The sequence below is a fragment of the Pristiophorus japonicus genome, chromosome 25 (genome assembly GCF_044704955.1).
Source record: "Pristiophorus japonicus isolate sPriJap1 chromosome 25, sPriJap1.hap1, whole genome shotgun sequence".
Lineage (NCBI taxonomy): Eukaryota > Metazoa > Chordata > Chondrichthyes > Pristiophoridae > Pristiophorus > Pristiophorus japonicus.
The window spans coordinates 5,798,364-5,870,452 of record NC_092001.1 but is presented as its reverse complement, the minus strand read 5'-3'; the positions used below and the strand labels follow the sequence as shown (position 1 = coordinate 5,870,452).

General features: G+C 44.3%; 2 non-coding genes across 2 annotated transcripts; both read right to left on the bottom strand.

Annotated features, from left to right (window-relative positions):
* Positions 1 to 31,979: 31,979 nt before the first annotated feature.
* Positions 31,980 to 32,061, bottom strand: trnas-gcu (transfer RNA serine (anticodon GCU)). The gene has a single exon. It is a non-coding gene; the product is annotated as a tRNA-Ser (tRNA).
* A 25,354-nt stretch (positions 32,062 to 57,415) lies between these two features.
* Positions 57,416 to 57,497, bottom strand: trnas-gcu (transfer RNA serine (anticodon GCU)). The gene has a single exon. It is a non-coding gene; the product is annotated as a tRNA-Ser (tRNA).
* Between the last annotated feature and the right edge of the window lie 14,592 nt (positions 57,498 to 72,089).

The window sequence follows — 72,089 nt, the reverse complement described above, 5'->3', positions numbered from 1 at the left end:
ATATACATTCCCTAGTTGCTAACATTCACAATAAATATGCTTTTTCTGTTCTGCCTGCACTGGGCTCTATTACATTTGACCTCTTTCACAGCACAAGCAGCTGCTGTCAGATCCAGTAGAAAGGCACTCGCGACTTTAAAAATCGCATTTGTTGCCCACATCTTCCCTCGTGGCTTGTCTTCCACCATGTGCTTACTGTGTTTGGGTTTTTACTGACTGCACCCACTGATTTCAAGTGGAATTCATCCAGTCACACAGCCTCCGTTCAATCAAAAATATATAGATTATGAAACAATTATTTACATATTTAAATCAAATCAAATTAAATTTTTTGAAATAAAATTGTAAATTTATTTATTTTCTTATTATGATAAATAGATATATATTTCAAATTGGCTTTTTGTCTGGGTTGGTTTTACTTCCCTCCCTCCTTTCTGCCTGTGGCTTCAACAACCGTCCCAGCCCCGCGTGGTCCTGAGCCCCACGGTCACTCACGCACAGCACAGTTGCTTTCAGGAATTATAGAAATCCCACTTTATTCTTTTGAAACGGAACTGCTTTCAATCATGGGTCATTCTACATCTGAAAGAGGGATGTTCTTGCAGTCCCGGATCATTCAGTGTCTGTTAAAACGGGGTGTTTGTCAGTTCCGGTTTATGTGTTGCCCTTTTAAGACGTATTTGCTCAGAATGACGGATCATCCTGTATAGATTAAAATGGAGTGTGATTTCAGCTGCGATGACCGAATTGTTCAACTTTTGTGTTTCAAACTACATTGACGTTGCCTGTGCCCGTGCGCATCCATATCGCAGCGCATCTATTCATTACTCGAAATATGCTCATGTTTTCCCACATCCATTCCTGTCCCAAATTTGCTCTCAAGGTAAAAAAATAACAAATTTTACGCCGGTGGCAGCGGCCGCGTGGCCTAATGCATAAGGCATCTGACTTCGATTGCAATCACGATGTTATCAGAAGGTTGCAGGATCGAGTTCTGCCGCGGTCAACTAACTCGCCGCGTGAAATTTTAATTCTCTGCTTTGATTTTGCCTCAAAACCAACCATCTCGGACAGTCACTCACCTTAAATAAAGGAAGGCTGTTTGCTTTAAGAAGGTAATGGCACATTTTCATCACAGTCGATCTGGTTCCACGGGCAGAACAGGCGGTGAAGTAGACTTTTTGCACGTTATTTCTGTTTGGTGGCAAACGGGATGGATGTCTGACGTTGCTGTAAATATGAGACGAGGTGTCCGAGAGTTTCTGGCGATCGACTGCTAATCCAGTGTGCTTCCACCCTCGTCGTTATTGTGTTAAACCTTTGACCCCTCTGGATTTTTTTGTCAATCACATTTAACCTCATTGCCAAATTCACTTTTTACTGACAAGGACGCAACTCTTTGGGAATGTAATGTCTCAAATTAATAATATATTCATCAGAGGGAAACCATTAGCAGGACAATGGAGAGGGGGACTCATTGGACAGGTCTCTGAGAGTCAGCACAGGCACGATGGGCCGAATAGTAAACTGCCGTCAAAATCTGATAGCTACGCTTTTCGTTGTCGGCGGCTCGTTCGTTTTGGGGTATGATTCTCGCTTTGGGATTTTAATAACTGGAAATGCGAGAGGTCTCGGGTTCAAATGCCGGAAGAGCCCTGCCAACATTTAGTCAAAGAACCGCTTCTGAGCCGGTCGACATGTGAGAAAAAAGATATATTACAAATTAAAACGTGTGATTTCGCTCCGTTGTTCCCACATCGTCCAAATCTTTAGATTCCCAGGAGCAAAGTGAATCTCACCTAACTGAGTAAAGTTAAATATCTCAGATGTACTCGGCTCTGTGTCTCATTGGAGAACCTAAACCCGGGTTTGGTTCCGGCCAATACTTGATCAGCATATCTTCATTTCTACATGCATGAGCTCACCTCCATTGGGATAAGCATACATTCGGCGTCAATCTCCACTTCAACGTGAAACAGGCTCTGCCCTGAATATGAGTGCGTCCTGTTTCTCTCGCGCCGAAAAGATATGAGAAGCTGACTTTTGAATTAGTCCCTTGGCTGCCCAATTCAAACCGTACAGGAAATCAATCCGGGGTGGCCAAGCTACCTGCTCTGATTAAAAGGCGTTCACACCCTAAATTGCAGGCATGTTATAGTCTTCTGGCATCAACATTAGGTTCAGCATTTCGGATCATATCCACCGATCCCATTGTCTGGTAATGGTTCTGCTGTTCCCACTAACATCTCCTCTGGAACATTCTTTGTTACTTTATTGCCCGCTTACCACCCACTTTGCTTTTTCGCATTGTGCCATTTATTATTCAATCACTTCTACGCTCCACTGTATCACAGACATTCTCTTTTGTCCTTCCTCTCTGCCTGTATTTTCCAGGCGCTATTTTTGTTGAACAAATCTGTAAACTTTACATTTTTCCTAAAATATCGGAATGATCACCTGACTGAACGTGAACCCGGTATCTTCATCCACAGAATCTGCACGACCTGCTGAGTTTTACAGAATTCTTTGTTTTTGTTCATTCTGTTTCAGTATCCCTTTTCAGGTAACATGTTATCTGTCCGGGGACATTCTCTGTCTCTCTAAAATGTTGTGCTATCATTCCCGGTTCGTTCTGTGTCTGTTTAAAAGGGATGTGCTGTCTACCCGGATTTGAAATTTAAAATTTCAAAAACTGCCTTTGGAGGGTACAGGAATTTTAGTTTGTTTGTGTGTCTGTGTAAGCGAGAGAGTGCGTGCAAACGTGCTGCGCGATCTTACTGTGCATTTCATGTCATTTGAGAAAAAAGGCATTACATGTAACTTGAAGCCACACTGATTTGATTGAACACGCATTCGAGGACTGCCTGACAGGAGAAGAATCTGCTGTGGGATTTTGATATTCCACATCTGAAATAAGGCAAATGACATATGTTGGAAACATAGCGATTTTAGCGAGAGCTAGCGTATGGGCTGTTTGGAATGCTGACCTCCTTCCCCCTTATTTTCAAATACAAATCAAATCAAGACAAGACATGATTGACTGACTGAATTTGTTTAGATATATATATATATATATATATATGTATATTTACATACATTCCCTACTTGCTAACATTCACAATAAATGTGCTTTTTCTGTTCTACCTGCAATGGGCTCTATTACATTTGACCTCTTTCACAGAACAAGCAGCTGCTGTCAGAACCAGCAGAAAGGCGCTCGCGAATTTAAAAGATCGCATTTGATGACCACATCTTCCCTCGTGGCTTGTCTTCTACCATGGGCTTACTGAGTATGTGTATTTACTAACTGCACCACCTGATTTCCATTGGAATTCATCCAGTCACTCGGCCTTCGTTTAATCAAAATTATATAGATTATGAAACAATTGTTTATTTATTTATTTAAATAAAATAAAATTCAATTTTTTGAAATAAAATTGTAAATGTATTTATTTTCTTATTATGATAAATATATATATATTTCAAATTGGCTTTTTGTCTGGGTTGGTTTGACTTCCCTCCCTCCTTTCTGCCTGTCGATCACCTGTGGCTTCAATAACCGTCCCAGCCCCGCGTGGTCCTGTGCCCCACGCTCACTCACGCACAGCACAGTTGCCTTCAGGAATGATAGAAATCCCACTTTATTCTTTAGAAACGTAAATGCTGTCAATCATGGGTCATTCTGCATTTGTAAGATGGATGCACTTGCAGTCCCGGATCATTCAGTGTCTGTTTAAACGGGGTGGTTATCAGTTCCGGTTTATGTTTTGCCCTTTTAAGACGTATTTGCTCAGACTGCCGGATCATCCTGTATAGTTTTAAATGGAGTGTGATTTCAGCTGAGATGTCCGAATTGTAAAATTGTTGTGTTTCAAGGTACATTGACGTTGCCTGTGCCCGTGCGCATCCATATCGCAGCGCATCTATTTATTATTTGAAATATGCTCATGTTTTCCCACATCCATTCATTGAAATAAACCCCTGTCCCAAATTTGCTCTCATAATAAGAAAACAGCATTTTTTGTGCCGATGGCAGCGGCCGCGCGGTCGAATGCATAAGGCGTCTGCCTTCGATTGTAACCACGATGTTATCAGAAGATTGCAGGACGAGTTCTGCCGCAGTCAACTAACTGCCACGTGAAATTTTAATTCTTTGCTTTCATTTTGCCTCAACACCAACCATCTCGGACAGTCACTCACATGAAATATAGGAAGACTGTTTGCTCTAAGAAGGTAATGGCACATTTTCATCACTGTCGATCTGGTTCCACGGGCAGAACAAGCGGTGAAGTAGAATTTTTTGCACGTTATTTCTGTTTGGTTGCAAAGGGAATGGATGTCTGACGTTGCTGTAAATATGAGACACGGTGTCCGAGAGTTTCAGGCGACTCTCAGAGAGGGACTCATCAGATAGGTCTCTGAGAGTCAGCACAGGCACGATGTGCCGAATAGTAAAGTATCGTCAGAATCTGAGAGCTGCGCTCTTCGCTGTTGGCGGCTCGTTGGTCTAGGGATATGATTCTCGCTTTGGGATTTTCATAATTGGAAGTGCTAGAAGTCTTGGGTTCAAATCCCTGACGAGCCCTGCCAACTTTTACTCAAAGAACGGCTTCTGAGCCGGTCGACATATGAGAAAAAAGAAATATGACAAATTGAAACGTGTGATTTCGCTCCGTTGTTCCCACATCGTCCAAATCTTTTAGATTCCCAGGAGCAAAATGAAACTCACCTAATTGAGCAAAGTTAAAGTATCTCAGATGCACTCAGCTCTGTGTCTCATTGGACAACCTAAACCCGTGTTTGGTTCCGGCCAATACTTGATCAGCATATCTTCATTTCTCCATGCATAAGCTCACCTCCATTGGGATATGCATACATTCGGCGTCAATCTCCACTTCAACGTGAAACATACTCTGCCCTGAATTTGAGTGCGTCCTGTTTCTCTCGCGTCGAAAAGATGTGAGAAGCTGGCTTTTGAATTAGTCCCTTGGCTGCTGAATTCAAACCATACAGGAAATCAATCCGGGGTGGCCAAGCTGCCTGGTCTGATTAAAAGGCATTCACACCTTATACTCCAGGCATGTTATTGTCTTCTGGCCTCAAGATTAGGTTCAGCGTATCGGATCATAAGCACCGATCCCATTAGCATGTAATGGTTCTGCTTTTCCCACTAACACCTCATCGATACCATTCTTTGTTACTTTATTTCCAGCTTACCACCCACTTTTCCTTTTCGCATTGTGCCATTTATTATTAAATCACTCCTAAGCTCCACTGTATCACTGATATTCCCTTTTGTCCTTCCTCGCTGTCTATTTTATTCCAGGCGCTATTTATGTTGAAAAAATCTGTAAACTTTACGTTTTTCCTAAAATATCGGAATGATCATCTGACTGAATGTGAACCCGGGATCTTCATCCACAGAATCTGCACGATCTGCTGAGTTTTACAGAATTCTCTGTTTTTGTATATTCTGTTTCTGTATCCCTTTTAAGGTGATGTGCTGCCTGTCCGGGGTCATTCTCTCTCTCTTGAAAATGGTGTGCTATCAGTATCGGATCATTCTGTGTCTCTTTAAAAGGGATGTGCTTTCTGTCCCGGATTTCAAATTTAAAGTTTCAAAAACTGCCTTTGGAAGGTGCAGGAATTTTAGTTTGTTTGTGTTTGTGTCAGCGAGAGAGAGTGCGTGCAAACGTGCTGCGCGATCTTACTGTGCATTTCATAACATATGAGAAAAAAAGGCATTGTTTGCAACTTGAAACCACACTGATTGGTTGAACACGCATTCGAGGACTACCTGAGAGGAGAAGAATCTGCTGTGGGATTTTGCTATTCCACATCTGAAAGAAAGCAAATGACATAAGTGAGAAACATAGCGATTTTAGCGAGAGCTTGTGTATGGGCTGTGTGACATGATGACCTCCTTACCCCTTATTTTCAAATACAAATCAAATCAAGACAAGACAAGACATGACTGACTTACTGATTTTGTTTATATATTTCTATATATGTATATATATATATAAATATTTCTATATATGTATATTTTTATACATTCCCTACTTTTTAACTTTCACAATAAATGTGCTTTTTCTGTTCTGCCTGCACTGGGCTCTGTTACATTTGACCTCTTTCACAGCACACACAGCTGCTGTCAGATCCTGCAGAAAGGCACTCGCGACTTTAAAAGATCGCCTTTGTTGCCCACATCTTCCATCGTGGCTTGTCTTCCCCCATGGGCTTACAGTGTGTGGGTATTTACTAACTGCACCACCTGATTTCCAGTGGAATTCATTCAGTCACACAGCCTTCGTTTAATCAAAAAAATATAGATTATGAAACAATTATTCATTTATTTAAATCAAATCAAATTCAATTTTTTGAAATAATATTGTAAATGTATTTATTTTCCTTTTATGATAAATATATATATATTTCAAATTGGCTTTTTGTCTGGGTTGGTTTTACTTCCCTCCCTCCTTCCTGCCTGTCTATGACCTGTAGCTTCAACAACCGTCCCAGCCCCGCGTGGTCCTGAGCCCCACCCTCACTCACGCACAGCACAATTGCCTTCAGGAAAGGTAGAAATCTCACATTATTCTTTTCAAAGCGAACTGCTGTCAGTCAAGGGTCATCTACATCTGTGTAATAGAGATCTGCTTCCTGTTCAGGATAATTCGGTATCTGCATAAACGGTGTCTGCTTAAACTCCGTAATATAACCCTTGTTCCACATATACTCTCAATATAAAAAACAACAAATGTTGCGTCAACGGCAGCGGCCCCTTTCCCTCATGGATCAGGGGTCATACTTCGATTATAAACCGCAATGTTATCAGAAGATTGCAGGTACGAGTCTTGCCGTGGTCAACTAACTCGCCCCGTGAAATTTTATATTTTTTATTTTGATTCTGCCTCAAAACCAACCATCTCGTGCAGTCCCTCAGCTGAAGTAAAGGAAGGCTGCTTGCTGTAAGAAGCAAATGGCACATTTTCATCACTGCCGATCTGGTTGCACGGGCAGAACAGGCGGTGAAGTCGACTTTTTGGCACGTTATTTTTGTTGGATGCAAAGGGGATGGATGTCTCACGTTGCTGTGAATAGGAGACGAGGTGGCCCAGCGTTTCAGGCGCTGGACTGCTAATCCAATGTGCTCCCACCCTCTTCGTTATTGTGTTAAACATTTTACTCCTCTGTTTTTTTTGTCAATCGCATTTAACCTCATTGCCAATTTCACCATTTACTGACAAGGATGCAGCTCTTTGGTAATGTAATGTCACAAATTAATAATATATTCATCAAAGGGAAAACATGAGCAGGATTATGGAGAGGGGGATTCAAGAGATCGGTCTCTGAGAGTCAGCACAGGCACTGGGCGTAATCTGAGAGCTTCGCTCCTCGTTATCGGTGGCTCGTTGGTCTAGGGATATGATTCTCAGTTAAAGATCTTCATAATTGAAATGCGAGAGACCGCGGGTTCAAATCCTGGACGAGCCCTGCCAAGTTTTAGTGAAAGAACCGCATCTGATCCGGTCGACATGTGAGAAAACAGAAATATTTCAAATTATAACGTGTGATTTCGCTCTGTTGTTCCCACATCGTCCAAATCCTGAAGTTTCCCAGGAGCAAAGTGAAACTCACCGAACTGAGTAAAATTAAAGTATCTCAGATGTACTCGGCTCTGTGTCTCGTTGGACAACCGAAACCCGTGTTTGGTTCCGGCCAATACTTGATCAGTAGATCTTCATTTCTCCATGTATGAGCTCACCTCCATTGGGATATGCAAACTTTCGGCGTCAATCTCCACTTCAACGTGAAATATACTCTGCCCTGAATATGAGTGCGTCCTGTTTCTTTCGCGCCGAAAAGATGTGAGAAGCTGGCTTTTGAATTAGTTCCTTGGCTGCCGAATTCAAACCATACAGGAAATCAATCTGGGGTGGCCAAGCTGCCTGGTCTGAATAAAAGGCGTTCACACCCTATATTGCAGGCATGTTATAGGCTTCTGTCCTCAACATTAGGTTCAGAGTATCGGATCATAAGCACCACTCCCATTGTCTGGTAATGTTTCTGCTGTTCTCATTAACTCCTCCTCTGGACCATCATTTGTTACTTTATTGCCCGATTAACACCCAGTTTGCCTTTTCGCATTGTGCCATTTATTATTCAATCACTCCTACGCTCCACTGTATCACAGACATTCCCTTTTGTCCTTCCTCGATGACTATTTTATTCCAAGCGCTATTTTTGTTGAAAAAATCTGTAAATTTTACATTTTTCCTAAAATATCCGAATGATCATCTCACTGAACGTGAACCCGGGATCTTCATCCACAGAATCTGCAGGACCTGCTGAGTTTAACAGAATTCTCTGTTTTTGTTCATTCTGTTTCCGTATACCTTTTAAGGTGATGTGCTGATTGCCGGGGTCATTCTCTGTCTCTCTAAAATCTTGTGCTATCAGTCCCAGATCATTATGTGTCTGTTTAAAAGGGAAGTTCTGTCTGTCCCGGATTTCAATTTCAAATTTCAAAAACTGCCTTTGGAGAGTGCAGGAATTTTAGTTTGTTGGTGTGTTTGTGTAAGCGAGAGAGTGCGTGCAAACATTTGGCACGATCTTGCTGTGCATTTCATGTCATGGGAGAAAAAATGCATTACATGCAACTTGAAGTCACACTGATTTGATTCAACGCACATTCGAGGACTGCCTGACAGGAGAAGAATCTGCTCTGGGATTTTGCTATTCCACACTTGAAAGTAGGCACATTATATAAGTTAGAAACATAGCACTTTTAGCGCGAGCTTGTGGATGGGCTGTGTGACATGATGAACTCCTTCCCCCTTATTTTCAAATACAAATCAAATCAAGACAAGACAATACATGACTGACTGACTGACTTTGTTTATATATATCTATATATATATACATATATATATATAGATATTTATATATATGTATATTTTTATACATTCCCTACTTTTTAACTTTCAAAATAAATGTGCTTTTTCTGTTCTGCCTGCACTGGGCTCTATTACATCTGACCTCTTTCGCAGCAGACGCAGCTGCTGTCTGATCCAGCAGAAAGGCAGTCGCGACTTTAAAAGATGGCCTTTGTTGCCCACATCTTCCATCGTGGCTTGTCTTCCTCAATGGGCTCACTGTGTTTGGGTATTTACTGACTGCACCCCCTGATTTCCAGTGAAATTCATCCAGTCACACAGCCTTCGTTCAACCAAAAATGTATAGATTATGGAACAATTATTTATTTATTTAAATCAAATCAATTTCAATTTTTTGCAATTTATTTTCTTATCATGATAAATATATTTAGAAATTTTAAATTGTCTTTTTGTCTGAGTTGCTTTTACTTCCCTCCCTCCTTCCTGCCTGCCTCTCACCTGTGGCTTCAACAACAGTACCAGCCCCGACTGGTCCTGAGCCCCACGCTCACTCACGCACAGCACCATTGCCTACAAGAAAGATAGAAATCCCAATTTATTTTTTCGAAAGGGACTGCTGGATTTCAAGGGCCATTCTACAGCTGTGTAATAGGGATGTGCTTGCTGTTCAGGTTCATTTGGCGTCTGCTTCAATGGGATGGTTCTCAGTTCCGGTTCATAATTTGCCCCTTTTTGAAGTATTTTCTCATAATCCGGATCATTCTGTATAGTTTTAAAAGGAGTGTGATTTCAGCTGCGATGACCGAATTGTGAAACTGTTGTGTTTCAAGCTACATTGACGTTGCCTGTGCCCGTGCGCATCCATATCGCAGCGCATCTATTCATTACTCGAAATATGGTCATGTTTTCCGACATCCATTCCTTGAATTAACCTTTGTCCCAAATTTGCTCTCAAGGTAAAAAAACAACAAATTTTCTGCCAATGGCAGCAGCAGCATGGCCTAATGGATAAGGTGTCAGACTTCGATTGTAATCACGAAGTTATCAGAAGATTGCAGGTTCGAGTCTCCCCTTGGTCAACTAACGTGCCATGTGAAATTTTATATTTTTTGTTTTGATTCTGCCTCAAAACCAACCATCTCGGACAGCCACTCCCCTGATGTAAAGGAATGCTGTTTGCTTTAAGAAGCTAATGGCACATTTTCATCTCTGCCAATTTGGTTCCACGGGCAGAAGAGGCGGAGAAGTTGACTTTTTTGCACGTGATTTCAGTTTTGATGCAAGGGGGATGGATGTCTGATGTTGCTGTAAATAGGGGACGAGGTGGCCGAGAGGTTCAGGCGATGGATTGCTAACCCAGTGTGCTCCCACCCTCGTCGTTATTGTGTTAAACATTTGACCCCTCAGGTTTTTTTGTCAATCACATTTAACCTCATTGCCAAATTCACTTTTTACTGACAAGGATGCAGCTCTTTGATAATGTAATGTCTTAAATTAATAATATATTCATCAAAGGGAAAACATTAGCAGGACTATGGAGGGGGGACTCATTGGATAGGTCTCTGCGAGTCAGCACAGGCACGATGGGCCGAATGGTAAACTACCGTCAGTATCTGAGAGCTACGCACCTCATTGTCGGTGGCTCGTTTGTCTAGGGGTATGATTCTCGCCAAGGGATTTTCATAATTGAAATGCGAGAGATCCCTGACGAGCTCTGCCAACTTTTAGTCAAAGAACCGCTCCTGAGCCAGTCGACATGTGAGAAAATGGATATATTTCAAATTAAAACGTGTGATTTCGCTCCGTTGTTCCCACATCGTCCAAATCCTGGAGTTTCCCAGGAGCAAAGTGAAAATCACCTAACTGAGTAAAGTTAAAGTATCTCAGATGTACTAGGCTCTGTGTCTCATTGGACAACCTAAACCCGTGTTTGGTTCCGGCCAATACTTGATCAGTAGATCTTCATTTCTGCATGCATGAGCTCTCCTCCATTGGTATCAGCGTATATTCAGCGTTCGTCTCCACTTCAACGTCAAACATACTATGCCCTGAATATGTGTGCGTCCTGTTTCTCTCGTGCCAAAAATAACTAAGAAGCTGGCTTTTGAATTAGTCCCTTGGCTGCCGAATTCAAACCGTACAGGAAATCATTCCGTGGTGGCCAAGCTGCCTGGTCTGATTAAAAGGCGTTCACATCCTATATTTCAGGCATGTTTTAGTCTTCTCTCCTCAACATTAGCTTCAACGTATCATAATTGGATCATAAGCACCGCTCCCATTGTCTGGCAATGGTTCTGCTGTTCCCACTAACAACTCCTCTGGAGCATTCTTTGTTACTTTATTGCCCGCTTACAACCCACTTTGACTTTTCGCATTGTGCCATTTATTATTCAATAAATCCTGAGCTCCACTGTATTACAGACATTCCCTTTTGTCCTTCCGCGCTGCCTATTTGTTTCCAGGCGCTATTTTTGTAAAACAAATGTGTAAACATTATATTTTTCCTAAAATATCGGAATGATCATCTAACTGAACGTGAACCTGGGATCGTCATCCACAGAATCTGCACGACCTGTTAACTTTAAAGAAATCTCTGTTTTTGTTCAATCTGTTTCCGTATCTCTTTTAAGGTGATGTGTTGATGACCGGGGTCTTTTTCTGTGTCTCGAAAATTGTGTGCTATCAGTCCCGGATAGTTCTGTGTCTGTTTAAAAAGGATGTGCTGTCTGTCCAGGATTTCCAATTTCAAATTTGGAGGGTGCAGGAATTTTAGTCTGTTTGTGTGTTTGTGTAAGTGAGAGAGTGCGTGCAAACGTGTTGCGCGATCTTACTTTGCGTTTCATATCATGTGAGAAAAAAGGCATCACGTGCAACTTGAAGCCATACTGATTTGATTGAACACGCATTCGAGGACTGCCTGACAGGAGAAGAATGTGCTGTGGGATTTTTTATTGCACCTCTGAAAGTACGCAATTTACATATCGTAGCCAAGTTTGCTGACGATACAAAGATGGGAGGAAAAGCAATGAGTGAGGAGGACACAAAATATCTGCAAAAGGACAAAAGTAGGCTCAGTGAGTGGGCACAAATTTGGCAGCAAGATTATAATGTTTGAAAGTGTGAGATCATGCACTTTTGCAGAAAATTCACGTGCAAATTATTATTTAAATGGAGAAAGATTGCAAAGTGATGCAGTACAGCGGGAACTGAGGGTACTTGCATGAAATACAAAATGATAGTATGCAGGAATAGCAATTGATCAGGTAGGCCAATGGTATCTTGGCCTTTAGTGCAAAGGGGATGGAGTATAAAAGCAGGGAAGTCTTGCTACAGATATATAATTTATGAGTGAGGCCACTCCAGGAATACTGCGTGCAGTTTTGTTTTCCATATTAACAAAAGGATATACTTTCTTTGGAGGCAGTACAGAGCAACTTCACTGGCTGTATTCCGGGGATGAGGGTGTTGACTTATCAGGAAAGTTTGAGCTGGCTGGGCCTCTACTCTTTGGAATTCAGAAGAATGAGAGGTGATCTTATTGAAAAGTATAAGATTATGAGGGAGCTTGACAAAGTGAATGCAGAGAGGATCATTCCACTGATGGGAGAGAATCGAACTAGAGGGCATGATCTTCGAGTAAGGGGCCACCCATTTAAAACAGAGATGAACAATGTTCGGATATAAATCCAGCCTCTCCCTTTAAAATGAAGAGAACACAAAATAACGAGAAATTGCCAAAACCCAGGATTGAATCATGGACTTTGAAATCTCCAGTCTACTGCTCTCGAACTGACCTATTACACCCGACAGCAGCCATACGAAAACTGTCTCACACATTTCTGAAAGAAAATCTAACCCCGGGAGGAATTGCCCCACCCACTCAATCCTCACTTCAGGGCATTGGGTCCCAAACAAATCTCGGATCTCAGCTTGTGTTACTGTAATGTAAAATTATAATGAAAATCTCTATGCTCGGGTTAAGTTATCACTGCCTATGGCGCAGGCACACTTTGATTACAGTCTTGTACACGTTGCTAAGTTCAAAATTATGCATGTGTCCACACTGTCAATGAATTGACTGATAGTCGTGCTGTGATGAGCTTGTTTTTTCTAGGGTGATGCAGCGCCAGAACGTACATGGAAGACTAATGATAATTGTGATTGTACTCGCACTGCAGTTAAATGTTGGTAAAACTTACAATGTCAATCAGCAATGTTGAGAGAGGTCGAGTTGTTTACTGCTGAACTTAAAGCAAAAATCGGGGAAGTCTGTTGTATCGCTGCAACGAATAATGCGCTGCTGAAGTTAGGGGCAGCAGCAGTTTGGTGAGCTGCAAGTTTGTTCAGGTGCAACCAAAGTGCGGCTAGGCATCCACTGAAATCTATTTCATTCTGTCCTTTTCTCTCGATTTTTCACTCTTGGAGCCGGTGAACATTTGATTGGTTTGCCCGTCTCTGGGACAGAGCTGTTCTGTCAGTCTATTCCTGCTTATGACCATTTACGGGACCAGGCCACTGCTTCAACTTTTATCAGCATCCCAGCAACACAAATAAACAGAAGGTTTGCCTCTCTGCCCCAGCGGCAAACAAGAAATGGATGTTATTCCAAATAATTCCCAACCCTTGGGATTCTGTGTGGATTTGTTTTATTTTGAAAGATTGGATTTTAAATGTTAGGAAGAATCGAAAATAATATGAGAAACACATGAATATTGAGTAAGGGGATATCGGCATCATTCGCACCAACTGAGCTAACCAGATACAAAGTGCGTTAAAGATCAGTGCCAGCCCAGCCTGAGGGGATTGTGTTTCCGGCTTACACTGGGTGACCGATTTGCTGCAAAAATATTGAACACATGACACCGCTTAAACATTGTTCACTGTTCATATATAAAACTGGGCAGGGTGTAAATAAAAAGTAACAGAAAAACAGCGCATGAATCTAACAATTCATTATAGAAATTATTATCATGCAAGCGCTGAGCAACCCATCTCTCAAGCATTATCCAGATATAAAACCAGCTTATCCCCATAAAATGAAAGGAACACAAAATAATCAGCAATTGCCGAAACCCGGAACCTTTAAATCATCAGTCTAACGCTCTCCCAACTGAGCTTTTTCGGCCCGACAGCAAATGAAGCAAAACTACTCACAGCTTTTTGAAAGAAAAGCTAACTCCGGGAGGAATTGTCCCGCCCACTGAGTCCTCACTTCGGGGCAATGGTTCCCAAACAGATCTCGGAGTTCAGGTTGTGCTAATGTAATATATAATGATAATGAAAATCTTAATGCTCAGGATAAGTTATCAGTGCCCATCGGCCAGCATTATCTGATTCCAATCTTGTACACGTTGCTAAGTTTACAATGTTGAATTTTCCACACTGGCAGTACATTGACTGATAGCCGTGCTGTGATAAGCAAGTGACATGTGGCCAAAAAGGTACACTGAGGACTAATGATGGACATGACTGGCAACATTTACTGTGTCAATCAGCAATTCTAGTGTCAGTTGTTGAGAGAGGTCCAATCATTGACTGCTGACTTTAAAACAGCAGGCACAGAAGTGTATGTTGTATAACTGCAACAAATAATGCGCTGCTGATGGTTGGAGCAGCAGCAGTGTGGTGAACTGTAAAATTGTTCAGGAGTACCATTGTAAAGAGCCGAAAATACACTGTACTCTGAATCAAACCGAGGCTGCAGCGGTAAAAGCACCAAATCCTCACCATTAGTCCACCGGGAAAGCTACCGCAAATATCTTTGCCAGCAAACAGTCTGTTATGTATGCACGCCTACAATATTATGATGTAATGTTATGATGTACTGTAACACTGAATGTACCCTCACCCTGTACATACCTTACCTGTACACCAGAGGCTGCTGCTGCTAGAGACCTAAGTGTCACGTGCACACTGCAGGTAACGCTGTATGAAAGGGAGCTCACCTCTTGGTGTCATCAATCTAGGTGCTGCAATAAAGGACTACAGTCTTCACAGTTTAAGTGTCATACCCCTGTCTCGTGGAATCATTAACAGAATGTCTGCCTACACAATAACTGGCGACGAGGTCACGAACTACACGCACAACATTTCGAATGTCAGCAACTGTCAACTATTGATCGATGAGGAAGATATGGACGCCTTCGTGGAAAGTTTAAAGCTCTTCTTCAGAATCAACGACCTGGATGGGGACACACCGGCTACATTGCCGCACAAGTGCAGGGCCGTCCAGCTTAGTAGTTGTGGGCGCACTATCCATGGCCTTGTCAGGGACTTGCTAGCCCCAGCGAAGAAAACAACCAAGAGCTATGGGGAACTTTTAAGTTTAATACATGAGTAACTAAAACCCAAAGACAGACCCTCACAGACAGGGACCGGTTCTACACTCACCGGCGACCCGAAGGCCAACAAATTGCTAAGTATGCTGCAGATTTAATCAGATCACCACGTGATTTTGGCGACCACCTTAACGAAGCACTGAGGGACATATTTTTCAGTGGAATCGGCCACAAGGGCCTCCTCCACACACTGCTCTCTGCGGACATCACAGTCAACCAGCAGAATGCAATTAAATTGAGCCAGGCCTACATGATTTCAGTCGGCGACTCCAAGCGAATAATGACCCACACCCAGAACTCTAAACTAACGAATTCAGTAAACTGAATGTCTACTTCTAAAGTCAGAATTGCTGCCCCGAGTCCCGCAGCCCTGAGTCCACCACATGGACAAGTCGGCGAGCCCCATGCTGGCGCTGTGTAGGAAGCCACAGGCCCAGCAATGCCGCTACAAAGTCTATCGATGCAGAGGCTGCAAAGCGAAAGGGTAGCTTCAGAGAATGTACAGAAAAAGCTTTACTCACCACGTCGCTGAAGAACTGTCTGATCACCTGGGCTCCGACATAGATGAAGACGAAGCTGCTCAACCCCTAGAAGAAGAGTGTGGAATTTATACGTCCTCCACTGAAAGTTCCCCATGGAAGATGGAAGTAGATATCATAGTAGTTCCAGTTTCGATGGCGATCGAAACAGGGGCGAGCCAGTCTTTGATGAGCCAGCCAACCTTTGAAAAACTTAAGATCAATCCCGCCAAACGAGCAAAACTGTCTCCGGTCCAAGCGAAGCTGCTCACCGACACCAAAGGCAAACCACTGTCGTTGGCAGCGGGGATGTCTACCTCTTCCAGAGCAGTGTGATGAACAAACTCCCCCAGTGCATCATTGCCATCGATGGTCCACAACTGCTGGGAAGAAGTTGGATGAAGCAGGTCCAAGTCAGTCGAAGTGATGGCGGCCTCCGGGCTCCAGCAATCCACATCCCATTCAGTCCAGAACTTGGATCCATGGCTGCACCTAGAAATCCTACCGTCCAGCTCAACTGCGCGGCGACAACTTCACAACACCATGGCGAGATCACCAGAACCAAAGGTCCAGACTTCACCTTCCGGGCCAAGGCAGAACTCCAAGGGAAGCAAATCGTCGAGAAAAATGGATTCCCGGAGTCTGTGGCTGTACCTGAGAAGGAAAGATCACCACAGCCTAACTAGAGGAGAGCGAGAAGATGGCAGCCGCACCACGAGGCGAAGAACCTAAATTCAAAATGGCCACGACCTGACCACGAGGGGCAGCGTTGGAGGAGCGACACGTGGCAACGAGCGGCGAAGCGGATTGGAAGGCCCCCTTAAAGGAGACTGGTAACTGAAAAAAATTTAAAAGGACAGTTTCACTGTAAAGATGACAAGGACTTTAAAGTTAAAAATGCAGTTAGCAAATGCGGGTATGAAAATGTAACGTTGAATTGTGATGCCGGAGTAACTGATGAGAAAATGTAATGAATGCTTGTGTAAGTGATGTTGAGAACAAGTTTGTAACGCTTAATGATGATGAGAGAAATTTAAAAATGCCAAATGCAACCAGGTATGGAGAGACCAAGATAAAATAAATTGATGTAAATGCTGTAATTGACAATGTAAAGAGAGAAAGCAGTGTAGATTGGACTATGTATGAATGGAGCCAATGTGTCATGTATACAAGAAGTATACTGTTAAAGGACACGGGGTTTAACAGGGACAATGTTTATGCCAGAGGAATACCCCAGTGGGAGATCCGCAGGTCCAGCGGGCTACCTGACCATGTAACCTAGTCTTTTGGGACAAATGTGATACCCCAGGAAGGGCTTACACACACAGAGTGTGTACAGACCCACTGCCGGGACAGGGACAGCGGATAATTTGGGCAGCACAGCCACCAATACTGGCGTCCTGCCCCAGATCGGCTCTACATCCCCGATGAGGGTAGCAGCAGACGGGATCAGACCTACTGTGTCCAAAACGGAAGCGATCCAGAGAGCACCCAGACCCCGTAACACGACGGAGTTGCATTCATTCCTGGGGCTCCTGAATTAATTTGATCACTTTCTTCCCAAATTGAGCAAGCTGTTAGAGCCGCTACACGTGCTGCTGCACAAAGGTCGTGAATGGGTCTTGGGGGGGACAGCCAGGAAAGGGCTTCTGATTGAGCACAAAATTTGTTATGCTGCAACAATCTGTTAACGCTATATGACCCATGTAAGAAACTTGATTTAACATGCGATGCGTCGTCCTATGTGGTCAGGTGTGTGTTGCAGCATGTGAATGCCAATGGTCAGTTACAGCCGGCAGCTTATGCCTCCAGATGTCTGTCCCAGGCAGAACGGGGCTACGGGATGGTAGAAAAGTAAGCGATTGCATGGATATATGATGTATAAAAATGCACCAGTGCCTGTTTGGCAGGAGGTTTGAGCTGGAGACAGATCACAAGTCCCGAACGTCCCTTTTGGCCGACAACAAGGCCATAAATGCAAATGCATTGACTCCCATACAGAGGGGGCACTCACGTTGGCCGCCTATGACGATACAATTCAGCACAGACCGGGCACTGAAAACTGCACCGATGCACTCAGCAGGCTCCCACTAGCCACCACCGAGAGGCCAACCGAGCATGCTGCTGAGATGGTCATGGCTGTTAAAGTTTTCGAAAGCGAAGGCTCACCTGTGACAGCCCATAAGATCAAAATCTGGACAAATATAGACCCACTACTGTCATTAGTCAAGAAATGTGTCCTAAATGGGGACTGGGCAGCCACATACGGAGCATTCCCTGAGGAATTCAAATCATTTCACAGACGCAAAGATGAACTCTCGATTCAGGCAGATTGCCTACTATGGGGAAACCGTGTAGTCATGCCCCAGATGGGCAGAGAGATGTTCAAAAGAGAAATCCACAATGAGCACCCGAGCATTGTCACGATGAAGGCAATTGCCAGGTCACACGTTTGTTGGCCAGAGATAGATGCAGACCTGGAATTTTGTGTTCACAGATGCAACACGTGTGCCCAGCTGGGCAATGCGCACAGGGAAGTCCCCCCTTAGTCCCTGATCCTGGCCCGCCAAACCATGGTCATGTATCCATGTGGACTACGCAGGTCCTTTCATGAGAAAAATGTTTTTGTTTGCAGTAGACGCCTACTTCAAATGGATCGAGTGTGACATTCTCAATTCAAGCACATCCTCCGCCAAGGTAGAAAGTCATCGTGCAATGTTCGCTGCCCATGGTCGACCGGACGCCTTGGTCTGCGACAATGGCCCGTGCTTTACAAGCATTGAATTTCAGGACTTCATGGCAGGAAATGGTATCAACCATGTCAGAACGGCACCGTTCAAGCCGGCCTCAAATGGTCAGGTGGAACGAGCAGTGCAGATAATCAAACAGGGAACGCTCAGAATCCAAGGGGGTTGCCTACAAAGCCGCTTATCACGCCTCCTGTTGGCCAATAGATCCCGACCGCACTCGCTCACAGGGGTTCCACCCACAGAGCTGCTAATGAAAAGGACGCTCAAAACCAGGTTATCCATTATACACCCCACCATGAAAGAAATTGTTGAGAGCAGGCGCCAGTCACGATGTGAGTACCATGACAGGAATGCGAGGGTGCGATGTATTGATGTCAATGACTCTGTCTTTGTCCTCAACTACGCTGCAGGTCTTATATGACTCGCAGGCACTTGGATTGCCTAAAGAGGGGAATAGGATTCTGATAGTTAAACTTACCAATGGATAAATCTGCCGCAAACACGTGGATTAAACAAAAAGGGGGTTCAGCAACCCCATAGAAGAAGCAGAGGAAGAACACGATATAGAGTTCACTCCTCCACAGGTGACCGAACATCGGAATCAAGCGGAGGAGAGCCCAGTCACTGTGGGCAGTCCGGACAGGCCTGAAGCACCATAAACAGCAGAAACTCAGACCAGCGCCCAACAACTGGATCCCCAACTCAGGCGCTCTACAAGGGAGCGTAAACCACCAGAAATACTTAACCAATGATCCCAATAAGACTTTGGGGAGAGGTGATGTCATGTATTCAACTGTCATTGTAACCCATGTATAAACTGACCTAAGTTGTACACCGTGAGAACATTGACCACAAGGGGGTGAACTTGTGGGAGACACACCTAACCTGGACTTTCAGGTATAAAAGGGGAAGCTCCACCCATTATCATCACTTCAGTGCTGGCTAATAAATGTTACTGGTCACAGAGTGACCTTCTCACAAGTATGGGCCTCGTGAGCATTTATAATCTGTAGTAAGGACATATTAGACAGAGTGTTCAAACTGCCACGGTTCTGGTCTCTGTAAGATCTCCCATTCTGGATTGTTATACTGCGGGGAGTGTCGGGTTAATAAACGGACTAACGCAACAGGAATTGAAAAATAAATTTGATAAGTACTTGCGAGAGAGAATGTGTGACTGAAATCTGAGTCTCAGCCCCTGAACATGCTTTTAATTCGGCAGGCGTTGTAAATGAACAGTTCTGAGAGTGAAGCTGCTTATCTGAGAATTCAAAACTAAATCTACAGCTGGAACTCCAAAGGTTCACACACTTGTTCAGGAAATAATTAGTGATTTCAGTTTAAAGGGAGATGCGTTTGTGCAGCTCTTTCAGAGAAGTTGTGGGTGGCTCTTAAAAGAGCCGTTGTGTTTGGATTTGACCTCACAGGACAGCGTGCAGTTTTACTTGGAGCTGGTGTACTTGGGCAGCGCCTTTGTCCCTACTGAGATGCCGTGCTTGGCCAGCTCCCCGGGCAGCAGCAGGCGCACGGCGGTCCGGATCTCCCGGGAGCTGCTGGTGCGGCGCTTGTTGTAATGGGCCAGGTGGGAAGCCTCACCAGTGATGCGCTCCAAAATATCGTTCACAACCGAGTTCATGATGCCCATGGCCTTGAAGAGATGCCAGTGTCAGGGTAACCTGCTTCGTCACTTTGTAGCTGTAAATGGAGTAACACTCGTTCCTCGACTTTCTGCGCTTCTTGCCGCTCTTCGGTGGCGTTTTAGTGACTGTTTTCTTGGCGCCTTTCTTGGCAGTAACTAATAAGAACATAAGAACATAAGAATTAGGAACAAGAGTACGACATCTAGCCCCTCGAGCCTGCTCCAACATTGAACAGGATCATGGCTGATCTGGCCGTGGAATCAGCTCCACTTACACGCCCGCTCCCCGTAACCCTTAATTCCCTAATTGGTTAAAAATCTATCTATCTGTAATTTGAATACATTCAATGAGCTAGCCTCAACTGCTTCCTTGGGCAGAGAATTCCACAGATTCACAACCCTCTGGGAGAAGAAATTCCTTCTCAACTCGGTTTTAAATTGGCTCCCCCGTATTTTGAGGCTATGCCCCCTAGTTCTAGTCTCCCCGACCAGTGGAAACAACCTCTCTGCCTCTATCTTGTCTATCCCTTTCATTATTTTAAATGTTTCTATAAGATCACCCCTCATCCTGCTGAACTCCAACGAGTAAAACCTTTTCCCCCGGTGGTGGGAGCGTGCTCAGCGGCCGCCTTATTGGTCAGGGCGGTTTCACGGCACATGCACGGTCCTTAGTGCAGGGGCAAAGGGTGGGCGGGGCTTCAGGATGTCTGTCAGTTTGATTGATCACATGTTTATGTCCAGCTCAGTGGCCCCTGAAAGGGAGCCTTGTTGTTCTGATAGTTGTCCGGTGACCCTGCGCCAGCACGCCTCACTCTATTGGGTCAGACCAGCCCAAGCGAACCCTATTGGGCCAGCCCAGGCTCACCCTAATGGGCCAACACAGTCTCATCTCCTTGGGTCAGCCCAGGCTCACACTATTGCGCCAGACCGGGCTCACCCTATTGGGTCACCCAGGCACATCCGATTGGGCCAGACCGGGCTCACCCTATTGGGTCACCCAGGCACATCCTATTGAGCCAGCCCGGGTTGACCCTATTGGGCCAGGACAAAAGGCCCAGTAATCAGCAGAGAAAATCAGCAGCTCATTTATTTTATTCTCACTTTGCGTACTTACCCAACCATGTTAGCTCGAAATGATGAATACCATCTGCCTTTGAATGTGGAAGGAGAAACATTTTTCAGTTCTGTCTGTGGGAAAATATTTCAAACATCAATGTGACTGGAAAAGCAGCGACACACACATATCCTATCCGAGTGAGAATGTTCCAGAGTACTGACTGTGGAAAGAGCTTCAACCAGTTACACAGCCTGAAAAACATCGCACCATTCACAGTGGGGAGAAAATACACATGTTCTGTGTGTGGACGAAACTTCAACTGATCGTCCAACCTGGAGAGAGACAATGACATCTGCTCCACGGAGAAATCATGGAAATGTGAAGACTGTGGGAAAGGGATTCAGTTCCCCGACTGATCTAGAAATCCATCATCGCAGTCACACTGGGGAGAGACCATTCACCTGCTCTGTTTGTGGCCAAGGTTTCACTCAGTCATCTGATCTGCTGAAACTCCAGCGAGTTCAAACTGGGGAGGTGTGGGAAGGGATTTACTCAGTCATTTGAATTGTGAGTTCGCAAGTCACTGCAGGGGTTGGGTTCTACTGTCATGACTGCTGTTAATCACATCCTGACTGAATCGTGTTCATTCTGTGAGTTGGGATTTGTTTCTGCTGACGTTAACTACCCATAAAACTGGGCAGGAGTTTACTATTTTGATATTTCAAATAACACAGTGTGTCGATACTTGATGTCTCCATGATAAGAGGAGACAAATTTGTGTCTTGTTATCGACTGCTTCATTTTGCGCCTTTTCTCGTTTCTAACTGTAGATTGTTTCAGTTCTCAGACCTTTGGTTACTCTCAGGACAAGTCCCAGTTCTCCATACCGTCCAGAGTGCCTTGATGTCCAGTGTCGGGATAGCTAACACGCCCGGGATCTCGAAACACAAAATCCAGTCTGTTAATCACTTGCACATACTGGAATTTTCTTGTGTCCACAGCATCTCTGTCACCTTGAATGTGTGAGTAGAGTATCACCCCTGCTAAGCTGGTTTCAATTTAAATTTGAATCCACACAGTAAATGTATTTTTTTAAATATCTACAATTAAACTGATCACATCAAATAATTGGCAAAGGTTTACAGTCAACTAGATGAATAAGTAAAAACATCATGGCCCAATAACACAGCTCTATATTCACTGGATAAACTCTGCTATCTAATCCTCGAATGTCAGTTGGTGAGATGAGAGACTGAATCACTTTCCACACCCAGCTGATAAACGGCCTCTCCCTGATGTGTTTCCACCCAACGCACATCTGCATCCATTCCCCCAGTCCCCACATTTACAGTGTTCAGTCAGCTGGGCACACGAGTCTCACAGGTTGACGAATGGTTGAAGTTCTATCCACACACAGAACATGTGTGCTGTTTCTCACCGCTGTGATTGGTGTTTTTCCAAAGGCTGATGATAAGGTGATGCTGATGAATCTGGTGAATCTCTCAAATCTTGATGTGATGTTTGGTTTGAGTTACCAAGCTGCAGATCCTCCCATTCAAATATCCTGCAAATGTAGGTTAAAAAAGTTGTTACTTTAAGTACAGGATATAAATTCAGAATAAACAAATCTAGATTATATAGGACATTGTGTCCCCTCCTGACCCTCCAAAGTTGTAAAAGCCTTTTTCTAGACACTCTCCCTCCATCCTTACGGTCTAAAATCAACTGCGAATTACTTTCTCCAGGAAGTGTTGAATCTGGCTGGGTGCAAATCCACAGAAATTTGTTAACCTCTGGTGCTTCACCATCAGTCGACTCAGAGAGTGTCTGCAGGATTTCCACCTTGGTAGTCATCAGAGCCGAATCCAATCCTACCTCCAAATGACATCCACCAACCTCCAAATTGATGTCACTGGATCAGTATCAAGAGCAAGGGTTGTGGCTAATTTTTACTCATATTTGGCCAGTGGTACTGAGGACAATTATAATCCCTGAACTGCTGCCTTGGCTGAGATCAACTAACAGCCCAGACCAAGGACCGAACTTGGGAACTTCCCAGTCAGTATTGCAGAGTGTTCTAAAATTTGGGGGGTTGAGGGAGGGTTGGAAAGAATATTTTGAAACACATTTTACTCCACCTTTAAACAAAACCTTCGTCACACTGCACAATTCTGAAATTTTTCCAAATTAAACAAGCAAGTCAAATGGATTATAAAAACAATGTGCCATTTTAGAAAGGCTCAAGTCACTCGAATAGACAGCTTTACAATCACAGGACAATACAGAAGGGAGCTCGGTTCGTGAAGTCCACCAACACTCTGAGATAAACTGGACTGATCCTTTAAGTATAAATAGGCAGAGAAAAGAGAGTCGCTGTCCCTTTAAATAGCTGCCCCATTCCCCCGGGCAGTGGGAGGAGCAACGGCGCGCAACCTCTTGAGATACTGACACAGCAAACACCGCCGAATGGCTTCCCGCAGGTTCCTAAAGTCCTAAGAAATAAATTGCCTCAGGGTAAGTAGAACAACTGAAAAAAATGCACACATAGTCGTTGCTATGTGCGTGTGTGTGTGTGTAAACAAAACACATCATTCCGAAACTTTGCGAGAGATAAGCTACTTCCTGCACCAGCTATCATCCAGCATTTTATTTCCAATTATTTACAATGCAATTGCAGAATGTTTAATTCAGTTACCATTTATTGATGACCCATTGTCTTGTATGCTATTGTTTCGAAAGTGATGACAGCATGACCATTCCGTTACCAAGGTGACCATGTCTGTCCGCAGTATTTAGTGGGAAGGGGATGAAATCTTTGCTCTGGTATTTGGACGCTGTGGGAACATCGGCGCAAAATCACACGTTTTAATGTGAAATATATCGGTTTTCTCACATTTCGACCGGCTGTGAGAAATGGTACCTTGAGTAACAAATGGCGGGGCTCGACGGCGAACTTCTCACATATCAAATGTGATCATCCCTAAGTGAAAATCATACCCCTAGACCAACGAGCCGCCGAAGTAAGGAGTGCAGCTCTCAGATTCTGACGGTAGTGAGAAAAGATATTAGGCCCATCGTGCTTGTGCTGTCCCTCAGAGAACTATCAAATTTGTCCCCCTCTCCATAGTCCTACAAATGTTATCCTTTTTACGAATATATTATCAATTTGAAACATGACATGAGCAAAGTACAGCATCCTTGCAAGTAAAAGGGGAATATGGCGATGAGGTTAAATGTGAATGACTAAACGACCAGGAAGGATGAAGCAGAACCCATTACCAGTCCATCGGCTTAACTTCTCGGCCAAATCGTCTCTGCTTTAACACATCGTCAGCCATGCAATCTCCTGCTTTTTGTATCCAAACAAAAATAATGTGCAAGAAAGTCCACTTCACAGCTTGCTCTGCCCGTGCATGCAAATCGACAATGATGAAAACGTGTCATCAGATTCTTTAAGCAAACAGCCTCCCTTTACTTCAGGTGAGTGACTCGAAGAGATGGTTGGTTTCTCGGCAGAATCACAACAAAAAATGGAAAATTTCATGCAACAAGCTAAGTTGACCGCGGCTGGACTCGAACCTGCAATCTTCTGATTACTTCGCAGTGAGAATCGAAGTCAGAGGCCTTATCCATTAGGCCACGCGTCAGCTGCCAACGCCATCTATTGTGTTATTGTGTATATTGCGAGCAAATTCGGGGCCACTGCAATATCAAGGACTGGATTTCGGAAACGATGAGCATATTTCGAGTGAATGAACAGATGCACGGCGATCTGGGTGCGCACCGGCGCAGGCAAGCCCAATGTAAATTGAAATACAACAGTTTAACAATTCGGTCATTGCAGCTGAAATCATACTCCTTCTCAAACTATACAGGATGACCTGGGTTTATGAGAAACTCCGTTTCAAAGGGAAAGATTATGAACCGGAACTGACAACCAGCCCGTTTAAACAGACACAGAATGATCGGGGACTGCAAGGACTTCGCTTTTACCCAGTTGCAGAATGACCCTTGACTGCCAGCAGTTCTCTTTTAAAAAAATAAAGTGAGATTTCTATCATCCCTGAAGGCAATTGTGCATTGGGCCTCAGGACCACGCGGGGCAGAGACGGTTATTGAAGCCACAGGCAGGAAGGAGGGAGGGACGTAAAACCAGCCCAGATTGAAATATATATATATTTAACATTTTAAGAGAATAAATGCATTTAAATTTTATTTTAAAAAAATTGAATTTGAGTATTTTTAAATAAATAAATAATTGATTCATAATCTATATATTTTTTGATTGAAGGAAGGCTGTGTGACTGAAAGAATTTCAATGGAAATGAGGTGTGCAGTCAATCATTGCCCAAACACAGTAAGCCCATAGTGGAAGACAAGTCACGAGGGAATATATGGGCTACAAAGGCGATCTTTTAAAGTCGCGTGTGTCTTTCTGCTAGATATGACAGCAGCTGCTTGTGCTGTTAAAGAGGTCAAATGTAATAGAGCCCGGTGCAGGCGGAACAGAAAAAGCATATTCTTTTGGAAGTTCAAAATTTGGGATTACATATAAATATACACATATTTATAGATGTATAAACAAAGTCAGTCAGTCAGTCATGTCTTGTCTTGTCTTGTCTTGGTTTGATTTGATTTGAATTTGAAAATAAGGATGGAGGATGTCGTCATATCACACAGCCCACACGCAGGCCCTGGCTAAAATCGCTATATTTCTTACTTGTGTATTTTCCCTTCTTTCAGATGTGGAATAGCAAAATCCCACAGCAGATTCTTCTACCGTCAGACAGTCCACGAAGGAGTGTTCAATCAAATCAGTACGGTTTCAAGTTGCATGTAATGCAGTTTTCTCACATGACAGTAATATCGCACAGCACGTTTGCACACACTCTGGCTTACACAAACACACAAACAAACTAAAATTCTTGCAACCTCCAAAGGCAGGTTTTGAAACTTTAAATTGGAAATCCGTGACAGACAGCAGATCACTTTTAAACAGACACAGAATGATGCGGGTCTGATAGCACACCATTTTAAACAGACAGAGAATGATCTCGGACAGACAGCACATCCGCTTAAAAGGGACACGGAAATAGAATGAATAAAAACAGATAAATATGTAAAACTCGACAGGTCGTGCAGAGTCTGTGGAGGAAGAATCCGGTTTCACGTTCTGTCGGATAATCATTCCGATATTTTCGGAAAAAGTTACAGATTACAGATTTTTTCAACAAAAATAGCGCCTGGAAAAAATACGCAGCGAGAAAGGTCAAATGGGAACGCCTGTGATACAGTGGAACACAGGAGTGATTAAATAATAAATGGCACAATGGAAAAAGGCAAAGTGGGTGGTAATCGGCCAATAACGTAACAAAGGATGGTCCAGAGGAGGTGTTCGTGGGAATAGCAGAACCATGACCAGGCAATATAGGGTGTCATAGCCTTTTAATCAGACCAGGCAGCTTTGCCAGCCCGGATTGATTCCCTGTCCGCTTTGAATTCGGCAGCCAAGAGACTAATTCAAAAGGCAGCTTCTCACATCTTTTCAGCTCTGGAGAAACAGGACGCACTGATATTCAGGGCAGAGGTGGAGATTGACGCTGCATGTCAGCTTATCCCAATTGAGGTGAGCTTATGCGTACAGACAGCAAGATATACTGATCAAGTATTGGCCGGAACCAAACAAGGGTTTAGGTTATCCAACGAGTCACAGAGCCGAGTACCTCTGAGATATTTCAACTTTACTGAGTTTGGCGGGTTTCACTTTGCTCTGGGATTTGGATGCTAAGCGAACATCGGCGCAAAATCACAAGTTTTAACGTGAAATATGTCTGTTTTCTCACATGTCGAGTAGCTGTGAGAAGCGGAACTTTGAGTAAAACATGGCGGGGCTCGTCCGGGATTTGGCCCGAGACCTCCCGCATTTCAAATCTGATCATTCCTAAGCGAGATTCATACCCGTAGACCAACGAGCCGCCGACAGTGAAAAGCGCAGCTCTCAGATTCTGACGGTAGTGAGAAAAGATATTAGGCCCATCGTGCTTGTGCTGACCCTCAGAAACCTATCTAATTAGTCTCCCTCGTCATTGTGCTGCAACTGTTCACCTTTTGACGAATATATTATTAATTTGAGACATGACATGAGGAAAGTACAGCATCCCTGTAAGTAAAAGGGGAATTTGGCGATGAGTTTAAATGTGAATGACAAAACGAGGTCAATGTTGTTAGCCAACGACGATGAGGCTGGGATTCGAACCCATGTGTGCAGAGCACAATGGATTAGCAGTCCATCGCCTTAACTTCTCGGCACCCTCGTCACTTGTGCAGCCCATCGTCAGCCATTCAATCTCCTGCTATTAATGTCCAAACAAAAATAACGTGCAAGAAAGTCCACTTCACAGCTTGCTCTGCCCGTGCATGCAAATCGACAATGATGAAAACGTGTCATGAGATTCTTTAAGCAAACAGACTTCCTTTACTTCAGGTGATTGACTGGAAGAGATGGTTGGTTTCTAGGCAGAATCACAACAAAAAAAGTAAAATTTCACGCAGCAAGCTAAGTTGACCGTGGCAGGACTAGAACCTGCAATCTTTTGATAACTTTGTGGTTATAATCGAAGTCAGACGCCTTATTCATTAGGCCACGCGGCCGCTGCCAACATTAGCCGTTGTGTTATTGTGTATATTGCTAGCAGATTCGGGGCAACTGCAATATCAAGGATTGGATTTCGTAAAAGAGGAGCATATTTCGAGTGAATGAACAGATTCACGGCGATCTGGGTGCGCACCGGCGCAGGCAAGCGCAATGTAAATTGAAACACAACAGTTTAACAAATCGGTCATTGAATCTGAAATCATACCCCTTCTCAAACTATACAGGATGACCCGGGTTTACGAGGAAATCCGTTTCAAAGTGAAAGATTATGAACCGGAACTGACAACCAGCCCGTTTACTCAGACACAGAATGATCCGGGACTGCAAGGACATCGCTTTTACCCAGTTGCAGCATGACCCTTGAATGACAGCAGTTCTCTTGTAAAAGAATAAAATGAGATTTCTATCATCCCTGAAGGCAATTGTGTATTGGGCCTAAGGACCACGCGGGGCAGAGACGGTTATTGAAGCCACAGGCAGGAAGGAGGGAGGGACGTAAAACCAGCCCAGATTGAAATATATATATAATTAACATTTTAAGAAAATAAATGCATTTAAATTTTATTGTTTTAAAAATTGAATTTGTGTAGTTTTAAATAAATAAATAATTGATTCATAATCTATATATTTTTTGATTGAAGGAAGGCTGTGTGACTGGAAGTATTTCATTGGAAATGAGGTGTGCATCAATAATTGCCCAAACACAGTAAGCCCATAGAAACATAGAAACATAGAAAATAGGTGCAGGAGCAGGCCATTCAGCCCTTCTAGCCTGCACCGCCATTCAATGAGTTCATGGCTGAACATGAAACTTCAGTACCCCCTTCCTGCTTTCTCGCCATAACCCTTGATCCCCCGAGTAGTAAGGACTTCATCTAACTCCCTTTTGAATATATTTAGTGAATTGGCCTCAACTACTTTCTGTGGTAGAGAATTCCACAGGTTCACCACTCTCTGGGTGAAGAAGTTTCTCCTCATCTCGGTCCTAAATGGCTTACCCCTTATCCTCAGACTGTGACCCCTGGTTCTGGACTTCCCCAACATTGGGAACATTCTTTCTGCATCTAACCTGTCTAAACCCGTCAGAATTTTAAACGTTTCTATGAGGTCCCCTCTCATTCTTCTGAACTCCAGTGAATACAATCCCAATTGATCTAATCTTTCTTGATAGGTCAGTCCCGCCATCCCGGGAATCAGTCTGGTGAACCTTCGCTGCACTTCCTCAATAGCAAGAATGTCCTTCCTCAAGTTAGGAGACCAAAACTGTACACAATACTCCAGGTGTGGCCTCACCAAGGCCCTGTACAACTGTAGCAACACCTCCCTGCCCCTGTATTCAAATCCCCTCGCTATGAAGGCCAACATGCCATTTGCTTTCTTAACCGCCTGCTGTACCTGCATGCCAACCTTCAATGACTGATGTACCATGACACCCAGGTCTCGTTGCACCTTCCCTTTTCCTAATCTTTCACCATTCAGATAATAGTCTGTCTCTCTGTTTTTACCACCAAAGTGGATAACCTCACATTTATCCACATTATACTTCATCTGCCATGCATTTGCCCACTCACCTAACCTATCCAATTCACTCTGCAGCCTAATAGCATCCTCCTCGCAGCTCACACTGCCACCCAACTTAGTATCATCCGCAAATTTGGAGATACTGCATTTAATCCCCTCGTCTAAATCATTAATGTACAATGCAAACAGCTGGGGCCCCAGCACAGAACCTTGCGGCACTCCACTAGTCACTGCCTGCCATTCTGAAAAGTACCCGTTTACTCCTACTCTTTGCTTCCTGTCTGACAACCAGTTCTCAATCCACGTCAGCACACTACCCCCAATCCCATGTGCTTTAACTTTGCACATTAATCTCTTGTGTGGGACCTTGTCGAAAGCCTTATGAAAGTCCAAATATACCACATCAACTGGTTCTCCCTTGTCCACTTTACTGGAAACATCCTCAAAAAATTCCAGAAGATTTGTCAAGCATGATTTCCCTTTCACAAATCCATGCTGACTTGGACCTATCATGTCACCATTTTCCAGATGCACTGCTATAACATCCTTAATAATTGATTCCATCACTTTACCCACTACTGAGGTCAGGCTGACCGGTCTATAATTCCCTGTTTTCTCTCTCCCTCCTTTTTTAAAAAGTGGGGTTACATTGGCTACCCTCCACTCCATAGGAACTGATCCAGAGTCAATGGAATGTTGGAAAATGACTGTCAATGCATCCGCTATTTCCAAGGCCACCTCCTGGTGGAAGACAAGTCACGAGGGAAGATATGGGCTACAAAGGCGATCTTTTAAAGTCGCATGTGTCTTTCTGCTGGATCTGACAGCAGCTACTTGTGCTGTGAAAGAGGTCAAATGTAATAGAGCCCAGTGCAGGCGGAACAGAAAAAGCATATTTCTTTTTGAAGTTCAAAATTTGGGATTACATATAAATATACACATATTTATACATGTTAAACAAAGTCAGTCAGTCAGTCATGTCTTGTCTTGGTTTGATTTGATTTAAATTTGAAAATAAGGATGGAGGATGTCGTCATATCACACAGCCCACACGCAGGCCATGGCTAAAATCGCTATATTTTTTACTTGTGTATTTTCCCTTCGTTCAGATGTGGAATAGCAAAATCCCACAGCAGATTCTTCTACCCTCAGACAGTCCAAGAAGGAGTGTTCAATGAAATCAGTACGGTTTCAAGTTGCATGTAATGCATTTTTCTCATATGACAGTAAGATCGCACAGCACGTTTGCACACACTCTGGCTTACACAAACAAACAAACAAACTAAAATTCCTGCACCCTTCAAAAGCAGTTTTTGAAATTTGAAATTGGAAAATCGGGACAGACAGCACATCACTTTTAAACAGACACAGAATAATGCGGGTCTGATAGCACACCATTTTAAACCGACAGAGAATGATCTCGGACAGACAGCACATCCCCTTAAAAGGGACACGGAAATAGAATGAATAAAAACAGATAAATATGTTAAACTCGACAGGTCGTGCAGAGTCTGTGGAGGAAGAATCCGGTTTCACGTTCTGTTGGATATCATTCCGATTTTTTAGGAAAAAGTTAAAGATTAAAGATTTATTCAACAAAAATAGCGCCTGGAAAAAATACGCAGCGAGAAAGGTCAAATGGGAACGTCTGTGATACAGTGGAACACATTGAGTGATTAAATAATAAATGGCACAATGGAAAAAGGCAAAGTGGGTGGTAATCGGGTAATAACGTAACAAAGGATGGTCCAGAGGAGGTGTTAGTGGGAACAGCAGAACCATGACCAGGCAATATAGGGTGTCACTGCCTTTTAATCAGACCAGGCAGCTTTGCCAGCCCGGATTGATTCCCTGTCCGCTTTGAATTCGGCAGCCAAGAGACTAATTCAAAAGGCAGCTTCTCACATCTTTTCAGCTCCAGAGAAACATGACGCACTGATATTCAGGGCAGAGGTGGAGATTGATGCTGAATGTATGCTTATCCCAATTGAGGTGCGCTTATGCGTACAGACAGCAAGATATACTGATCAAGTATTGGCCTGAACCAAACAAGGGTTTAGGTTATCCAACGAGTCACAGAGCCGAGTACCTCTGAGATATTTTAACTTTACTCAGTTTGGCGGGTTTCACTTTGCTCTGGGATTTGGATGCTCAGCGAACATCGCCGCAAAATCACACGTTTTAACGTGAAATATGTCTGTTTTCTCACATGTCGAGTGGCTGTGAGAAGCGGAACTTTGAGTAAAACATGGCTGGGCTCGTCCGTGATTTGGCCCGAGAACTCTCGCATTTCAAATCTGATCATTCGTAAGCGAGAATCATACCCGTAGAACAACGAGCCGCCGACAGTGAAAAGCGCAGCTCTCAGATTCTGACGGTAGTGAGAAAAGATATTAGGCCAATCGTGCTTGTGCTGTCCCTCAGAAACCTATCTAATTAGTCTCCCTCGTCATTGTCCTGCAACTGTTCTCCTTTTGACGAATATATTATTAATTTGAGACATGACATGAGGAAAGTACATCATCCTTGTCAGTAAAAGGGGAATTTGGCGATGAGGTTAAATGTGAATGAAAAAACGAGGTCAAAGCTATAAGCCAACGACGACGACGATGGGATTCGAAGCCATGCGTGCAGAGCACAATGGATCAGCAGTCCATCGCCTTAACCTCTCGGCCACCTCGTCACTTGTGATTCACCTCGTCACTTGTGCAGCGCATCGTCAGCCATTCAATCACCTGCTTTTTGTATCCAAACCAAAATAATGTGCAAGAAAGTCCACTTCACAGCTTGCTCTGACCGTGCATGCAAACCGACAATGACGAAAACGTGTCATGAGATTCATTAAGCAAACAGACTTCCTTTGCTTCAGGTGAGTGACTGGAAGAGACGGTTGGTTTCTCGGCAGAATCACAACAAAAAAAGTAAAATTTCACGCAGCAATCCGAGTTGACCGCTGCAGGACTCGAACTGCAATTTTTTGATAACTTCGCGGTTATTATCGAAGTAAGATGCCTTATCCATTAGGCCACGCACCCGCTGCCAACACCATCGATTGTGTTATTGTGTATATTGCTAGCAGATTCGGGGCAACTGCAATATCAAGGACTGGATTTTGGAAAAGATGACCATATTTCGAGTGAATGAACAGATGCACGGCGATCTGGGTGCGCACCGGCGCAGGCAAGCCCAATGTAAATTGAAACACAACAGTTTAACAATTCGGTCATTGCATCTGAAATCATACTCCTTCTCAACCTATACAGGATGACCCGGGTTTATGAGAAAATCCGTTTCAAAGGGAAAGATTATGAACCGGAACTGACAACCAGCCCGTTTAAACAGACACAGAATCATCCGGGACTGCAAGGACATCGCTTTTACCCAGTTGCAGAATGACCCTTGACTGACAGCAGTTCTCTTTTAAAAGAATAAAATGAGATTTCTATTATCCCTGAAGGCAATTGTGTATTGGGCCTCAGGACCACGCGGGGCAGAGACGGTTATTGAAGCCACAGGCAGGAAGGAGGGAGGGACGTAAAACCAGCCCAGATTGAAATATATATATATTTAACATTTTAAGAAAATAAATGAATTTAATTTATTTTTTTTTGAATTGAATTTGAGTAGTTTTAAATAAATAAATAATTGATTCATAATCTATATATTTTTTGATTGAAGGAAGGCTGTGTGACTGCAAGAATTTCATTGGAAATGAGGTGTGCAGTCAATCATTGCCCAAACACAGTGAGCCCATGGTGGAAGGCAAGTCACGAGGGAAGATGTGGGCTACAAAGGCGATCTTTTAAAGTCGCGTGTGTCTTTCTGCTGGATCTGACAGCAGCTGCTTGTGCTGTGAAAGATCAAATGTAATAGAGCCCGGTGCAGGCGGAACAGAAAAAGCATATTTCTTTTGGAAGATCAAAATTTGGGATTAGATATAAATATACACATATTTATACATGTATAAACAAAGTCAGTCAGTCAGTCATGTCTTGTCTTGTCTTGTCTTGGTTTGATTTGATTTGAATTTGAAAATAAGGATGGAGGATGTCGTCATATCACACAGCCCACACGCAGGCCCTGGCTAAAATCGCTATATTTTTTACTTGTGTATTTTCCCTTCGATCAGATGTGGAATAGCAAAATCCCACAGCAGATTCTTCTACCGTCAGACAGTCCACGAAGGAGTGTTCAATCAAATCAGTACGGTTTCAAGTTGCATGTTATGCATTTTTCTCACATGACAGTCAGATCGCACAGCACGTTTGCACACACTCTGGCTTACACAAACAAACAAACAAACTAAAATTCCTGCACCCTCCAAATGCAGTTTTTGAAATTTGACATTGGAAATACGGGACAGGCAGCACATCATTTTTAAACAGACACAGAATGATGCGGGTCTGATATCACACCATTTTAAACAGACAGAGAATGATCTCGGACAGATAGCACATCCCCTTAAAAGGGACACGGAAATAGAATGAATAAAAACAGGTAAATATGTAAAACTCGACAGGTCGTGCAGATTCTGTGGAGGAAGAATCCAGTTTCACGTTCTGTCGGATAATCATTCCGATATTTTAGGAAAAAGTTAAAGATTACAGATTTTTTCAACAAAAATAGCGCCTGGAAAAAATACGCACCGAGAAAGGTCAAATGGGAACGTCTGTGATACAGTAGAACACAGGAGTGATTAAATAATAAATGGCACAATGGAAAAAGGCAAAGTGGGTGCTAATCGGGCAATAACGTAACAAAGGATGGTCCAGAGGAGGTGTAAGTGGGAATAGCAGAACCATTACCAGACAATGAGAGCGGTGCTTTTGATCCGATACGTTGAACCTAATGATGAGGTCTGAAGACGAGAACATGCCTACAATATAGGGTGTCACCAACTTTTAATCAGACCAGGCAGCTTTGCCAGCCCTAATTGATATCCTGTCCGCTTTGAATTCGGCAGCCAAGGGTCTAATTCAAAAGCCAGCTGCTCTCATCTTTTCAGCTCCAGAGAAACAGGACGCACTCCTATTCAGGGCAGAGGTGGAGATTGACGCTGAATGTATATTTATGCCAATTGAGGTGAGCTTATGCATACAGAGAGGAAGATATACCGGTCAAGTATTGGCCGGAACCAAACAAGGGTTTAGGTTATCCAACGAGTCACAGAGCCGAGTACCTCTGAGAAACATTAACTGTACTCAGTTTGGCGGGGTTCGCTTTGCTTTGAGATTTGGACGCTAAGGGATCATCGGCGCAAAATCACACGTTTTAACGTGAAAAATGTCTGTTTTCTCACATGTCAAGCGACTGTGAGAAGCGGATCTTTGAGTAAACAATGGCGGGTCTCGTCCGGGATTCAGCCCGAGACCTCTCGCATTTCAAATGTGATCATTCCTAAGCGATAATCATACACCTAGACCAACGAGCCGCCGACGGTGAAGAGCGTAGCTCTGAGATTCTGACGGTAGTGAGCAAAGATCTTCGGCACATCGTGCTTGTGCTGTCCCTCAGAGACCTATCTAATTAGCCCCCCTCTCCATAGTCCTGCAAATATTACCCTCTTGACGATTATATTATTAATTTGAGACATGACATGAACAAAGTGCACCATCTGTGTCAGTAAAAGGGAATTTGGTGAAGAGGTTAAATGTGATTGACAACACGGCTCTGGAAATCAAAGCTGTAACACAACGAGGACGAGTTACGAACCCATGCGTGCAGAGCACAATACATTAGCAGTCCTGTGTCCTGAATGGGGACTGGGCAGCCATGTTAGGGGCATTCTCTCAGGAATTCAAACCATTTCACAGGCACAAAGATGAACTCTCGAGTGAGGCCGATTGCCTACTATGGGGAAACCGTGTAGTCATGCCCCAATAGCGCAGAGAGATGTTCATCAGAGAACTCCACAAGAAGCACCCGGGCGTTGTCATAATGAAGGCAATTGCCAGCTTACACGTTTGGTGGCCAGGGATAGATGCAGACCTGGAACTTTGTGTTCACAGATGCAACACGTGTGCCCAGCTGGGCAATGCGCCCAGTGAGGCCCCCCCTTAGCCACTGGTCCTGGGCCGCCAAACCATGGTCACGCATCCATGTGGACGACGTAGGATCTTTCATGAGAAAAATGTTTTTCGTTGTAGTAGATCACGACTCCAAATGGATCAAGTGTGACATTCTCAATTCAAGCACATCCTCTGCCATGGTCGAAAGTCGACGTGCAATGTTCGCCGCCCATGGTCTACCGGACGTCTTGGTCAATGGCCCGTGCTTTCCAAGGATTGAATTCCAGGACTTCATGGCAGGAAATGGTAACAACCATGTCAGAACGGCTCCGTTCCAGCTGGCCTCAAATGGTCAGGCGGAACGAACAGTGCAGATAATCAAACAGTGGATGCTCAGAATCCAAGGGGGTTCCCTGCAAAGCCGCTTATCATGTCTCCTGTTGGCCAATAGATCCCGAGCATACTCGCTCACAGTGGTTCCACCCGCAGAGCTGCGAATGAAAAGGACGCTCAAAACCATGTTATCACTTATGCACACCACCATGAAATAAATTGTTGAGGGCAGGCGCCAGTCACAATGTGACTACCATGACGGGAATGCCAGGGCGCGATGTAGTGATGTCAATGACCCTGCCTTTGTCCTCAACTACGCTGCAGGGCCGAAATGTCTCGCAGGCACTGTGATTGCCAAAGAGGGGAATAGGATTCTGATCGTTAAACTTAACAATGGACAAATCTGCCGCAAACACGTGGATCAAATAAAAAAGAGGTTCAGCAACCCCATAGAAGAAGCAGAGGAAGAACACAATATAGAGTTCACTACTCCACAGGTGACCGAACACAAGAATCAAGCGGAGGAGAGCCCAGTCACTGTGGGCAGTCCGGAGAGGCCGAGACACCGCAAACAGCAGACACTCAGGCTAACGCCCAACAACTGGATCCCCAACTCAGGCGTTCTACAAGGGAGAGGATACCACCAGAGACTTAACCTGTGATCGCAATAAGACTTTGGGGAGAGGTGATGTCATGTATTCAACTGTCATTGTAACCCATGTATAAATAGACCTAAGTTGTATACCGTGAGAACATTGACCACAAGGGGGTGAACTTGTGGGAGACACTCCTAACCTGGACTTTCAGGTATAAAAGGGGAAGCTCCACCCACCTTCATCACTTCAGTGCTGGCTAATAAATGTTACTGGTCACAGAGTGACCTTCTCTTAAGTATGGGCCTCGTCTGCATTTATAATGTATAGTAAGGACATATTAGACAGAGTGATCAAATTTCCCCGGTTCTGGTCTCTGCAAGAACTCCCATTCTGGATTGTTCCATTGCGGGGAGTGTCGGGTTAATAAACGGACTGACGCAACAGTAATTGAAAAATAAACTTGATAAATACTTGCGAGAGAGAATGTGTGACTGAAATCTGAGTCTCAGCCTCTAAACATGCTTTTAATTAGGCAGGCGATGTAAATGAACAGGTCTGAGAGTGAAGCTGCTTATCTGAGAATTCAAAACTAAATCTACAGCTGGAACTCCAAAGGTTCGCACACAATTGTTGAGGAAATAATTAGTGATTTAAGTTTAAAGGGAGATGCGTTTGTGCAGCTGTTTCAGAGAGGTTGTGTGTGGCTCTTTAAGAGCAGTTGTGTTTGGGTTTGACCTCACAGTACAGCGTGTAGGAGGTGGTGTACTTGGTCACCACCTTTGTCCCTTCCGACACGGCGTGCTTGGTCAGCTCCCCGGGCAGCAGCAGGTGCATGGCGGTCTGGATCTCCCGGGAGCTGATGGTGCTGCGATTGTTATAATGGGCCAGGCAGGAAGCCTCACCAGTGATGCGCTCCAAAATATCGTTCACAACCGAGTTCATGATGCCCATGGACTTGGAGGATATGCCAGTGTCACCTCTGAAAGTACGCAATTTACATATCGTAGCCAAGTTTGCTGACGATACAAAGATGGGAGGAAAAGCAATGAGTGAGGAGGACACAAAATATCTGCAAAAGGACAAAAGTAGGCTCAGTGAGTGGGCACAAATTTGGCAGCAAGATTATAATGTTTGAAAGTGTGAGATCATGCACTTTTGCAGAAAATTCACGTGCAAATTATTATTTAAATGGAGAAAGATTGCAAAGTGATGCAGTACAGCGGGAACTGAGGGTACTTGCATGAAATACAAAATGATAGTATGCAGGAATAGCAATTGATCAGGTAGGCCAATGGTATCTTGGCCTTTAGTGCAAAGGGGATGGAGTATAAAAGCAGGGAAGTCTTGCTACAGATATATAATTTATGAGTGAGGCCACTCCAGGAATACTGCGTGCAGTTTTGTTTTCCATATTAACAAAAGGATATACTTTCTTTGGAGGCAGTACAGAGCAACTTCACTGGCTGTATTCCGGGGATGAGGGGGTTGACTTATCAGGAAAGTTTGAGCTGGCTGGGCCTCTACTCTTTGGAATTCAGAAGAATGAGAGGTGATCTTATTGAAAAGTATAAGATTATGAGGGAGCTTGACAAAGTGAATGCAGAGAGGATCATTCCACTGATGGGAGAGAATCGAACTAGAGGGCATGATCTTCGAGTAAGGGGCCACCCATTTAAAACAGAGATGAACAATGTTCGGATATAAATCCAGCCTCTCCCTTTAAAATGAAGAGAACACAAAATAACGAGAAATTGCCAAAACCCAGGATTGAATCATGGACTTTGAAATCTCCAGTCTACTGCTCTCGAACTGACCTATTACACCCGACAGCAGCCATACGAAAACTGTCTCACACATTTCTGAAAGAAAATCTAACCCCGGGAGGAATTGCCCCACCCACTCAATCCTCACTTCAGGGCATTGGGTCCCAAACAAATCTCGGATCTCAGCTTGTGTTACTGTAATGTAAAATTATAATGAAAATCTCTATGCTCGGGTTAAGTTATCACTGCCTATGGCGCAGGCACACTTTGATTACAGTCTTGTACACGTTGCTAAGTTCAAAATTATGCATGTGTCCACACTGTCAATGAATTGACTGATAGTCGTGCTGTGATGAGCTTGTTTTTTCTAGGGTGATGCAGCGCCAGAACGTACATGGAAGACTAATGATAATTGTGATTGTACTCGCACTGCAGTTAAATGTTGGTAAAACTTACAATGTCAATCAGCAATGTTGAGAGAGGTCGAGTTGTTTACTGCTGAACTTAAAGCAAAATTCGGGGAAGTCTGTTGTATCGCTGCAACGAATAATGCGCTGCTGAAGTTAGGGGCAGCAGCAGTGTGGTGAGCTGCAAGTTTGTTCAGGTGCAACCAAAGTGCGGCTAGGCATCCACTGAAATCTATTTCATTCTGTCCTTTTCTCTCGATTTTTCACTCTTGGAGCCGGTGAACATTTGATTGGTTTGCCCGTCTCTGGGACAGAGCTGTTCTGTCAGTCTATTCCTGCTTATGACCATTTACGGGACCAGGCCACTGCTTCAACTTTTATCAGCATCCCAGCAACACAAATAAACAGAAGGTTTGCCTCTCTGCCCCAGCGGCAAACAAGAAATGGATGTTATTCCAAATAATTCCCAACCCTTGGGATTCTGTGTGGATTTGTTTTATTTTGAAAGATTGGATTTTAAATGTTAGGAAGAATCGAAAATAATATGAGAAACACATGAATATTGAGTAAGGGGATATCGGCATCATTCGCACCAACTGAGCTAACCAGATACAAAGTGCGTTAAAGATCAGTGCCAGCCCAGCCTGAGGGGATTGTGTTTCCGGCTTACACTGGGTGACCGATTTGCTGCAAAAATATTGAACACATGACACCGCTTAAACATTGTTCACTGTTCATATATAAAACTGGGCAGGGTGTAAATAAAAAGTAACAGAAAAACAGCGCATGAATCTAACAATTCATTATAGAAATTATTATCATGCAAGCGCTGAGCAACCCATCTCTCAAGCATTATCCAGATATAAAACCAGCTTATCCCCATAAAATGAAAGGAACACAAAATAATCAGCAATTGCCGAAACCCGGAACCTTTAAATCATCAGTCTAACGCTCTCCCAACTGAGCTTTTTCGGCCCGACAGCAAATGAAGCAAAACTACTCACAGCTTTTTGAAAGAAAAGCTAACTCCGGGAGGAATTGTCCCGCCCACTGAGTCCTCACTTCGGGGCAATGGTTCCCAAACAGATCTCGGAGTTCAGGTTGTGCTAATGTAATATATAATGATAATGAAAATCTTAATGCTCAGGATAAGTTATCAGTGCCCATCGGCCAGCATTATCTGATTCCAATCTTGTACACGTTGCTAAGTTTACAATGTTGAATTTTCCACACTGGCAGTACATTGACTGATAGCCGTGCTGTGATAAGCAAGTGACATGTGGCCAAAAAGGTACACTGAGGACTAATGATGGACATGACTGGCAACATTTACTGTGTCAATCAGCAATTCTAGTGTCAGTTGTTGAGAGAGGTCCAATCATTGACTGCTGACTTTAAAACAGCAGGCACAGAAGTGTATGTTGTATAACTGCAACAAATAATGCGCTGCTGATGGTTGGAGCAGCAGCAGTGTGGTGAACTGTAAAATTGTTCAGGAGTACCATTGTAAAGAGCCGAAAATACACTGTACTCTGAATCAAACCGAGGCTGCAGCGGTAAAAGCACCAAATCCTCACCATTAGTCCACCGGGAAAGCTACCGCAAATATCTTTGCCAGCAAACAGTCTGTTATGTATGCACGCCTACAATATTATGATGTAATGTTATGATGTACTGTAACACTGAATGTACCCTCACCCTGTACATACCTTACCTGTACACCAGAGGCTGCTGCTGCTAGAGACCTAAGTGTCACGTGCACACTGCAGGTAACGCTGTATGAAAGGGAGCTCACCTCTTGGTGTCATCAATCTAGGTGCTGCAATAAAGGACTACAGTCTTCACAGTTTAAGTGTCATACCCCTGTCTCGTGGAATCATTAACAGAATGTCTGCCTACACAATAACTGGCGACGAGGTCACGAACTACACGCACAACATTTCGAATGTCAGCAACTGTCAACTATTGATCGATGAGGAAGATATGGACGCCTTCGTGGAAAGTTTAAAGCTCTTCTTCAGAATCAACGACCTGGATGGGGACACACCGGCTACATTGCCGCACAAGTGCAGGGCCGTCCAGCTTAGTAGTTGTGGGCGCACTATCCATGGCCTTGTCAGGGACTTGCTAGCCCCAGCGAAGAAAACAACCAAGAGCTATGGGGAACTTTTAAGTTTAATACATGAGTAACTAAAACCCAAAGACAGACCCTCACAGACAGGGACCGGTTCTACACTCACCGGCGACCCGAAGGCCAACAAATTGCTAAGTATGCTGCAGATTTAATCAGATCACCACGTGATTTTGGCGACCACCTTAACGAAGCACTGAGGGACATATTTTTCAGTGGAATCGGCCACAAGGGCCTCCTCCACACACTGCTCTCTGCGGACATCACAGTCAACCAGCAGAATGCAATTAAATTGAGCCAGGCCTACATGATTTCAGTCGGCGACTCCAAGCGAATAATGACCCACACCCAGAACTCTAAACTAACGAATTCAGTAAACTGAATGTCTACTTCTAAAGTCAGAATTGCTGCCCCGAGTCCCGCAGCCCTGAGTCCACCACATGGACAAGTCGGCGAGCCCCATGCTGGCGCTGTGTAGGAAGCCACAGGCCCAGCAATGCCGCTACAAAGTCTATCGATGCAGAGGCTGCAAAGCGAAAGGGTAGCTTCAGAGAATGTACAGAAAAAGCTTTACTCACCACGTCGCTGAAGAACTGTCTGATCACCTGGGCTCCGACATAGATGAAGACGAAGCTGCTCAACCCCTAGAAGAAGAGTGTGGAATTTATACGTCCTCCACTGAAAGTTCCCCATGGAAGATGGAAGTAGATATCATAGTAGTTCCAGTTTCGATGGCGATCGAAACAGGGGCGAGCCAGTCTTTGATGAGCCAGCCAACCTTTGAAAAACTTAAGATCAATCCCGCCAAACGAGCAAAACTGTCTCCGGTCCAAGCGAAGCTGCTCACCGACACCAAAGGCAAACCACTGTCGTTGGCAGCGGGGATGTCTACCTCTTCCAGAGCAGTGTGATGAACAAACTCCCCCAGTGCATCATTGCCATCGATGGTCCACAACTGCTGGGAAGAAGTTGGATGAAGCAGGTCCAAGTCAGTCGAAGTGATGGCGGCCTCCGGGCTCCAGCAATCCACATCCCATTCAGTCCAGAACTTGGATCCATGGCTGCACCTAGAAATCCTACCGTCCAGCTCAACTGCGCGGCGACAACTTCACAACACCATGGCGAGATCACCAGAACCAAAGGTCCAGACTTCACCTTCCGGGCCAAGGCAGAACTCCAAGGGAAGCAAATCGTCGAGAAAAATGGATTCCCGGAGTCTGTGGCTGTACCTGAGAAGGAAAGATCACCACAGCCTAACTAGAGGAGAGCGAGAAGATGGCAGCCGCACCACGAGGCGAAGAACCTAAATTCAAAATGGCCACGACCTGACCACGAGGGGCAGCGTTGGAGGAGCGACACGTGGCAACGAGCGGCGAAGCGGATTGGAAGGCCCCCTTAAAGGAGACTGGTAACTGAAAAAAATTTAAAAGGACAGTTTCACTGTAAAGATGACAAGGACTTTAAAGTTAAAAATGCAGTTAGCAAATGCGGGTATGAAAATGTAACGTTGAATTGTGATGCCGGAGTAACTGATGAGAAAATGTAATGAATGCTTGTGTAAGTGATGTTGAGAACAAGTTTGTAACGCTTAATGATGATGAGAGAAATTTAAAAATGCCAAATGCAACCAGGTATGGAGAGACCAAGATAAAATAAATTGATGTAAATGCTGTAATTGACAATGTAAAGAGAGAAAGCAGTGTAGATTGGACTATGTATGAATGGAGCCAATGTGTCATGTATACAAGAAGTATACTGTTAAAGGACACGGGGTTTAACAGGGACAATGTTTATGCCAGAGGAATACCCCAGTGGGAGATCCGCAGGTCCAGCGGGCTACCTGACCATGTAACCTAGTCTTTTGGGACAAATGTGATACCCCAGGAAGGGCTTACACACACAGAGTGTGTACAGACCCACTGCCGGGACAGGGACAGCGGATAATTTGGGCAGCACAGCCACCAATACTGGCGTCCTGCCCCAGATCGGCTCTACATCCCCGATGAGGGTAGCAGCAGACGGGATCAGACCTACTGTGTCCAAAACGGAAGCGATCCAGAGAGCACCCAGACCCCGTAACACGACGGAGTTGCATTCATTCCTGGGGCTCCTGAATTAATTTGATCACTTTCTTCCCAAATTGAGCAAGCTGTTAGAGCCGCTACACGTGCTGCTGCACAAAGGTCGTGAATGGGTCTTGGGGGGGACAGCCAGGAAAGGGCTTCTGATTGAGCACAAAATTTGTTATGCTGCAACAATCTGTTAACGCTATATGACCCATGTAAGAAACTTGATTTAACATGCGATGCGTCGTCCTATGTGGTCAGGTATGTGTTGCAGCATGTGAATGCCAATGGTCAGTTACAGCCGGCAGCTTATGCCTCCAGATGTCTGTCCCAGGCAGAACGGGGCTACGGGATGGTAGAAAAGTAAGCGATTGCATGGATATATGATGTATAAAAATGCACCAGTGCATGTTTGGCAGGAGGTTTGAGCTGGAGACAGATCACAAGTCCCGAACGTCCCTTTTGGCCGACAACAAGGCCATAAATGCAAATGCATTGACTCCCATACAGAGGGGGCACTCACGTTGGCCGCCTATGACGATACAATTCAGCACAGACCGGGCACTGAAAACTGCACCGATGCACTCAGCAGGCTCCCACTAGCCACCACCGAGAGGCCAACCGAGCATGCTGCTGAGATGGTCATGGCTGTTAAAGTTTTCGAAAGCGAAGGCTCACCTGTGACAGCCCATAAGATCAAAATCTGGACAAATATAGACCCACTACTGTCATTAGTCAAGAAATGTGTCCTAAATGGGGACTGGGCAGCCACATACGGAGCATTCCCTGAGGAATTCAAATCATTTCACAGACGCAAAGATGAACTCTCGATTCAGGCAGATTGCCTACTATGGGGAAACCGTGTAGTCATGCCCCAGATGGGCAGAGAGATGTTCAAAAGAGAAATCCACAATGAGCACCCGAGCATTGTCACGATGAAGGCAATTGCCAGGTCACACGTTTGTTGGCCAGAGATAGATGCAGACCTGGAATTTTGTGTTCACAGATGCAACACGTGTGCCCAGCTGGGCAATGCGCACAGGGAAGTCCCCCCTTAGTCCCTGATCCTGGCCCGCCAAACCATGGTCATGTATCCATGTGGACTACGCAGGTCCTTTCATGAGAAAAATGTTTTTGTTTGCAGTAGACGCCTACTTCAAATGGATCGAGTGTGACATTCTCAATTCAAGCACATCCTCCGCCAAGGTAGAAAGTCATCGTGCAATGTTCGCTGCCCATGGTCGACCGGACGCCTTGGTCTGCGACAATGGCCCGTGCTTTACAAGCATTGAATTTCAGGACTTCATGGCAGGAAATGGTATCAACCATGTCAGAACGGCACCGTTCAAGCCGGCCTCAAATGGTCAGGTGGAACGAGCATTGCAGATAATCAAACAGGGAACGCTCAGAATCCAAGGGGGTTGCCTACAAAGCCGCTTATCACGCCTCCTGTTGGCCAATAGATCCCGACCGCACTCGCTCACAGGGGTTCCACCCACAGAGCTGCTAATGAAAAGGACGCTCAAAACCAGGTTATCCATTATACACCCCACCATGAAAGAAATTGTTGAGAGCAGGCGCCAGTCACGATGTGAGTACCATGACAGGAATGCGAGGGTGCGATGTATTGATGTCAATGACTCTGACTTTGTCCTCAACTACGCTGCAGGTCTTATATGACTCGCAGGCACTTGGATTGCCTAAAGAGGGGAATAGGATTCTGATAGTTAAACTTACCAATGGATAAATCTGCCGCAAACACGTGGATTAAACAAAAAGGGGGTTCAGCAACCCCATAGAAGAAGCAGAGGAAGAACACGATATAGAGTTCACTCCTCCACAGGTGACCGAACATCGGAATCAAGCGGAGGAGAGCCCAGTCACTGTGGGCAGTCCGGACAGGCCTGAAGCACCATAAACAGCAGAAACTCAGACCAGCGCCCAACAACTGGATCCCCAACTCAGGCGCTCTACAAGGGAGCGTAAACCACCAGAAATACTTAACCAATGATCCCAATAAGACTTTGGGGAGAGGTGATGTCATGTATTCAACTGTCATTGTAACCCATGTATAAACTGACCTAAGTTGTACACCGTGAGAACATTGACCACAAGGGGGTGAACTTGTGGGAGACACACCTAACCTGGACTTTCAGGTATAAAAGGGGAAGCTCCACCCATTATCATCACTTCAGTGCTGGCTAATAAATGTTACTGGTCACAGAGTGACCTTCTCACAAGTATGGGCCTCGTGAGCATTTATAATCTGTAGTAAGGACATATTAGACAGAGTGTTCAAACTGCCACGGTTCTGGTCTCTGTAAGATCTCCCATTCTGGATTGTTATACTGCGGGGAGTGTCGGGTTAATAAACGGACTAACGCAACAGGAATTGAAAAATAAATTTGATAAGTACTTGCGAGAGAGAATGTGTGACTGAAATCTGAGTCTCAGCCCCTGAACATGCTTTTAATTCGGCAGGCGTTGTAAATGAACAGTTCTGAGAGTGAAGCTGCTTATCTGAGAATTCAAAACTAAATCTACAGCTGGAACTCCAAAGGTTCACACACTTGTTCAGGAAATAATTAGTGATTTCAGTTTAAAGGGAGATGCGTTTGTGCAGCTCTTTCAGAGAAGTTGTGGGTGGCTCTTAAAAGAGCCGTTGTGTTTGGATTTGACCTCACAGGACAGCGTGCAGTTTTACTTGGAGCTGGTGTACTTGGGCAGCGCCTTTGTCCCTACTGAGATGCCGTGCTTGGCCAGCTCCCCGGGCAGCAGCAGGCGCACGGCGGTCCGGATCTCCCGGGAGCTGCTGGTGCGGCGCTTGTTGTAATGGGCCAGGTGGGAAGCCTCACCAGTGATGCGCTCCAAAATATCGTTCACAACCGAGTTCATGATGCCCATGGCCTTGAAGAGATGCCAGTGTCAGGGTAACCTGCTTCGTCACTTTGTAGCTGTAAATGGAGTAACACTCGTTCCTCGACTTTCTGCGCTTCTTGCCGCTCTTCGGTGGCGTTTTAGTGACTGTTTTCTTGGCGCCTTTCTTGGCAGTAACTAATAAGAACATAAGAACATAAGAATTAGGAACAAGAGTACGACATCTAGCCCCTCGAGCCTGCTCCAACATTGAACAGGATCATGGCTGATCTGGCCGTGGAATCAGCTCCACTTACACGCCCGCTCCCCGTAACCCTTAATTCCCTAATTGGTTAAAAATCTATCTATCTGTAATTTGAATACATTCAATGAGCTAGCCTCAACTGCTTCCTTGGGCAGAGAATTCCACAGATTCACAACCCTCTGGGAGAAGAAATTCCTTCTCAACTCGGTTTTAAATTGGCTCCCCCGTATTTTGAGGCTATGCCCCCTAGTTCTAGTCTCCCCGACCAGTGGAAACAACCTCTCTGCCTCTATCTTGTCTATCCCTTTCATTATTTTAAATGTTTCTATAAGATCACCCCTCATCCTGCTGAACTCCAACGAGTAAAACCTTTTCCCCCGGTGGTGGGAGCGTGCTCAGCGGCCGCCTTATTGGTCAGGGCGGTTTCACGGCACATGCACGGTCCTTAGTGCAGGGGCAAAGGGTGGGCGGGGCTTCAGGATGTCTGTCAGTTTGATTGATCACATGTTTATGTCCAGCTCAGTGGCCCCTGAAAGGGAGCCTTGTTGTTCTGATAGTTGTCCGGTGACCCTGCGCCAGCACGCCTCACTCTATTGGGTCAGACCAGCCCAAGCGAACCCTATTGGGCCAGCCCAGGCTCACCCTAATGGGCCAACACAGTCTCATCTCCTTGGGTCAGCCCAGGCTCACACTATTGCGCCAGACCGGGCTCACCCTATTGGGTCACCCAGGCACATCCTATTGGGCCAGACCGGGCTCACCCTATTGGGTCACCCAGGCACATCCTATTGAGCCAGCCCGGGTTGACCCTATTGGGCCAGGACAAAAGGCCCAGTAATCAGCAGAGAAAATCAGCAGCTCATTTATTTTATTCTCACTTTGCGTACTTACCCAACCATGTTAGCTCGAAATGATGAATACCATCTGCCTTTGAATGTGGAAGGAGAAACATTTTTCAGTTCTGTCTGTGGGAAAATATTTCAAACATCAATGTGACTGGAAAAGCAGCGACACACACATATCCTATCCGAGTGAGAATGTTCCAGAGTACTGACTGTGGAAAGAGCTTCAACCAGTTACACAGCCTGAAAAACATCGCACCATTCACAGTGGGGAGAAAATACACATGTTCTGTGTGTGGACGAAACTTCAACTGATCGTCCAACCTGGAGAGAGACAATGACATCTGCTCCACGGAGAAATCATGGAAATGTGAAGACTGTGGGAAAGGGATTCAGTTCCCCGACTGATCTAGAAATCCATCATCGCAGTCACACTGGGGAGAGACCATTCACCTGCTCTGTTTGTGGCCAAGGTTTCACTCAGTCATCTGATCTGCTGAAACTCCAGCGAGTTCAAACTGGGGAGGTGTGGGAAGGGATTTACTCAGTCATTTGAATTGTGAGTTCGCAAGTCACTGCAGGGGTTGGGTTCTACTGTCATGACTGCTGTTAATCACATCCTGACTGAATCGTGTTCATTCTGTGAGTTGGGATTTGTTTCTGCTGACGTTAACTACCCATAAAACTGGGCAGGAGTTTACTATTTTGATATTTCAAATAACACAGTGTGTCGATACTTGATGTCTCCATGATAAGAGGAGACAAATTTGTGTCTTGTTATCGACTGCTTCATTTTGCGCCTTTTCTCGTTTCTAACTGTAGATTGTTTCAGTTCTCAGACCTTTGGTTACTCTCAGGACAAGTCCCAGTTCTCCATACCGTCCAGAGTGCCTTGATGTCCAGTGTCGGGATAGCTAACACGCCCGGGATCTCGAAACACAAAATCCAGTCTGTTAATCACTTGCACATACTGGAATTTTCTTGTGTCCACAGCATCTCTGTCACCTTGAATGTGTGAGTAGAGTATCACCCCTGCTAAGCTGGTTTCAATTTAAATTTGAATCCACACAGTAAATGTATTTTTTTAAATATCTACAATTAAACTGATCACATCAAATAATTGGCAAAGGTTTACAGTCAACTAGATGAATAAGTAAAAACATCATGGCCCAATAACACAGCTCTATATTCACTGGATAAACTCTGCTATCTAATCCTCGAATGTCAGTTGGTGAGATGAGAGACTGAATCACTTTCCACACCCAGCTGATAAACGGCCTCTCCCTGATGTGTTTCCACCCAACGCACATCTGCATCCATTCCCCCAGTCCCCACATTTACAGTGTTCAGTCAGCTGGGCACACGAGTCTCACAGGTTGACGAATGGTTGAAGTTCTATCCACACACAGAACATGTGTGCTGTTTCTCACCGCTGTGATTGGTGTTTTTCCAAAGGCTGATGATAAGGTGATGCTGATGAATCTGGTGAATCTCTCAAATCTTGATGTGATGTTTGGTTTGAGTTACCAAGCTGCAGATCCTCCCATTCAAATATCCTGCAAATGTAGGTTAAAAAAGTTGTTACTTTAAGTACAGGATATAAATTCAGAATAAACAAATCTAGATTATATAGGACATTGTGTCCCCTCCTGACCCTCCAAAGTTGTAAAAGCCTTTTTCTAGACACTCTCCCTCCATCCTTACGGTCTAAAATCAACTGCGAATTACTTTCTCCAGGAAGTGTTGAATCTGGCGGGGTGCAAATCCACAGAAATTTGTTAACCTCTGGTGCTTCACCATCAGTCGACTCAGAGAGTGTCTGCAGGATTTCCACCTTGGTAGTCATCAGAGCCGAATCCAATCCTACCTCCAAATGACATCCACCAACCTCCAAATTGATGTCACTGGATCAGTATCAAGAGCAAGGGTTGTGGCTAATTTTTACTCATATTTAGCCCAGTGGTACTGAGGACAATTATAATCCCTGAACTGCTGCCTTGGCTGAGATCAACTAACAGCCCAGACCAAGGACCGAACTTGGGAACTTCCCAGTCAGTATTGCAGAGTGTTCTAAAATTTGGGGGGTTGAGGGAGGGTTGGAAAGAATATTTTGAAACACATTTTACTCCACCTTTAAACAAAACCTTCGTCACACTGCACAATTCTGAAATTTTTCCAAATTAAACAAGCAAGTCAAATGGATTATAAAAACAATGTGCCATTTTAGAAAGGCTCAAGTCACTCGAATAGACAGCTTTACAATCACAGGACAATACAGAAGGGAGCTCGGTTCGTGAAGTCCACCAACACTCTGAGATAAACTGGACTGATCCTTTAAGTATAAATAGGCAGAGAAAAGAGAGTCGCTGTCCCTTTAAATAGCTGCCCCATTCCCCCGGGCAGTGGGAGGAGCAACGGCGCGCAACCTCTTGAGATACTGACACAGCAAACACCGCCGAATGGCTTCCCGCAGGTTCCTAAAGTCCTAAGAAATAAATTGCCTCAGGGTAAGTAGAACAACTGAAAAAAATGCACACATAGTCGTTGCTATGTGCGTGTGTGTGTGTGTAAACAAAACACATCATTCCGAAACTTTGCGAGAGATAAGCTACTTCCTGCACCAGCTATCATCCAGCATTTTATTTCCAATTATTTACAATGCAATTGCAGAATGTTTAATTCAGTTACCATTTATTGATGACCCATTGTCTTGTATGCTATTGTTTCGAAAGTGATGACAGCATGACCATTCCGTTACCAAGGTGACCATGTCTGTCCGCAGTATTTAGTGGGAAGGGGATGAAATCTTTGCTCTGGTATTTGGACGCTGTGGGAACATCGGCGCAAAATCACACGTTTTAATGTGAAATATATCGGTTTTCTCACATTTCGACCGGCTGTGAGAAATGGTACCTTGAGTAACAAATGGCGGGGCTCGACGGCGAACTTCTCACATATCAAATGTGATCATCCCTAAGTGAAAATCATACCCCTAGACCAACGAGCCGCCGAAGTAAGGAGTGCAGCTCTCAGATTCTGACGGTAGTGAGAAAAGATATTAGGCCCATCGTGCTTGTGCTGTCCCTCAGAGAACTATCAAATTTGTCCCCCTCTCCATAGTCCTACAAATGTTATCCTTTTTACGAATATATTATCAATTTGAAACATGACATGAGCAAAGTACAGCATCCTTGCAAGTAAAAGGGGAATATGGCGATGAGGTTAAATGTGAATGACTAAACGACCAGGAAGGATGAAGCAGAACCCATTACCAGTCCATCGGCTTAACTTCTCGGCCAAATCGTCTCTGCTTTAACACATCGTCAGCCATGCAATCTCCTGCTTTTTGTATCCAAACAAAAATAATGTGCAAGAAAGTCCACTTCACAGCTTGCTCTGCCCGTGCATGCAAATCGACAATGATGAAAACGTGTCATCAGATTCTTTAAGCAAACAGCCTCCCTTTACTTCAGGTGAGTGACTCGAAGAGATGGTTGGTTTCTCGGCAGAATCACAACAAAAAATGGAAAATTTCATGCAACAAGCTAAGTTGACCGCGGCTGGACTCGAACCTGCAATCTTCTGATTACTTCGCAGTGAGAATCGAAGTCAGAGGCCTTATCCATTAGGCCACGCTTCAGCTGCCAACGCCATCTATTGTGTTATTGTGTATATTGCGAGCAAATTCGGGGCCACTGCAATATCAAGGACTGGATTTCGGAAACGATGAGCATATTTCGAGTGAATGAACAGATGCACGGCGATCTGGGTGCGCACCGGCGCAGGCAAGCCCAATGTAAATTGAAATACAACAGTTTAACAATTCGGTCATTGCAGCTGAAATCATACTCCTTCTCAAACTATACAGGATGACCTGGGTTTATGAGAAACTCCGTTTCAAAGGGAAAGATTATGAACCGGAACTGACAACCAGCCCGTTTAAACAGACACAGAATGATCGGGGACTGCAAGGACTTCGCTTTTACCCAGTTGCAGAATGACCCTTGACTGCCAGCAGTTCTCTTTTAAAAAAATAAAGTGAGATTTCTATCATCCCTGAAGGCAATTGTGCATTGGGCCTCAGGACCACGCGGGGCAGAGACGGTTATTGAAGCCACAGGCAGGAAGGAGGGAGGGACGTAAAACCAGCCCAGATTGAAATATATATATATTTAACATTTTAAGAGAATAAATGCATTTAAATTTTATTTTAAAAAAATTGAATTTGAGTATTTTTAAATAAATAAATAATTGATTCATAATCTATATATTTTTTGATTGAAGGAAGGCTGTGTGACTGAAAGAATTTCAATGGAAATGAGGTGTGCAGTCAATCATTGCCCAAACACAGTAAGCCCATAGTGGAAGACAAGTCACGAGGGAATATATGGGCTACAAAGGCGATCTTTTAAAGTCGCGTGTGTCTTTCTGCTAGATATGACAGCAGCTGCTTGTGCTGTTAAAGAGGTCAAATGTAATAGAGCCCGGTGCAGGCGGAACAGAAAAAGCATATTCTTTTGGAAGTTCAAAATTTGGGATTACATATAAATATACACATATTTATAGATGTATAAACAAAGTCAGTCAGTCAGTCATGTCTTGTCTTGTCTTGTCTTGGTTTGATTTGATTTGAATTTGAAAATAAGGATGGAGGATGTCGTCATATCACACAGCCCACACGCAGGCCCTGGCTAAAATCGCTATATTTCTTACTTGTGTATTTTCCCTTCTTTCAGATGTGGAATAGCAAAATCCCACAGCAGATTCTTCTACCGTCAGACAGTCCACGAAGGAGTGTTCAATCAAATCAGTACGGTTTCAAGTTGCATGTAATGCAGTTTTCTCACATGACAGTAATATCGCACAGCACGTTTGCACACACTCTGGCTTACACAAACACACAAACAAACTAAAATTCTTGCAACCTCCAAAGGCAGGTTTTGAAACTTTAAATTGGAAATCCGTGACAGACAGCAGATCACTTTTAAACAGACACAGAATGATGCGGGTCTGATAGCACACCATTTTAAACAGACAGAGAATGATCTCGGACAGACAGCACATCCGCTTAAAAGGGACACGGAAATAGAATGAATAAAAACAGATAAATATGTAAAACTCGACAGGTCGTGCAGAGTCTGTGGAGGAAGAATCCGGTTTCACGTTCTGTCGGATAATCATTCCGATATTTTCGGAAAAAGTTACAGATTACAGATTTTTTCAACAAAAATAGCGCCTGGAAAAAATACGCAGCGAGAAAGGTCAAATGGGAACGCCTGTGATACAGTGGAACACAGGAGTGATTAAATAATAAATGGCACAATGGAAAAAGGCAAAGTGGGTGGTAATCGGCCAATAACGTAACAAAGGATGGTCCAGAGGAGGTGTTCGTGGGAATAGCAGAACCATGACCAGGCAATATAGGGTGTCATAGCCTTTTAATCAGACCAGGCAGCTTTGCCAGCCCGGATTGATTCCCTGTCCGCTTTGAATTCGGCAGCCAAGAGACTAATTCAAAAGGCAGCTTCTCACATCTTTTCAGCTCTGGAGAAACAGGACGCACTGATATTCAGGGCAGAGGTGGAGATTGACGCTGCATGTCAGCTTATCCCAATTGAGGTGAGCTTATGCGTACAGACAGCAAGATATACTGATCAAGTATTGGCCGGAACCAAACAAGGGTTTAGGTTATCCAACGAGTCACAGAGCCGAGTACCTCTGAGATATTTCAACTTTACTGAGTTTGGCGGGTTTCACTTTGCTCTGGGATTTGGATGCTAAGCGAACATCGGCGCAAAATCACAAGTTTTAACGTGAAATATGTCTGTTTTCTCACATGTCGAGTAGCTGTGAGAAGCGGAACTTTGAGTAAAACATGGCGGGGCTCGTCCGGGATTTGGCCCGAGACCTCCCGCATTTCAAATCTGATCATTCCTAAGCGAGATTCATACCCGTAGACCAACGAGCCGCCGACAGTGAAAAGCGCAGCTCTCAGATTCTGACGGTAGTGAGAAAAGATATTAGGCCCATCGTGCTTGTGCTGACCCTCAGAAACCTATCTAATTAGTCTCCCTCGTCATTGTGCTGCAACTGTTCACCTTTTGACGAATATATTATTAATTTGAGACATGACATGAGGAAAGTACAGCATCCCTGTAAGTAAAAGGGGAATTTGGCGATGAGTTTAAATGTGAATGACAAAACGAGGTCAATGTTGTTAGCCAACGACGATGAGGCTGGGATTCGAACCCATGTGTGCAGAGCACAATGGATTAGCAGTCCATCGCCTTAACTTCTCGGCATCCTCGTCACTTGTGCAGCCCATCGTCAGCCATTCAATCTCCTGCTATTAATGTCCAAACAAAAATAACGTGCAAGAAAGTCCACTTCACAGCTTGCTCTGCCCGTGCATGCAAATCGACAATGATGAAAACGTGTCATGAGATTCTTTAAGCAAACAGACTTCCTTTACTTCAGGTGATTGACTGGAAGAGATGGTTGGTTTCTAGGCAGAATCACAACAAAAAAAGTAAAATTTCACGCAGCAAGCTAAGTTGACCGTGGCAGGACTAGAACCTGCAATCTTTTGATAACTTTGTGGTTATAATCGAAGTCAGACGCCTTATTCATTAGGCCACGCGGCCGCTGCCAACATTAGCCGTTGTGTTATTGTGTATATTGCTAGCAGATTCGGGGCAACTGCAATATCAAGGATTGGATTTCGGAAAAGAGGAGCATATTTCGAGTGAATGAACAGATTCACGGCGATCTGGGTGCGCACCGGCGCAGGCAAGCGCAATGTAAATTGAAACACAACAGTTTAACAAATCGGTCATTGAATCTGAAATCATACCCCTTCTCAAACTATACAGGATGACCCGGGTTTACGAGGAAATCCGTTTCAAAGTGAAAGATTATGAACCGGAACTGACAACCAGCCCGTTTACTCAGACACAGAATGATCCGGGACTGCAAGGACATCGCTTTTACCCAGTTGCAGCATGACCCTTGAATGACAGCAGTTCTCTTGTAAAAGAATAAAATGAGATTTCTATCATCCCTGAAGGCAATTGTGTATTGGGCCTAAGGACCACGCGGGGCAGAGACGGTTATTGAAGCCACAGGCAGGAAGGAGGGAGGGACGTAAAACCAGCCCAGATTGAAATATATATATAATTAACATTTTAAGAAAATAAATGCATTTAAATTTTATTGTTTTAAAAATTGAATTTGTGTAGTTTTAAATAAATAAATAATTGATTCATAATCTATATATTTTTTGATTGAAGGAAGGCTGTGTGACTGGAAGTATTTCATTGGAAATGAGGTGTGCATCAATAATTGCCCAAACACAGTAAGCCCATAGAAACATAGAAACATAGAAAATAGGTGCAGGAGCAGGCCATTCAGCCCTTCTAGCCTGCACCGCCATTCAATGAGTTCATGGCTGAACATGAAACTTCAGTACCCCCTTCCTGCTTTCTCGCCATAACCCTTGATCCCCCGAGTAGTAAGGACTTCATCTAACTCCCTTTTGAATATATTTAGTGAATTGGCCTCAACTACTTTCTGTGGTAGAGAATTCCACAGGTTCACCACTCTCTGGGTGAAGAAGTTTCTCCTCATCTCGGTCCTAAATGGCTTACCCCTTATCCTCAGACTGTGACCCCTGGTTCTGGACTTCCCCAACATTGGGAACATTCTTTCTGCATCTAACCTGTCTAAACCCGTCAGAATTTTAAACGTTTCTATGAGGTCCCCTCTCATTCTTCTGAACTCCAGTGAATACAATCCCAATTGATCTAATCTTTCTTGATAGGTCAGTCCCGCCATCCCGGGAATCAGTCTGGTGAACCTTCGCTGCACTTCCTCAATAGCAAGAATGTCCTTCCTCAAGTTAGGAGACCAAAACTGTACACAATACTCCAGGTGTGGCCTCACCAAGGCCCTGTACAACTGTAGCAACACCTCCCTGCCCCTGTATTCAAATCCCCTCGCTATGAAGGCCAACATGCCATTTGCTTTCTTAACCGCCTGCTGTACCTGCATGCCAACCTTCAATGACTGATGTACCATGACACCCAGGTCTCGTTGCACCTTCCCTTTTCCTAATCTTTCACCATTCAGATAATAGTCTGTCTCTCTGTTTTTACCACCAAAGTGGATAACCTCACATTTATCCACATTATACTTCATCTGCCATGCATTTGCCCACTCACCTAACCTATCCAATTCACTCTGCAGCCTAATAGCATCCTCCTCGCAGCTCACACTGCCACCCAACTTAGTATCATCCGCAAATTTGGAGATACTGCATTTAATCCCCTCGTCTAAATCATTAATGTACAATGCAAACAGCTGGGGCCCCAGCACAGAACCTTGCGGCACTCCACTAGTCACTGCCTGCCATTCTGAAAAGTACCCGTTTACTCCTACTCTTTGCTTCCTGTCTGACAACCAGTTCTCAATCCACGTCAGCACACTACCCCCAATCCCATGTGCTTTAACTTTGCACATTAATCTCTTGTGTGGGACCTTGTCGAAAGCCTTATGAAAGTCCAAATATACCACATCAACTGGTTCTCCCTTGTCCACTTTACTGGAAACATCCTCAAAAAATTCCAGAAGATTTGTCAAGCATGATTTCCCTTTCACAAATCCATGCTGACTTGGACCTATCATGTCACCATTTTCCAGATGCACTGCTATGACATCCTTAATAATTGATTCCATCACTTTACCCACTACTGAGGTCAGGCTGACCGGTCTATAATTCCCTGTTTTCTCTCTCCCTCCTTTTTTAAAAAGTGGGGTTACATTGGCTACCCTCCACTCCATAGGAACTGATCCAGAGTCAATGGAATGTTGGAAAATGACTGTCAATGCATCCGCTATTTCCAAGGCCACCTCCTGGTGGAAGACAAGTCACGAGGGAAGATATGGGCTACAAAGGCGATCTTTTAAAGTCGCATGTGTCTTTCTGCTGGATCTGACAGCAGCTACTTGTGCTGTGAAAGAGGTCAAATGTAATAGAGCCCAGTGCAGGCGGAACAGAAAAAGCATATTTCTTTTTGAAGTTCAAAATTTGGGATTACATATAAATATACACATATTTATACATGTTAAACAAAGTCAGTCAGTCAGTCATGTCTTGTCTTGGTTTGATTTGATTTAAATTTGAAAATAAGGATGGAGGATGTCGTCATATCACACAGCCCACACGCAGGCCATGGCTAAAATCGCTATATTTTTTACTTGTGTATTTTCCCTTCGTTCAGATGTGGAATAGCAAAATCCCACAGCAGATTCTTCTACCCTCAGACAGTCCAAGAAGGAGTGTTCAATGAAATCAGTACGGTTTCAAGTTGCATGTAATGCATTTTTCTCATATGACAGTAAGATCGCACAGCACGTTTGCACACACTCTGGCTTACACAAACAAACAAACAAACTAAAATTCCTGCACCCTTCAAAAGCAGTTTTTGAAATTTGAAATTGGAAAATCGGGACAGACAGCACATCACTTTTAAACAGACACAGAATAATGCGGGTCTGATAGCACACCATTTTAAACCGACAGAGAATGATCTCGGACAGACAGCACATCCCCTTAAAAGGGACACGGAAATAGAATGAATAAAAACAGATAAATATGTAAAACTCGACAGGTCGTGCAGAGTCTGTGGAGGAAGAATCCGGTTTCACGTTCTGTTGGATATCATTCCGATTTTTTAGGAAAAAGTTAAAGATTAAAGATTTATTCAACAAAAATAGCGCCTGGAAAAAATACGCAGCGAGAAAGGTCAAATGGGAACGTCTGTGATACAGTGGAACACATTGAGTGATTAAATAATAAATGGCACAATGGAAAAAGGCAAAGTGGGTGGTAATCGGGTAATAACGTAACAAAGGATGGTCCAGAGGAGGTGTTAGTGGGAACAGCAGAACCATGACCAGGCAATATAGGGTGTCACTGCCTTTTAATCAGACCAGGCAGCTTTGCCAGCCCGGATTGATTCCCTGTCCGCTTTGAATTCGGCAGCCAAGAGACTAATTCAAAAGGCAGCTTCTCACATCTTTTCAGCTCCAGAGAAACATGACGCACTGATATTCAGGGCAGAGGTGGAGATTGATGCTGAATGTATGCTTATCCCAATTGAGGTGCGCTTATGCGTACAGACAGCAAGATATACTGATCAAGTATTGGCCTGAACCAAACAAGGGTTTAGGTTATCCAACGAGTCACAGAGCCGAGTACCTCTGAGATATTTTAACTTTACTCAGTTTGGCGGGTTTCACTTTGCTCTGGGATTTGGATGCTCAGCGAACATCGCCGCAAAATCACACGTTTTAACGTGAAATATGTCTGTTTTCTCACATGTCGAGTGGCTGTGAGAAGCGGAACTTTGAGTAAAACATGGCTGGGCTCGTCCGTGATTTGGCCCGAGAACTCTCGCATTTCAAATCTGATCATTCGTAAGCGAGAATCATACCCGTAGAACAACGAGCCGCCGACAGTGAAAAGCGCAGCTCTCAGATTCTGACGGTAGTGAGAAAAGATATTAGGCCAATCGTGCTTGTGCTGTCCCTCAGAAACCTATCTAATTAGTCTCCCTCGTCATTGTCCTGCAACTGTTCTCCTTTTGACGAATATATTATTAATTTGAGACATGACATGAGGAAAGTACATCATCCTTGTCAGTAAAAGGGGAATTTGGCGATGAGGTTAAATGTGAATGAAAAAACGAGGTCAAAGCTATAAGCCAACGACGACGACGATGGGATTCGAAGCCATGCGTGCAGAGCACAATGGATCAGCAGTCCATCGCCTTAACCTCTCGGCCACCTCGTCACTTGTGATTCACCTCGTCACTTGTGCAGCGCATCGTCAGCCATTCAATCACCTGCTTTTTGTATCCAAACCAAAATAATGTGCAAGAAAGTCCACTTCACAGCTTGCTCTGACCGTGCATGCAAACCGACAATGACGAAAACGTGTCATGAGATTCATTAAGCAAACAGACTTCCTTTGCTTCAGGTGAGTGACTGGAAGAGACGGTTGGTTTCTCGGCAGAATCACAACAAAAAAAGTAAAATTTCACGCAGCAATCCGAGTTGACCGCTGCAGGACTCGAACTGCAATTTTTTGATAACTTCGCGGTTATTATCGAAGTAAGATGCCTTATCCATTAGGCCACGCACCCGCTGCCAACACCATCGATTGTGTTATTGTGTATATTGCTAGCAGATTCGGGGCAACTGCAATATCAAGGACTGGATTTTGGAAAAGATGACCATATTTCGAGTGAATGAACAGATGCACGGCGATCTGGGTGCGCACCGGCGCAGGCAAGCCCAATGTAAATTGAAACACAACAGTTTAACAATTCGGTCATTGCATCTGAAATCATACTCCTTCTCAACCTATACAGGATGACCCGGGTTTATGAGAAAATCCGTTTCAAAGGGAAAGATTATGAACCGGAACTGACAACCAGCCCGTTTAAACAGACACAGAATCATCCGGGACTGCAAGGACATCGCTTTTACCCAGTTGCAGAATGACCCTTGACTGACAGCAGTTCTCTTTTAAAAGAATAAAATGAGATTTCTATCATCCCTGAAGGCAATTGTGTATTGGGCCTCAGGACCACGCGGGGCAGAGACGGTTATTGAAGCCACAGGCAGGAAGGAGGGAGGGACGTAAAACCAGCCCAGATTGAAATATATATATATTTAACATTTTAAGAAAATAAATGAATTTAATTTATTTTTTTTTGAATTGAATTTGAGTAGTTTTAAATAAATAAATAATTGATTCATAATCTATATATTTTTTGATTGAAGGAAGGCTGTGTGACTGCAAGAATTTCATTGGAAATGAGGTGTGCAGTCAATCATTGCCCAAACACAGTGAGCCCATGGTGGAAGGCAAGTCACGAGGGAAGATGTGGGCTACAAAGGCGATCTTTTAAAGTCGCGTGTGTCTTTCTGCTGGATCTGACAGCAGCTGCTTGTGCTGTGAAAGATCAAATGTAATAGAGCCCGGTGCAGGCGGAACAGAAAAAGCATATTTCTTTTGGAAGATCAAAATTTGGGATTAGATATAAATATACACATATTTATACATGTATAAACAAAGTCAGTCAGTCAGTCATGTCTTGTCTTGTCTTGTCTTGGTTTGATTTGATTTGAATTTGAAAATAAGGATGGAGGATGTCGTCATATCACACAGCCCACACGCAGGCCCTGGCTAAAATCGCTATATTTTTTACTTGTGTATTTTCCCTTCGATCAGATGTGGAATAGCAAAATCCCACAGCAGATTCTTCTACCGTCAGACAGTCCACGAAGGAGTGTTCAATCAAATCAGTACGGTTTCAAGTTGCATGTTATGCATTTTTCTCACATGACAGTCAGATCGCACAGCACGTTTGCACACACTCTGGCTTACACAAACAAACAAACAAACTAAAATTCCTGCACCCTCCAAATGCAGTTTTTGAAATTTGACATTGGAAATACGGGACAGGCAGCACATCATTTTTAAACAGACACAGAATGATGCGGGTCTGATATCACACCATTTTAAACAGACAGAGAATGATCTCGGACAGATAGCACATCCCCTTAAAAGGGACACGGAAATAGAATGAATAAAAACAGGTAAATATGTAAAACTCGACAGGTCGTGCAGATTCTGTGGAGGAAGAATCCAGTTTCACGTTCTGTCGGATAATCATTCCGATATTTTAGGAAAAAGTTAAAGATTACAGATTTTTTCAACAAAAATAGCGCCTGGAAAAAATACGCACCGAGAAAGGTCAAATGGGAACGTCTGTGATACAGTAGAACACAGGAGTGATTAAATAATAAATGGCACAATGGAAAAAGGCAAAGTGGGTGCTAATCGGGCAATAACGTAACAAAGGATGGTCCAGAGGAGGTGTAAGTGGGAATAGCAGAACCATTACCAGACAATGAGAGCGGTGCTTTTGATCCGATACGTTGAACCTAATGATGAGGTCTGAAGACGAGAACATGCCTACAATATAGGGTGTCACCAACTTTTAATCAGACCAGGCAGCTTTGCCAGCCCTAATTGATATCCTGTCCGCTTTGAATTCGGCAGCCAAGGGTCTAATTCAAAAGCCAGCTGCTCTCATCTTTTCAGCTCCAGAGAAACAGGACGCACTCCTATTCAGGGCAGAGGTGGAGATTGACGCTGAATGTATATTTATGCCAATTGAGGTGAGCTTATGCATACAGAGAGGAAGATATACCGGTCAAGTATTGGCCGGAACCAAACAAGGGTTTAGTTTATCCAACGAGTCACAGAGCCGAGTACCTCTGAGAAACATTAACTGTACTCAGTTTGGCGGGGTTCGCTTTGCTTTGAGATTTGGACGCTAAGGGATCATCGGCGCAAAATCACACGTTTTAACGTGAAAAATGTCTGTTTTCTCACATGTCAAGCGACTGTGAGAAGCGGATCTTTGAGTAAACAATGGCGGGTCTCGTCCGGGATTCAGCCCGAGACCTCTCGCATTTCAAATGTGATCATTCCTAAGCGATAATCATACACCTAGACCAACGAGCCGCCGACGGTGAAGAGCGTAGCTCTGAGATTCTGACGGTAGTGAGCAAAGATCTTCGGCACATCGTGCTTGTGCTGTCCCTCAGAGACCTATCTAATTAGCCCCCCTCTCCATAGTCCTGCAAATATTACCCTCTTGACGATTATATTATTAATTTGAGACATGACATGAACAAAGTGCACCATCTGTGTCAGTAAAAGGGAATTTGGTGAAGAGGTTAAATGTGATTGACAACACGGCTCTGGAAATCAAAGCTGTAACACAACGAGGACGAGTTACGAACCCATGCGTGCAGAGCACAATACATTAGCAGTCCTGTGTCCTGAATGGGGACTGGGCAGCCATGTTAGGGGCATTCTCTCAGGAATTCAAACCATTTCACAGGCACAAAGATGAACTCTCGAGTGAGGCCGATTGCCTACTATGGGGAAACCGTGTAGTCATGCCCCAATAGCGCAGAGAGATGTTCATCAGAGAACTCCACAAGAAGCACCCGGGCGTTGTCATAATGAAGGCAATTGCCAGCTTACACGTTTGGTGGCCAGGGATAGATGCAGACCTGGAACTTTGTGTTCACAGATGCAACACGTGTGCCCAGCTGGGCAATGCGCCCAGTGAGGCCCCCCCTTAGCCACTGGTCCTGGGCCGCCAAACCATGGTCACGCATCCATGTGGACGACGTAGGATCTTTCATGAGAAAAATGTTTTTCGTTGTAGTAGATCACGACTCCAAATGGATCAAGTGTGACATTCTCAATTCAAGCACATCCTCTGCCATGGTCGAAAGTCGACGTGCAATGTTCGCCGCCCATGGTCTACCGGACGTCTTGGTCAATGGCCCGTGCTTTCCAAGGATTGAATTCCAGGACTTCATGGCAGGAAATGGTAACAACCATGTCAGAACGGCTCCGTTCCAGCTGGCCTCAAATGGTCAGGCGGAACGAACAGTGCAGATAATCAAACAGTGGATGCTCAGAATCCAAGGGGGTTCCCTGCAAAGCCGCTTATCATGTCTCCTGTTGGCCAATAGATCCCGAGCATACTCGCTCACAGTGGTTCCACCCGCAGAGCTGCGAATGAAAAGGACGCTCAAAACCATGTTATCACTTATGCACACCACCATGAAATAAATTGTTGAGGGCAGGCGCCAGTCACAATGTGACTACCATGACGGGAATGCCAGGGCGCGATGTAGTGATGTCAATGACCCTGCCTTTGTCCTCAACTACGCTGCAGGGCCGAAATGTCTCGCAGGCACTGTGATTGCCAAAGAGGGGAATAGGATTCTGATCGTTAAACTTAACAATGGACAAATCTGCCGCAAACACGTGGATCAAATAAAAAAGAGGTTCAGCAACCCCATAGAAGAAGCAGAGGAAGAACACAATATAGAGTTCACTACTCCACAGGTGACCGAACACAAGAATCAAGCGGAGGAGAGCCCAGTCACTGTGGGCAGTCCGGAGAGGCCGAGACACCGCAAACAGCAGACACTCAGGCTAACGCCCAACAACTGGATCCCCAACTCAGGCGTTCTACAAGGGAGAGGATACCACCAGAGACTTAACCTGTGATCGCAATAAGACTTTGGGGAGAGGTGATGTCATGTATTCAACTGTCATTGTAACCCATGTATAAATAGACCTAAGTTGTATACCGTGAGAACATTGACCACAAGGGGGTGAACTTGTGGGAGACACTCCTAACCTGGACTTTCAGGTATAAAAGGGGAAGCTCCACCCACCTTCATCACTTCAGTGCTGGCTAATAAATGTTACTGGTCACAGAGTGACCTTCTCTTAAGTATGGGCCTCGTCTGCATTTATAATGTATAGTAAGGACATATTAGACAGAGTGATCAAATTTCCCCGGTTCTGGTCTCTGCAAGAACTCCCATTCTGGATTGTTCCATTGCGGGGAGTGTCGGGTTAATAAACGGACTGACGCAACAGTAATTGAAAAATAAACTTGATAAATACTTGCGAGAGAGAATGTGTGACTGAAATCTGAGTCTCAGCCTCTAAACATGCTTTTAATTAGGCAGGCGATGTAAATGAACAGGTCTGAGAGTGAAGCTGCTTATCTGAGAATTCAAAACTAAATCTACAGCTGGAACTCCAAAGGTTCGCACACAATTGTTGAGGAAATAATTAGTGATTTAAGTTTAAAGGGAGATGCGTTTGTGCAGCTGTTTCAGAGAGGTTGTGTGTGGCTCTTTAAGAGCAGTTGTGTTTGGGTTTGACCTCACAGTACAGCGTGTAGGAGGTGGTGTACTTGGTCACCACCTTTGTCCCTTCCGACACGGCGTGCTTGGTCAGCTCCCCGGGCAGCAGCAGGTGCATGGCGGTCTGGATCTCCCGGGAGCTGATGGTGCTGCGATTGTTATAATGGGCCAGGCAGGAAGCCTCACCAGTGATGCGCTCCAAAATATCGTTCACAACCGAGTTCATGATGCCCATGGACTTGGAGGATATGCCAGTGTCAGGGTGAACTTGCTTCATCACTTTGTAGATGTAAATGGAGTAACCCTCCTTCCTTGACTGTCTGTGCTTCTTGCCGCTCTTCGGTGTTGTGTTAGTGAACGTTTTCTTGGCGCCTTTCTTGGCAGTAACTGCTGGTGGGAGCGTGCTCAGCGGCCGCCATATTGGTCAGGGCGGTCTCACAGCGCATGCACGGTCCTTTGTGCAGTGACAAAGGATGAGAGGGGCTTCAGGATGTCTGTCAGTTTCATTGGTCACATATTTATGTAAGCTCCGTGGCCCCTGAAAGGGAGCCTTGTTGTTCTGATAGTTGTCTCGTGACCTTGGGCCAGCACGCCTCACCCTATTGGGCCAGCCCAGCCCAAGCGAGCCCGATTGGGCCAGCCCAGGCTCACCCTATTGGGCCAGCCCGGGTTCAGCCTTTTGGGCCCGGCCAGGTTCACCCTATTGGGCAGCACAAAAGGCCCAGTGACCAGCAGAGAAAATCAGCAGCTCATTGATTATATTCTCACTCTGAGCACTGTATCCAACCATGTTAGCTGGAAATGATGAATACCATCGGCCTTTGAATGTGGAAGCAGAAACATTTTTCTGTTCTGTCTGTAGGAAAATATTTCAAACATCAGTGTGACTGGAAAAGCACCGAGATATACATACCCTATCCGAGTGAGAATGTTCCAGTGTACTGACTGTGGAAAGAGCTTCAACCAGTTACACAGCATGAAAAACAACCCACCATTCACAGCGGGGAGAAACTACACGTCTTCTGTGTGTGGACGAAACCTCAACTGATCATCCAACCTGGAGAGACACAAGGACACCTGCTCCATGGAGAAATCATGGAAATGTGGAGACTGTGGGAAGGGATTCAGTTCCCCGACTGATCTAGAAGTCCATCGTCGCAGTCACACTGGGGAGAGACCATTCACCTGCTCTGTATGAGGCCAAATTTCACTCATTCATCTGATCTGCTGAAACTCCAGCGAGTTCACACTGGGGAAGTTTGGGAAGGGAAGGGGTTTACTCAGTCATTTGAATAGCTAGTTTGCAAGTTACTGCAGAGGTTGGATTCTACTGTTATTACTGCTGTTAATCACATCCTGACTGAATCGTGTTCATTCTGCGAGTTGGGATTTGTTTCCGCTGATGTTAATCACCCATAAAACTGGGCTGGAGTTTACTATTTTGATATTTCAAATATCAGAATGTTTCGATACTTGATGTCTCCATGATAAGAGGAGACAAATTGATGTCCTGTTACTGACTGCTTCGTTTTGCGCCTTTACTCCTTTCTAACTGTAGATTGTTTCAGTTCTCAGACCTTTGGTTACTCTCAGGACAAGTCCCAGTTCCCCATACCATCCAGAGTGCCTTGATGTCCAGGGTAGGGATAGCTAACACGCCCGGGATCACTAAACACAAAATCCAGTCTGTTATTAACTTACACATACTGGAATGTTCGTGTGCCCACAGCATCTCTCTCACCTTCAATGTGTGAATAGAGTATCACACCTGCAAAGCTGGTTTCAATTTAAATTTGAATCCACTAAGTAAATGTATTTTTTTTTAAATATCTACAAGTAAACCGATCACATCAACTAATTGACAAAGGTTTACAGTCAACTAGATGAACAAGTAAAAACATCGCGGCCCAATAACACAGCTCTATATTCACAGGAGAAAGTCTGTTATCTAAGTCCTCGAATGTCAGTTGGTGAGATGAGAGACTGAATCTCTTTCCACACTCAGCTGGTAAACGGTCTCTCCCTGATGTGTTTCCACCCAACGCGCATCAGCATAAATTCCCACTATCCCCACATTTACAGTGTTCAGTCAGCTGGGCACACGAATCTCAGAGGTTGACGAATGGTTGAAGTTGCATCCACACACAGAACATGGGTCCTGTTTCTCACCGCTGTGATTGGTGTTTTTCCACTGATGATAAGGTGATCCTGATGAATCAGTGAATCTCTCAAATCTTGACATGATGTTTGGTTTGAGTTACCAAGCTGCAGGTCCTCCCCTTCTAATACCAAGCAAATGTAGGTTACAAACGTTGTTACTTTAAGTACAGGATAGAAATTCAGAACAGATAAGTCTGGATTCTATCGGACATTCAATCCACTCCTGTCCCTCCAAAGCTGTAAATTCCTTTTTCTAGATACTCTCCCTCCATGCTTACTGTCTAAAATCAACTGCGAGTTACTTTTTCCTGGAAGTGCTAAATCTGGCTGGGTGAAATTCCACAGACATTTGTTAACCTCTGGTGCCTCATCATCAGTCGACTCAAAGAGTGTCAGCAGGATTTCCACCATGGTAGGCATCAGAGCCGAGTCCAATCCTACCCTCAAAAGACATCCATACACTTCCCAATTGATGTCACTGAATCAGTATCAAGAGCAATTTTACTGGCTAATTTTTACTCATATTTCGCCCAGTGGTACTGAGGACAATTATAACCCCTGAACTGCTGCCTTGGCTGAGATAAACTAACAGCCCTGATCAAGGACTGAACTTGGCACCTTCCCAGTCAATATTGCAGAGTGCTCTAAAATTTGGGGGGGGGGGGGGGGGAGGGACGGTTAGAAAGATTATTTTGAAACAAATTTTACTCCACCTTTCAACAAAACTGCACAATTCTGAAATCTTTCCAAATTAGACAAGCAAGTCAAATGCATTATAAAAACAATGTGACATTTTAGAAAGGCTCAAATCACTGAAATATACAGCTTTAAAATCACAGCACAGTACAGAAGGGAACGATTGTTAATGGGAGCTCGGTTCGTGAAGTCCTCCGAAACTCAGAGATAAACTGGACTGTTCCTTTAACTATAAATAGGCAAAGAAAAAAGGGCATCCCTGTCCCTTTAAATATCTGCCCCATGTCCAAGGGCAGTGGGAGGAGCAACGGTGCGCGATCTCTTGAAATCCTGACACAGGAAGCGCCGCCGGTTGGGTTCCCGCAGGGTCCTAAGACTCAAAAAAATATTTCATCAGATTAAGTAGGTCAACTGAAAAGAATGCACACAGAGTCGTTGATATGTGTGTGTGTGTGTGTGTAAACAAAACACATCATTCTTAATGTTTTCTTGTCAATTCCACAGAGATAAGCTATTATCTTCACCAGTTATTATCCAGCATTTTATTTCCTATTATTTATGATGTAATTGCAGTTTGTTTAATCCCTTTACCATTTGTTGATGACCCATTGTCTTGTGTGCTCTAGTTTAGATAGTGATGTCACAATGATCATTCGGTTACCAAGGTGACCGTCTGTCCGCAGTATTCAGTGGGAAAGGAGATTAAATCTCACCGAGGGAAATGAGCAACCACCCACAGTCTCTGCACTTTATTGTCCAGTGATCACCTCACCATCATACAGAAGATCCTAGATTTACCTCCAGTGTGGATAACTTGTGTAAGTGATGTTAAAAATGAAATTGTAGTGGTAAAAGAGGAGTTGGGTGAGTGGTGTTTGGGGAGTAGGGGTGAAAGAGGTGTTGGGGGGAGGCGTTTGGAGAGAAGGGTTGAAAGAGGAATTGGTGTGAGAGAAATGGGGTGATTGAGGAGTTGGGGTGAGGGGTTGGAGAGTAGGGGTGAAGAATGTGTATAAGTGAGGGGGATTTACTGCCCATTACTTGCCTCTGTTGAACTATGATGGGGTGTGTCTTTCATTTAAAATGTTTTGTACAGTGTGTTTCACTGAAGTTAGACTTGGAGCTGCAGTTCCTTGGAGGCACGGAACTGTTTCTGTTGAATTAATGCGGGCAGTGGGAATAGATTTGAGTGGGATCATTCTGTGCTGAATGCGATGCTGGTCTGTGGGTTTTCCCTCAGTCCCAGTGACGAGGTGCTATTGACACCAAATCCAGGGACCGCCTTCATTGTGACACCAAATCCAGGGACCACATACATTGTGACTTTAAATCCAGGGACTACTTACATTGAGGCATCAAATCCAAGGACGACTTACACTGATGCATCAAATCCAGGGAATCCTTACACTGAGGGACCAGTAACAATGAGACATCAAATCCAAGATGAATTACAACGTGACATCAAATTGAGGGATTACTAATACTGTGACAAAAAATCCAAGGACCACATACACTGAGACATCAAATCCAGGGACCACTTACACTGAGAAATCAATTCCAGGGACCACTTACACTGAGACATCAAATCCAGTGACCAATTACACTGAGACTATCACATTACATAGGATATACGGCACAGAAATGGACCATTCGGACTAACCAGTCCATGCAGTTGTTTTAGCTCTGTTCGGGAATTAGAGAGCCTCAGTATGGGGAATGACCATGCAGGTGAAACCAGCTCTCGTTAGGGTGAAAGGTGGGTAATGAATGAAGATATGATGGTGGAATCAGACGGTGACTGGTGGGCCTGGTGACAGATTATTGTCAGAAGCCCTTTTCAGGCAGGCTGATGATTAGATGTAACCAGCACAACAATTGTATTCGTCTGTTATTGTATAAAAATCCCCAAATCTAATGTCACTGATATATTTTTCTGTGAGAAATGTAGAGATGTGAAAGAAGGGAGGAAATAAGGCGTGCACAGGAAAGAAGGTTCCTTGAATGAACACATTGTGAGGCTGTTTTGTGACTTGTCTCTGTGAGGTTAAAAACATTGAAATGGAAAAAGGCACGATCAGTGACACTTATATTGCCAATAGTGCTTTCTAAGTTAATCATTATATCCTAAGCCGAATATCCTACTGACTATCCCAATCACTTATCCCAATCCTAACAATTAACCACAAACCACACCCCTAACCCCTAAACCTACATCTAAACACAGCACCTAACCAAGGCGAAGAACATAAGAAATAGCTGCAGAAGTAGGCCATCTGGCACCTTGAGTCCACTCCACCAGTCAATAAGATCATGGCTGATATGATCTTGGCCTCAATTCTACTTCCCTGCCTTCACCCCATAACCCTTGACTCCCCTATCTTTCAAAAAGCTGTCTATCTACAACTTAAATATATTCAATGACCAAACCTCCATTGCTCTCTGCGGCATAGAATTTCAAAGATTCACGACCTCTGAGAGAAGAGATTTCTGCTCATTTCCGTTTTAAATGGGTGACCCCTTGTGCTCAGACTGTGCCACCTTGTTCTAGATCCCCCACAATACGAAACAGAGCTCAGTAGGGGAGCTAAATACCTGATAAAGGAAGTGTTTAAACAATTATTTTGATGCAAAAAATACTGCAAGATATGTTGGTAACAAGTAATTATAATCAACTAACCCATCAAAATTAGCAAAGATCATTACAAATACAAAGATTTAAACATTTCAAATTGATCACAAGCAGTATGTGTGGACGAAAACAATTGTTGTGCTCATTCAAAAATCAATAAACAATACGGAAAATAACAGATTTCCATTCTTAAGCAAGATAGTAATTTCAAGCATTGGTTTGAAAGCATTTCAAATGAGAGTAAAGTGATACACGCCGGTTCAGTGTAAGACTCCCACAAACTGTATACTCAAACGAAACAGGTTTAGGATTTGATGTGGTAAAAGATAAACTGGGTGAGAAGTGAAACAATCTAGAGTAAGAAAAGGCCCAAAATGGAAGTGAAGGGAACATTAATTAGTCTCTTCTTATGGAGAAATCCAATATTCGACACACGGTGTTTGAAACAAGCTGATTTATTCAATATTGAGACAGAACGTTAATCTCCAGCGCAGGTAAAGGGTTATTCAGAGCAGCAGAAACAAAGTCGAAGTGCCAGAATGAACATGGTTCACTGCCCAATGGGAGCCCAGTAAATCCTGTCCCATTCTCTTAAGTGGCCTTTGGTATTTACCCAGCATTCCCCGCGACGGGGGCCGTGCCGAGCCCAGAATTCAGGGGCCCAGTGCGCATGCGCAGGAACTGGCTGTGTTTGGAGCATGCCCATTACGTGTAATGGCGGAGCGGACATGGTGAGCACTGCTCCGCAAAGGTGCTCACGTTCTCGGGGCGGAGGTCAGTAATGGACCAGCGGGTAGCCGGGGTTGCTTCATAAACAACTGATGCCCGCCGGAAGCCCGGAATAATAACCGGAATATCGGCGACTGCAGCCTCGAGGCTTTCTCCCTGTCACAGGCCCAGGGCAACGGAGGCAATCTTTGTACAGGACGGTAAATTAAGCCTTCTGCCATCTTGATTCACGGAGCAGCAAAGCGCATGCGTGGCCATCTTGGTAAAGTAACAACTCAGTTTATCTCGCTTTTCACACCTCGGATTTCTCACCATCTCCTAAAGGCGCTGCTCAGTGCGAAGCTTCTGGTTACATCCCAGATAATTGAAACAGGAAAGCCCCAGAGCTGTTCACTCCCAGGGTTAGAGTCCCCACGTACAGTCGCAGGGTTATTATCTCATAAGAACATAATAACATAAGAAATAGGAGCAGGAGTGTATCATTTGGCCCCTGGATCCTGCTCTGCCATTCAATAAGATCATGGACTCAGCTCCACTTCCCATAACCATTTCTCCCTTATCGCTGAAAAATCTGTCTATCTCTGCCTTAACTATATTCATGACCAAGCCTCCACAGCTCTCTGGGGCAGAGAATTCCATAGATTTACCCTCTGAGCGAAGACATTTCTCATTTCAGTTTTAAATGGGTGACCCCTTATTCGAGATTATGCTAGTTTTAGTTTACTCGATGAGTGGAAATATCCTCTCTGGCTCCACCTTGTCGAGTCCCCTCGTTATCATATGTTTCAATAAGATTACCTCTCAGTCTTTTGAACTCCAATGTGTATCGGCCCAACCTACTCAACCTATCCTCATCAGACAACTCCCTCATCGATGGAATCAACCTCTGAACAGCCTCCAATGCAAGTATATCCTTCCTTAAATACGCAGACCAAAACTGCATGCAGTACTCCAGGTGTGGTCTCACCAATACCCTGCACAGCTGTAGCAGGACTTCTCAGCTTTTATACGCTATCCCCCTTGCAATAAAGGCCAATATTACATTTGTCTTCCTGATTACTTGCTGTACCTGCATAGTTGTGTTTATGCAAAAACATCCTCAGGTCTCTCTGTCCTGTAGCACTTTTCAATTTTTCTCCATTTAACTTATAATTAGCTTTTTTATGATTTCTGCCAAAGTGGATAACCTCACATTTTCCCATATCAAACTATGTCTGACAAATTTTTGCCCACTCATTTAGCCTGTCTATATCCCTTTGCAGATATTTTGTGTCCTCAATTTGCTTTCTCACCCACTTTTGTATCATCAGCAAACTCGACTACATTACACTCGGTCCCTTCTTCCAAGTCATTAATATAGATTGTATACAGTTGAGGACCCAGCACCGATCCTGCGGCACCCCACTAGTCACCATTTTCCAACCAGAAAAAGACCCATTTATCCCGACTCTCTGTTTTCTGTTGGTGAAACAATCCTCTATATATGCTAATATACTGCCTCCAACCCTATGATCTTTTATCTTGTGCCGTAACCTCTTATGTGGCACCTTATCAAATGCCTTCTGGAAATCCAAATACACTACATCCACTGGTTCCCCCTTATCCATCCTACTCATTACATCCTCAAAGAACTCCAGCAAATTTGTCAAACATGATTTCCCTTTCATAAAGCCATACTGACTCTTCTGGATTGAATCATGCTTTGCTAAATGTCCCAATGCTGCTTCCTTAATAATGGTCTCCAGCATTTTCCCAATGACAAATGTTAGGCTAACTGGTCTATACTTACCTGCTTTTTGTCTGCCTCCTTTTTTAAATAGTGGCGTTACATTTTTGGTTTCCAATCTGGTGGGACTGCCCCAGAATCCAGGGAATTTTGGTAGATTACAAATAATGTGTCCACTATTGCTGCAGCCTTAAGATCCTAGGATGTAAGCCATCAGAGCAAGGTGACTTGTCTGCTTTTAGTCCCATTATTTTACCGAGTACTACTTCATTATGAATAATGATTGCATTAAGTTCCTGCCTCACTATAGCCGTTTGATTATAGTTCGGTATTAATCTCAGTGACCGAGTGTTTTACTCTAATTAAACTGATTTCGGACTGTTTCTGTCAGATACTCACTCTTGCACGGAGCCAGCAAACACTCCCACTCCCTCGTCACTCCGATGTTTCTGCAGAATTGCGTTGTGAAGACGGGCTCATGGAGAGAAACACTCTGCATGGAATGATCCCAAATTGAGAATATCCAAGGGACAACACTCCCAGCTTTAATCATTCTCTGTCCATTCCCCCCAGGCCTCGTTACTTTGCTCAGATTCTGACAACAGTAAATTGGGAAAAGTGCACTTTGATTTTTACAGGCTGAATTATTGCAGAGAGCTGCGCATGCGCTGTTCAGCCCCGCCCCCTGTGTCAAATCCCAGTGAGCAGAAGAGTGCATGCATCCTCCCCTCCCCCAGCACTGCCTGTAATCGCCATTCACTCAGTGAGCGGTAGAAGATGGTTGCACAGGACTTTGGTGAGGCCCCACCTGGAATATTGTGTTCATTTTGGTCTCCTAATCTGAGGAAGGACGTTCTGACTATTGAGGGATTGCAGTGAAGGTTCACCAGACTGATTCCAGGGATGGCTGGGCTGTCATATGAGGAGAGACTGGATCAACTGGGCCTTTATTCACGAGAGTTTAGAATGATGAGAGGGGATCTCATAGAAACATATACGATTCTGACTGGACTAGACAGGCTAGATGCAGGAAGAATGTTCCCGATTTTGAGGAAGTCCAGGACCAGGGGACACAGTCTTAGGATAAGGCCATTTAGGACTGAGATGAGGAGAAACTTCTTCACTCAGAGTTGTTAACCTGCGGAATTCCCTGCCGCAGAGAGTTGTTGATGCCAGTTCATTGGATATATTCAAGAGGGAGTTAGATATGGCCCTTATGATTCAGGGGATCAATGGGTCTGGAGAGAAAGCAGGAAAGGGGTACTGAAGGAATGATCAGCCATGATCTTATTGAATAGCAGTGCAGGCTGGAAGGGTCAAATGGCCTACTCCTGCACCTATTTTCTATGTTTCTATGTTTCTAAAACAGCCAGGAATGGAGACACTGTGGCCCCGGGGTAAGGCAGCGAGCAGCAGCCTCCTTACAGCAGCGCAGCGCTTTGGGAGCGTGTCCGCAGATGGACTCAGATATCGGCACCAAGTCCGGGTGGAGTTCAGGGGGAATCGGGGCTGTGTGTAAGAGGCAAAGTGGAGCAAGAACCAGTCTCAGTGTGTGGTGTGAGTGGCGGAAGGGAGAGGCCATTCTCGGGCTGTGTGTGGATAGTGTGTGTCCAGGATAACATAGAAACATAGAAAAAAGGTGCAGGAACAGGCCATTCAGGGCTTCTAGCCTGCACCGCCATTCA